Source organism: Protopterus annectens, chromosome 7.part0 (genome assembly GCF_019279795.1).
Source record: "Protopterus annectens isolate FY-2018-M chromosome 7.part0, PAN1.0, whole genome shotgun sequence".
NCBI classification, from domain to species: domain Eukaryota; kingdom Metazoa; phylum Chordata; order Ceratodontiformes; family Protopteridae; genus Protopterus; species Protopterus annectens.
Genome location: NC_056739.1, coordinates 447,262,299 through 447,334,387, shown reverse-complemented (window position 1 = coordinate 447,334,387; position 72,089 = coordinate 447,262,299). Strand labels below are relative to the sequence as shown.

At 38.6% G+C, this 72,089-nt stretch overlaps 1 protein-coding gene across 1 annotated transcript; it reads left to right on the top strand.

The window, feature by feature from the left end:
* Positions 1 to 28,080: 28,080 nt before the first annotated feature.
* On the top strand, positions 28,081 to 66,079 carry KCTD11 (potassium channel tetramerization domain containing 11). The gene is made up of 2 exons (XM_044077027.1): positions 28,081 to 29,212; positions 65,619 to 66,079. The coding sequence occupies exon 1, from the start codon at positions 28,388 to 28,390 to the stop codon at positions 29,195 to 29,197; it is 810 nt and encodes a 269-aa protein (XP_043932962.1). The 5' UTR covers positions 28,081 to 28,387; the 3' UTR covers positions 29,198 to 29,212; positions 65,619 to 66,079.
* The last annotated feature ends 6,010 nt before the right edge of the window (positions 66,080 to 72,089 follow it).

Sequence of the window (72,089 nt, the reverse complement as noted above, 5' to 3'; positions counted from 1 at the left end):
TATGTAATTTGACAAAGGACTATCTCCTAAAAGAACAGTTCAAAGCCTCTATACCAAAAGAATGATGATTATTAGTAAAGAGGTTTTTTACATCCACTTTTAACCAATATTTACCTTCTGCCCATTTTACTGATTGAATTTTATCCAAAAAAGTCAAAAGTGTCATGTATATAGGAATTTAATTTAACCACTGATGTTAACAAATATTTATGCAACAATAATCCTACATTATGTAGAAAATAGTTGCTTGATGAAACAATAGGATGTCCAGGTGGAGAGACTAAACTCTTATGTACCTTCATCAAACAATAAAAAGTTGCTAAAGCACAACCTCTTACAGCAAATTTCTTATCAACATCATTTTTAAGATAAATAGTCTTGTCTATAGTCCTTATTTATTAAATCTTAAAAATGTATTAGAGCTTTTTCATACTCTGACATGGTAACTGCCTCATAAACACTAGCATCCCTTAAATTATCATAACACATTTTTTTATATTGTGTATGATGCATAACAACTGTTTTGTTACCCTTGTCAGATGGGAAAAAAATCGCTGGGCCATTGTTTGGAATTTGCCATTTCCTGCACTGTAGTGCGATTTTGGAGTTGGTATATTTAAGTAGGGGGGTACAGCCCCCCACATCGTGGGGTGTTGGGGGCAAAGCCCTCCAACTTTATTTTGTCTTTCGGTTTGGTTTGTTTGCTGTTAACCCAGTGATTTTTTTTCCTGGGAAAAGAAATCGCTATTGTGACCATTCAAGATTTTGTGATTTCGTTTTATATGTGTCGATGTAAGGGCATTCGATAAACAGCCCTGTCAATATGCTAATATACACCCTTTTAGCCTGGCATTTGAGAATTAATTTATTGCCTCATAATTTCCTCTTTAGTTATTATTGATTGAAGTTTCAGTTTGTTTATTTGTTTATTGAATATTGTAATAGAACCTAGTAAATAAATGCTTTAATAAACTTGAATTTGAATTTAAATACACCATTTGGAGTTTTGAGGGTCTTAGGCAAATATGGCAATAACTACTTCAGTAATGTATTTGTTTAACTGCATAAAAGATAACAATATCAATGTGTTTTCATGTATGGCAATATTTATGTTTAATTACATCAGGGATCTTTAGTAGCAAATGCTTAATTTATTTTTAATGCTTCAAGTGGATTTACTAACATTTACAGACCCCTTACATCACTGACCTAGTAGGTCTCCAGCATTTCTAAGAGCACATTATATTATGACACCTTCTGGATTGTCCCATGCATGTAAATATTAAATAAATGACCAAAACGAGTGAGCCCAAGATTGCATCCCTTGATTCTGCAAGAATGGAGATAATCTAGGCCTTCGTCCATGGCCTATTCTACTTGATCATCTCAGAGCCTAACAGAGTATGATGATGACAGGATGATGAAAAAGTTCTTGAAAACGTAGATCTAGCTTGGCTTTTGTTGGTACTGTCCCCTGGGATAGTACTGAGTATTGGAAATTCTATCCCTACACTTGTTTCATCTGTTGTGGTCCATCCTTTAGTTCTGTCAGTTTTCGATCTGACTAATCCCAAAGCATCTCAGTCAGTGTCAGTAGTTCGATCTACTTCAACACTAACAGCTTCCCTATTCCTCTTGACCCTGATACCTTCAGATCAGGAAGGGGTTCATAGCTGTAGCACCTTTGCTGGGTTCTGAAGGAATGGATCAACCACATATACTTTTGGAGCCATCTTTTCTCCTCAGTGCTTCATCACTAGGCAGCTCAGTTCCAAGGTCAGCTTTGGGGCCAAGGCTTGCCCAGGTAGAGGGTTCTCTCTTCTTTTTGGATCCTGGGAGATCTTTGGCTCCAGCAGCAGCTTTGGCTTTTGAGGTTTTTGAAAGGGTTTTGGTCTTACCCAAAGGGAAGGGTCTTCCTCCTAGATCAGTTGCACCCAAGTCCCAACTATAGCCTGTGATGTTGTCTTCTTCACAATTTGCTACATCAGCTCAACAGAATCAGTTCACAAGAAACAGACATGCAAGCAAAAGCACATAGACTCCTCTCCTGAGTTTTTCATGGCGGATATACACTTGGATAAAGATGAGGTTTCATCCTGGTCCCCCCTCAAAAGATGTCTTCTGTGGTGAAATCCTTGACTCATGAAATGGAGAGGGAGATGGTGCACCAAAGATCCTTCACCAGACAAATCTGTATTTTTGGAAGCCTTCATTTCTGGCTTAGTATTGTCCTGGGTGGTACCACCCATAAACCCACTTATCGACCTTATAGTGTAATGGGCTTGGAAAGATCCAGACGTGGTTGAGCCAATACTCAAAAAACCTGTTTAGCAGCTCTGAAGGACAGGAAACACTGTAGCAAAAGTGTACCAGTGGATGCCATAGTTGTAGCAGCATCCACCAAAAAGGAATTGTTTGAAGAAAGTTCCTCTGTCTATCCCCCTAACAGGGAGTCTAGGGGCTTGGATGGGTATGGGAAATGGATGTACTTATCAGCGACTTTTGCACTCAGATCACTGAATGATTTAACTCATGTCATCAGATTTCAGAGGGACTTCTCTAAAAAAATTTCTAAGTCTCTTCTGGAGTTCTGCCTGCAGATGCCCAAAAGACTGTGGACTCCCAGTTTTCTACTCTGCACTCAACTTGTAATGTAGTCATGCTTGTCACTTCTAATGCAGCTAATGGCTCAGCTAGACCAGCAGGCACGGGGCTTACTGCAAGACAGGATGCCTGGGTGTAACTTTGTGATTTCATAGAAGGCTTCAAGATGTCCATCATCACCTCCCCATATGATGGCGCTACACTTATTGGGCCCAAAGTTAAAGACACATTGACCAGGTGTCAGTAGGATGGTAAGTATCTCTCTGCAGTGGGCATCTGTTTTTACACCTTCCAAAGATTTTACTCCAGGAATCAGAGGGCTAGGAAAAAGGGGCAGTTTCATATGTCACAGAGTTCTTAACTAGAATTCTCCTGGTGATAGACCTCCATGTGGCAGAGGTGAATGAAATTCCAATTGACTTCACCCCAGAGGCAGAGGCAGACCATATAACCAGGGCTCCTGTAGTCTTTTACCAAGAAGCCCCTTTAGGGTCCGTGAGCCTGACTGCTGCATTCTGGAGGCACTCGAGGGGATGCTTAACTCTGCACTCCCAAGCCAGGCAAAACATAACATAAACGATGCATGGGTGCTAAAGATAATTTCCAGAGACTATTCCATTTCCTTTTCTTTCCTGCCCATAAAGAAAAAAGTGTCTCCCAATGTTCCACCAAGTCAATGGGAACCAACAGCAATAGAAACTTCCAAGCTGCTAGAAAAAAGTAATACAACCAGTCCCCACAGACCAGTTAGGATCTGGAGTCTACTCAAGGTTCTCTTTGTGTTAAAGAAAATGGGGGATCTCAGACCAGTTTTGGATCTCAGTCATCTCAACCAATTTGTGAAGATGAAAAAATTCCAGATGGTCACGATTCAGCCTTTATTGCCTCTTCTGAGGAAGGATGATTGGATGTGCTTTATAGAGCTCCAGGATTCTTGCTATCATATGAAAATAGAGAAACACTGCAGGAGATTCTTTTATTTCTGTCTTGGAAGCCAATGGCTGCCAGTTATTCAGTCTTACTACAGCCCCCAGGGTGTTCACTAACATAATGGTAGTGGTAATGGCGCATTTGCATCTGCTAGTGATCCAAGTCTTCCCCTACCTTGACCGTTAGCTCCTGCTTGCTACATCCAAGTCTCTGCTGTTACATTATTTGGACCTTCTGCTCCAGTGCTTACTGGCTCTAAGCATAACAGTGAATTTCAACAAATGTAAATTGCTTTCAACCCAACAGACAGAATTTATTGGATGCCACCTCAAAACAACTGTGCAAATTTTCTGTTCCCCCACCACAGAGTCTTATCTTTGCATCTAACAGCCACATGGCTAATACATCATCCCTACCCTCCAGCGTAATTACTTCTTCTTCTACTAGGTCTCTTGGCTTAACAATCCTAATGATTCCATAGCTTGTTACTACATGAGAATACTTCAGTGGACACTAGCTGTCCATTGCTCTCAGAAATGTCATCTATTACACATCAAAATTCAACTCCCAAGAGTATGCAGGCAACACATTGCTTGTTGGATAACCTCTCCTTCTGTAACAGAAGGATGGCACTTTCATACAGATCCTCCAATAGCAGTAGCAACCACAGACACCTCCCTTCTAGGGTGCTTGGGCATTTTAAAGGGAGAATGATCCAATGCACTTGGTCAAATTTAGAGACCAACCTTCACTTAAATGTCTTGGACATAAGTGCAGTCCTCCTAGCATTGCAGGTAATTCAGGATGTCCTCCCCAAGGGTGTGATTTCTATACAGACAACATGGCAATTGTTGGTTACAGCAACAAACAAGGAAGAATCCATTCTTACTTCTTGTGTTGAAAGGCCATGAGAATTTGGCAATGGGCGATGTCTTCACATGCTTTTCTGATTGCAAAACACATTCTGGAGTCTTCTAAAGTTCTAACGGACAAATTCAGCAGGACTGTCCTAACCCCTTATGTGTGGTCTCACAATCTAACAGTGACAACTTTCATTTTCAGCCACTGGGGCCAACCTTGCTGTGACCTTTTCACTTTCTACCTCAACAAGTGCAGCAGTTACTTTGCATTGATCCCTCCACAGGCACAATCACCAAGGGATGCTATGGTCCACACTTGCCTCCCAGGTTGTCTTTATGCTTTCCCCCATTACCTTTCATGAAAAAAATCATTCAGAAAGCCAAAGTACAAGGCCAAAGTAATCCTTATTGCCCTCTTCTGGCCCTGACAAACATGGTTTCCCTTTTTGTGGCCTGTACTACTACTTCTACATCTTACTTGGATGCTGGATCAGTATCCACATCTTCTACCTCATTTGTCCAGATTACCTCTTGCAGATTAAACTGCCATGAGACTAATCACTTGGTTCCTCCAATTTCAACCATAGCCAGAGACACCAGACTTCCCCATACAGTTGTTGAGATTATATCAGCTTCCCAGAAGCCTGCCAGAAAACATATTTATCACAGCAAATGAAAAAGGTTTTCTTTTTGGGTGGTAGCTAAAGATTTGGAATCCTTTTCTGCCCACACACCCTCCATCTTGGAGTTCATATCTGAACTTTTTGAAAACTTTTCTAGTTATTCTGCCATCAACCTTCCACAGAAGGCACACACATGCATAGACGCATGCCAATTTAGAATGTCCAATCCACCTACACCATGTCTTTGGGAGGTTCAAATGGCAGCAATTTTGAATTTTCAAATTGGACACAATGATGCTTCAGTGGCCTCCTTAAAGATCTCAACAACGTTTCTAAATGGAACCTTTCTGTACATCCTCCCATTATAGATCTAGTCCCTACACTGGATATTACCATCATGCTCCAAGCTCTGATACAACCCTTCTTGAATCAGTGGCCATGATAGATATTACATTTTTAAGTTAGAAAACAATTTTCTTAGTGGTGATCATATCAGCCAGATGAATGTTGGTGTTACAAGCACTCTAATGTAAATGCCCCTATTTGGTTTTCCATATGGATAGGGTTTCATTCAGAACTAATGCATCCTTCTTTCCAAAGGTGGCATCCAAAGCTAACTTAAACCAGTCCACAGAATTACCAGTGTTCTTCCCCACATTCTCAAAGGAGAATACATACTACACATGCTAGGTTGTCATCGTCAACTCAGGTTATATCTTCATTGGATGAAACAATTAGGAAATCTAATCAAGAATTTGTTGCCTTCTCAAAGTTTAAACTTAGTAGAGCTGTTGTGAAAGTTACACTGTCTGTCAGTCCTCCTGGCATTGCAGGCAATTCAGGCTGTCTCCCCCAAGGGGCTGTCAAACTGTATGTCATTTGTCTGCAGTAAGATAGGTTTAAATTTACAATCCAAACCAAATGATCACTCAGCCAGAGCAGTTGATACCTCAATGGCCTTCTCTAAGAGACTACCCATTAATGATATTTGTGCATCAACAACTTGGTCCACTTTGCATACCTTTGTTGCTTATTATAAACTGAATGTAAAAACCAGGACTCATTCCTTCTTTGGTTCTACCATAATCAGAATGCCCTTCCTTGATACCACCCAGAAAGACAGTTTGGGCATCTGTCCCATATGTTAAATTGACAAAAACAGACAGCATTGGATACAAAAATTATGTACTTATCATAACGATAGATCTATATTGTCTGTTTTTCATCCATTTTGAGATGATTGAGTGGTTGCCACACCACACCCTGTCTGTGAACAACACTGCCTAACTATTTGTTTTTTTACCTGGTCCTGTTTCTAGATTGATCACTTGTTTTATAATATTTGTTCATAAATAGTTCTGAGAACTTGGATAAAGGGCAAACTTGATCTGAGGTATTAGAATGGAGTTCAGGGAATTACAGGCATGGGAGGAGTCAGAGCTCTGGAACTGTGGAAGATTCAAATTTGATGCTGAAATTGGATCCAGATGGATTCGATGTCCTGTATGTTGAAGTGGACAAAAAACAGACAACATGGATCTGTCAATCTGATGTTGTTATTGTCATTCATTCCTCAGCGTGTTGGTCTAGGATCCAACGGGTTTGACTCAGCCAGTGTCTTTGGATTCTTGTATCCGACTCTCGAGCTCCTCCCTTTGCCCATGATGCCCCTTGCTTTCCAGATTGCCTCAGATCTTGTTTACCACTCTAACGATTTTGTCAGGATTGCATTCTCTCAAGCTTTAGAGTGCCTTTATAGGTATTGTGAGTAAAATACAATTTTTTCTTCTAATTCGTTATATTTACTAGATGTATATATCTATTTAGCCTTCTTTCCTTTACTCTTCTTTACCTTTGGGTTTCCATTTAGGTAACTTTTGTATAATTCTTGGTACTAGGCCTTCTTTCTATACCTTTTAGGTATTCTTTCCACCATTGCTGGTAGTTAATCTTTATATTTCCTTTCCATAGTATAAAAAAAAAACTTTGTTTGTTTATAATATCTTCTCTTTTCCTTTGGTCATTGTTGTTGGCTAGTGTTTGATTGTTGGTATGTCTGACAAGCCTACCAGTTTTAAGAAGTGCACTTCCTGTGGGCATGAGATACCCAGTTCTGATGCCCACAGGGATTGTACAAATTCTTCAGGCTCTTCTCACTTTCAGGGGTCTTGTGAGATCTGTGTAGACTTTAATTCAAGTGCAATCAGTGATAGGCAGAATAAGTTGGTTTTGAAGGGCCTTTTGCCAGCTTCTTCTTCCTCTATTGCTTCTACTTCTGGTCTTCAAACCCCTGCTACAAAGCAAAAGTCATCAGAGTCCAGGGAGCAAAGCAAGCACTCTCCTATGCAGTCTCCTGCACTTGCACTGAGTTCAAAGCCACCCTCCAAAATCAAAAAGTGTTGGATTCAACACCTTTGGATCCAACAACCTTGACAGTTAAGTTTCCTTGGATCCAGAGTCCTAGGTTTTCTCCAGAACCCGTGTTTCCTAGATTTAGGTCTCCATTTTTACTGGGGACTTCTAGGAAGGCTTCCTGCCCTCTTTCCACATCTTCCTCACTCAGGTCCTTCTGTAGTCTTTCTGAACAGATGTGGACAGGATGATGTGGAGTTTGCATGTTCTCCCTGCGTTCACATGGGTTTCCTCCGGGTACTCCGGTTTCCTCCCACATTCTAAAAACATGCTTCTGGAGCATTTCTCCCCGGGCCTCCGCTGAAAACAGGATCTGTGGAACCTAGTCGGACTTTTCCGGTCAACAAATGTTAAATAAAATAAAATAAATAAAATAAATAAAAATGTGGAAATTTTCTTAAAGCACAAATTCAGATGGGCGTGTTACTGGATTGGTCTCCCATTGGACCCGTGAGCCTTCAGCCACTTTCACACCCCATAGTAACTCCTTCTTTGATCTGACCCATAGTTTCAGAGCCATCAGAACCATGAGATTCAAGAGTTGAAGTGTTGGATCTGAGGTTCAGTCCATTCCAAGGATACCACCTTCTTTGGATATGACTTTGTCCCTGACCCATTCAGCAGCAATCCCTACTGAGCAGGATGACTTTCAGAGCTTTGGTGCCAGAGCCGGGGGGGGGGGGGTTGACTTTGACTCCAATGTTTTTGGAGTTAATGCTTCCCCTTGGAGCATTGGCACTGGACAGCTCAGTTCTGACTCCCTCCTTGGAGGGGAGATCCAGGAGGGATGGAGAACTGGCTGTGCTGAGAACTTCGGCTCTGGCAAGACTGGCTTCTACTTCTCCTGGACACTCTGCCTTTGAGGTAGTGGAGAGGGTATTCTCCTGACCCAGGGAACCTTCTACTCTCACTTACTTGGATCCTATACCCACTTCCCCAATTGATTTGAGTTCTAAGTCTTGTCAATCTTCTCCACAAGGATAGCCAGCCCGTAAGAGCTTACAAACAGATCCTATTTAGGATCTCCCCATCTCTTCTGATACCTGTCCAGAATACCCCTCTAAAGAGGTCCTTTGGAACAGAACATGCAGGAGGAAGCACTTAGATTCCCCTCAGGAATCTTTAGCTGAGGGTAGTGATTTTGATGAGGGGAAGGGTCCTCTAGGTCCCAACCAGTGCCAGAAAGGTGGTTGGTCATCCCAAGGCCCTTTCCAAGAGGAGACAGTGTTCCTGGAAGTCTTTGGGTATGGCCCATCTATGTCTTCAGTTATCCCCCTGGCAACTGACCTTATAAACCTTGTCTCCTGTCAGGCATGGAAGGAACCAGATACCATGGAGCCTATCCCTGCTGACTGGACAAGATTCTAGGACCAGTCTCGAAAAACAGGCAGTAATGGAGTAAGAGAGTCCCTGTAGATGCTATGGTTGTGGCGGCAGTCACCAAAAAGGAACCAGCTGAACACAGTTCCTCTGTCCACCCTCCTAACAGGGAGTCTAGGACATTGGACAGATTTGGAAAGTGCATTTACCCTTTGGTCACCTTTGCCTTGTGGTTGCTCAACTACCTGGCACATTTTACTAGATTACAGAGGGACTTGATCAAGGAACTCTCTAAGTCTACCTCATGTTGGAAAAGGAAGAAAAGATTTACTTCTCCCAACTGGCCACCTTGCAATCTACATTCAACTCGTCCATGAGGTTAATATCTTATGCTGCTGAAGGGTCCTCATGCGCTGCTGGTTCAGGCATAGCCATAAGGAGACATGCCTGGATGAGATGTTTAATTTTGTGGAGCCCTTTAAATCCTCTTTCATCAATGCTTCTTTTGATGGATCTTACCTGTTTGGGCCCACAGTTAAAGACATAATTTCGTGAAGTGAGAAATATGGAAAGACCTTGTCTGTTGTCAGAACCTGTTTTTCTAACCCACAAAGTCATTTCTCTAGGAATCAGCACTGTGGTAAGAAGATGTGGTTTCAAAAATCTCAAAGACCATTTCAAGACTCACGTTGGGAGTTTTCTCCCAGATGCAGAGGGGGAAATAATAATAAAAGATGCCATCTTCATGATAGATGGGGTCAGCAGAACCAAGGGTCTTGAGATTCTTTCTTGGACAGTCCCTTTCAGCTGTACTGAAAGATTGCCTGACTGTTCTTCTATTAAGGCAGTCAGGGGGCACTTTTCCTTGCACCCAGATGCCCGGACAGCTATCACAAGAGATTCTAGGGTGCAAAGGATCATATCCAGAGAATACTTCATTCCCTTTTCACAAAACCTCTCACAAAAAAGACATCTTCCCGATGCTCCACCCAGTGGCAGCATTAGAAATTAAAAAGCTGCTAGTAACGTGAGTCATCCAAAAGGTCCCACCAGGCCAAGCCAAGCAGGATTCAGAATTTACTCAAGGTTCTTTTTAGTGCCAAAGAAATCAGGATACCTAAGACCTATTCTGGATCTCAGTCATCTAAGTCAGTTTGTGAAGAACTCCAAGTTCTGGGTGGTCACAGTTCAGTCCATTCTGCCTGTTCTGCAGAAGGATGACTGGATGTGCTGTATAGATCTTCATGATGTGTACTATCACATCAAAATAAAGTGGTGCTCTCAGCTGGGAAATAGTCATTACTAGATCAGAACCTTGCCCTTTGGTCTCACCAAAGACCCCAGGGTATTCACCAAATGCATGGCAGTGATGCCACCTCATCTCAGCCTGCATGGATTCAGATTGTTTCTTTATTTAGTTGACTGGCTCCTTTCTGCACCAGCCAAGCATCTACTACAGAAGGCCAGGGATTACCTACTCCAGTTGTGTCCATTCCTAAGGATCACAGTAAATCTTTCCAAGTCCCAGCTTCAACTAGTTCAAGTCTTGGAGTTTATAGGTGCTGACCTGGACATAGTCTGACAGTTCACGTTCTTACCTCAGAGCAGAATTCATTTCCTAATACTACATGTCAGACAGACTCTAGACCATCCCTATCCTCCTGCGAGACTGGTTCATCAAGCCTTAGGTTCGATGATTGCAGTGATCACCCTATTATCCATGGCTCACTTTCACATGAGAATTCTCCAATGGATCCTGGCAGTACAATGGTTGATGCTTTGGCATCCATTAAAGTATCCTATAAAGATTTCATGAGCCTGCAAAGATTCCCTACTTTGGTGGGTTCAGTCCAATGAGATTTGTCAGGGCTGCCCATTTACCTTTCCTCCCCGAAGACCACACTGACCATGGATGCCTCCCAATTGAAGTGGGGGGGGCATTTCTTGGGACAGACTGTTCAGGGTATGTGGTCCCCAGAAGAGACCTATTTGCATATCAATGTCTTAGAGATGAGTGTGGTCCTATTAGTGTTGAAGGCCTTTTCAGAACTCTCTCTACGTACAAATACTATCAAGGCAGACAACATGTCAGTAATTTGGTACATTAACAAACGGGGGAACCAGATCTTAAAGTGTTTCAATAAAGGATATTCCATTCTTAACTCATCTGTGTATACCTACTATTTTATTTTATTATTTTGTAGTACATATTTTAAAGTTCAATTTTTATTAGTGAACTAGGTGCATAACATATTTCAAGGAGTGAAGTTCACACCCTTCACACTGCAAACTTTCTGCTTGGTTTATATATGGCAGACACATGCAAATTGCTTTGGACTGAACTTTTATGGATTTTAAAGCTCAAAATTTGCTAGGAGTATTAAATCCTAGTCCTTAATACTTTAACCTGGTCAATAAAATCTACTTTGTTCGGAGGAGTAAGCTTTTTAAAAACTGCATCATATGAAGGGTGGAACTGAAGACACTGCATAATATTTACTCACCTTTTAAAGGTGATTACATGAGCAGCAAAGCAGTATCTCATGACTCACTGATCCTCCCAATCTGACTGACATGTTAAACGAAGATACATCATACAAGTGACTGTTTTCAGTCATCAAAGCAACTTTTAATCTCATCTGGTAAGGGATGATTTAATTTCTGAAGAAAAATTATTCCTTATTTTTTACTTCCCTTGTTTTGTACATCCCAGGCCTTTTTTGTAGTCTTATTTTATGTAGACATATTAAACGCAACTATACAGCATGATTTCATCAGTCATTCAGCTATGTTTCTTTGCTACTTTATTAAACCACAACCAGAAAATCAAACAGGAGGCTCCCTAGTGACTCATAGTTCGCTTTCATAGGACATCTTCAGAAACTATTGTGGGGAGAGAGCAGGCAAACTGGAAATTCACATTTCTCTGTAACAAGTAGATGTGAGGCATGTGGGAAAGCACACAATTCTACATGTAATGTAGGGTGAATGCTCATGTAATAACCATTATCAACTGAGTGAATTTCCAGTACTTCATACCAAACTGGGCAGCACTGCAGTTTCTTTTTCTTAAAAACATCTAGTAAAGTTTCATATTAATGACTGCAGTTTTTATTACCTGATCTTTCATAATATTGATTTGCCCCAACTGTGCTGTACTATATTCAGGGGCTGCAGAAGTTATAGTGCCGTTCTATAATCTGAATTCACTGGTGCACTGTTTTTTAAAGGGGAAAGCTCTCACACCTCCTGTGTTTGAGGCTTCATCTCTTTCACCACCTTATTTAGTATAACATCCTTTAAAGGTACACAGGAGCTATCACAGTTCGAGAAATTAATCCAGCAATAAATCAGAAAATTTGGACCTAAAGATAATATTTCAGGACGTGCTACCTATGTATTGCTATATGATGGATGATGGATGTAATGCTGATCACTAAGCCGCATGATCATGGCTAAAAAGGGTCTTATGACTAGTCCATCTACCTAGTTAACCAAGCAAGCAGAGCTTCAGACCACTGAGGTAATGCTGTGGCTAATAAGAATAATAGCAAATGTAGTAAAGTCAGATTACTGCAGAGCATTTCAAATGCAGTACATCACATCTCTGGTACCTTTCAGTTTGCTTCCCACAGCACCTGTTTGCATTCTTTGGAAGGCACTTAATCAGTCAAAAGCACATGGTTAAATATGAAAATGGAAACTACTGCTTAATATAGCAGTAGATAAAGTTCAAAATCAAGATGTCCATTTAAAGAGAGAAAATGTTCATAAATTATGTTTTCCATATTGCTTCAGCCAAATCAGTGTCATCACTATCCTCTCATCTCTTTTCCTCTTTCCTGTCCTCTGTTGTAAATATGTAAATAACCAGATACTTTTGTTACTCACTATTGTATATAGAGATAATGTTTGGTTATACATAAACCATTTTTGTATAACAGCATCAATTTAATGTGTTTGCATCAAGGGGTGACAGAAGCTGCAGGATGAGGGAGGTGGGGGACAATTAGTAATCTAAAAGGGCAGTTTCTTTATCGTTCTACTGCCATAACAGAAACGTGCCTGTGACACAAGATGTATACAGTGTAAATATGAGTTACATTTGGAAAGGCTGCAGAGACATTTCAGAGATTACAAATGAAGGTAATGTTGCACCTGCATGGTATGTGATGCAATAGTCATATACTCAAGTGTTGGAGAAAAGAGGCAGTTGTGCCGTAACACACTTACTGTTGTCACACACAACAACAACCACAGAAGAGTGGTGGGAAGCTATTAAATGCTTAATTCTGATTGTTAAACACTTCAATCAGACTTCAAAAAAAGTCCAAATGATGTGTTTAATAGCTTCCCACTGCTTTTTTATAGGTTCAAAGTTATATACTAGGCTAATGACCAACAGGGGCATTGTAAGCCTAGCTGTGCAATCCAATCCAGTTGTGTCCCTATGTATCATATGCATTTATTATGAGGAGGGGGCATGTTAGTTAGGAAGTTTCTAGAGGTTATGTGGGCTTGTATGTTAGTTTGAGGATTAGTGTCTACCTCTGTCTATCAGAAACATGGGGGCCAGACCTACAGTGAATTTCTGATTTCCCATCCATTTGTCAAGGTCATTCTTAAATAGGGTTAGGGATGGACTGTGCTTCACATGAATGGAAAGCCTGTTCCTGAGCATGGAAATCCTCTGATCCAAAAATCTGTCTTGCCAACATGTCTTATTTATGTCACATGCAAAATTTAAATCCTTGGCTCTAGGGTTCTGATGCTGTCCATTTTGCAGATGTTTAAAAGGTCCATCAGATATGGATCTGAGGATGTTGATGTTTTGTATAACAGCCATAGATCACCTCTCAGTAACCTGTAGGAGACAGAGTATAGAGACAAGGTGATCCATATAGAACAAAGTATTTATACCCTGGATTTTCCTGGTAAGGAGCCTTTGTGGATGCCTCAACTGTTGCATATGTTTGGTTAGGCACATGCCAAAGGAGGAATTATACTCAGTGATGGGTCTGATAAGGGCCAAATAAAGTGGGACTATGAATTACTTGGACTTAGATGCCATGCCCTTCCTTATAAGCTGGGCAACACAGAATGCTTTTCTTACTACCTTGGCCACATGTTGGTCAAAGGCCAGATTGGTGTCTACATATGTTTCCAGATCCCACACTACTGCTCAACTCTTAGCGATATCTCATCAATGGAATAATTAGCATGAGTGGCAGTTTCCCTAAAATGCACTATAATGCATTTCTTGGCATTGAGGTTTAGTCTGTGAATTTGGCACCAGTCATTTGTCTGTTAGACCTTCTTGTAAGATGTTTGTGTCATGAGGGCAGTCTATGACAGCTCTCAATTTGCAGTCATCTGCGGACTTGGTCAGCCAAAGGCCCTTGGTATTATCCTTTACCTCTTGAAGTAAATGCCAAATAGGAGCTGTCTCTGCATGGAACCCTGAGGTACCCCACTGGTGATTGGTCTGTTAGAAGAGGTGGTATCATCATTCCTGACTTCCTGGGTACTATCTGTGAATCAGCTGACCATCCAGCAAGTTATATAGAGCTTTATGTCCAGTTCTGTCAGTTTGTCAACTATAGCCAAGTGGGGTAATGTATTGAATGCCTTAGCCAGGTCCAGCTAGGTGGTATGTACTGTTTTCCCCTCATCCATTGTCTTGATGACTTTCTCAAAGAAGTCCACTAGGTTTAGTAGGCATTATCTTCCCTTGACAAAGCCAAATTGGGTTGGATTCAGTGTCTGAAGGTTGCCTGTGTCTTTGCTGATCATTACCATAGTAGACTAGTCAAACTAATAGGTCTGTAGTTTCTGGGGTCAGTTGATGGTCAACTATTGTTAAGTGAGATAACCACTGCAGTCCTCTGTTTTCATGGTACAAAGCTTGTTTTGAGGCTATAGTTAAAAAGTGACTCAAATGGTCCTGATAGGTCATGTTTCCAAGTATTTAAAGGCATTTTAGGATATTGTTGGGACCCATTGAGGCTGTGTTTTTGTTCTTTGCGAATGTTACAAAGATCTGTTCCTTGTTAACAGTGGGGGGGGGGTGTTATGCTAAAGGTATTTCATGAAGCGAGGTGAGGGGGGAGAGTGTGGGATACATTTTTGAGCTGAATTTGTCAGCCAGCAAATTCGCTTTGTCAGCTGATAGCAGATTAGAGGTACTAGCACTTAACCTGAATATACAACTACTAATGAGCCAAGTATTTCTCACCTTATAGTTTCTTTGGTTTTGTGTTTGTATATACCACTCTATGCATGAGGAAAGACTTTGCCTTTGGAAAAGACATAAAACCTTGAAGAAGCCCAATGTTAAGGGTGAAAGTGCTAAGTCAGTGATTTAATTTTACAATAAAGCTGTGGTTTTATCAAGTCACAGATCTTTTTATTCTTACTAGTGTTCGTTTAATTTGGTAGTTTGATAAAACCTTGAGTTGCTTTTCTCTTCTGGTACCTCTCTAAGGCTCAGGGACATTACCCTTTATCTAGGAGAAAGAAGTGCACAAAACATACTATGTGCCTTTGAATGCAGTATGAAAGGTGTTAATCACTGCAAGAAAAATGGAGAAATGAAGACAGGGACTGGGCTATGGAGATACTTTGGGGGACAGATTTTTGATAAAGCTGAGAAGTAGAAGAGCTGGAGCTAGTAAGAGGGTGAGGTAGACTAATTTATAGGCTCAAAATGCTGACCACCTGGGAGATAGACTGCTGACACAGAGGCAAAAATAACGAAGAAAAAGGAGGTTTGTATCAATGAGAGATATGACTCAATGACGTTGAATACCATTATTTATTTATTTACTCATTTGTTTACTTTCTTTCTTCTTTAATAGTGAAATAATACAAGCCCTTTAAAAAGAAAGGCAACTATTGAACTAAATAAACTCAATTGTTTTGTTTTTGTAGCATCTCACCCCATATGGGACATGTGGCTGAACATTTTCAAGCAATGGGACTTTGCTTGTCATGACACACCTACTACTTTTCCCATTGTGTACCTCTGCTCATAAGAAGAAGAATGCACAGAATGGACATTACAGGTAGGCTTCAAGTTTAATCTCTGAACTATAATTTAACTTTGTAAAGTGCAGGTCTACTGAATATGGAGGACTTTTTTTTTTGGGGGGTGACTGAAACACTGGATAATGGCTAGTCAGCAGAGATGTAGCTGAGGGGGTGAAGAAGGCAGCCACCCGTGGGGTGAAATGTTATTGGGTGCAAATGCAGATCCAGATCTCTCTTCATTACATACTGGCATTTGTATCTGGATTCATCTGATTTGTTGTACATCCATTTTGGTGATCGGATTGCTTTCTCCTGCTCATTGTTTTTCCAATCTATGTATTACTAGGACTTGGGTTTGCTGTTAGCAGTTTTGGTTTGCTTACATTATAGACTGTAAATCACTGTATAAACTTTTAGAGTGCATTGCTTTTTATTGGCCAATGGGATAGTTGCTAATTAATTCATTTTCTGTGCCTGTATGAAGTCTTGGCTAATTTTATATAGAGGTTACCAACAACTGGCAACCATGTCTTAGTGAGCTGAGTGTACCTGATTCAATCCAAAGCCATCCAGGCTACATAAGTACTCGACATTGCTAAATTGCAATTCTCCTTGTTATCACTGATTGCTGCTGTTATTCTTCTGCATAATCTTTTGAGTTTCTATACTACATTACAAATTTTAATTCCTCTTGAATATCACTGTTGGGTCTCTACTCCTGCATTGTAAATGTTGAGATTGCTGACTCTTTTTTTCTGTTGTAACTGCATTTGTCTGCACTTTGGGCTCTGTCTTACAGCCTTTTTGCATTAGGATGATTTTAGGTCTGTAGTCTAGTAGCCCCAGGGGGTAGTCTGGTCACTTATGAGCTGGGAATCACTGTATAAATTTCAGAGATTTTTGTTTTTGATTGGCCAGAGGACTAATTGCTTGTTTATTCATTTTCTGTGCCTGTATAAATGCTGTCTCGTTTGCATGACTCTTAGTACTGCATGTTGGTGGTTAGCACTGCTCTGTATAGACACAGGGTATTTGAATCCAACTTTCTCTCTAAAATATAGCCTCAGATAATTCCTGAGCACCTAGTAGTGCTGTTAATACTTGATTTGCGCACAGAGCAGTAGTGCTGGGTGAAACCACACTAACGGAGTAGCTCTTAGCTCAATGACACGCAAACAAACCTTCAGTAAAACCTTTAGACTTCACTGTTACTGTTTTTTGCACATTGATAAACTTTACACTGACAGTCTTGTCTCCTTGTTCCCTACCTGAAACCATGGCTAGGAATATTTCTTCTGTCTCTGAGACAGCTTGGTGGATATGGCCATCCTGAGACAATGTAGTAGTCATCTCATGTTTATGGAAAACCACCTAATTCTTTAACAATCAAATACAGTGCGTGAGAGATGTTGTTATGCATTGCTATTAGAGGCAAGTCTCTCTTATACAGCAACATTCTATCAATGCAACATTCACCATGACATATACAACTTCAAAGCATGGTGTCTCAATTTATAAGCCCATTAGGCCAACCGCCACACAAGCTAATGTGTTAGTAATGGACAACTCCATCATGAGACAAACAGATGCTCCACTCACCAAGCTGAGTGAAAAGACGGTCACAGTCAGCTGCCTGTCAGGGGCAGGATCTGCCAGATCATGAACGCACTTGGGTCATTAATTCACAAGTACCAGTATGCCTGTCATTGTACAGTTAGGTGGACTTCCCAAATGTCTAGATTTTCACAGCATGTCCAGATTTTTGCCTCTTATTTTTGGTCTGTCTGATGTCAATAAATAATAACAGAAATTTGTGTTTCAGACTTTGTGTCCTTCAGAAAATGCATGCTATTGCAAAACCTTTTAGTATATTAACTTTCTAAGTTTATAAGAGCAATATTTAAAAATTGTCCCTGCTTTTGTCCCTCCCCCCTCCATTATCTTTGGCTTTGTCCAAATTTCTTGTACTTAACAGGTTGAGAGATATGAGTTCAAATTACCTGAGATGAACCTCTCTGAACTATATAAAGCTAGACATGATGGAGTTCTTGGATTGTGTGTCCCAGGCTGGTGTGAGCCTGGCACCAAGCAGCATCCTACCTTCTCTGAGAATGATACTACAATATTTAGCAAAAGATAACTGACTTTAACAATCAATTTAATTTCTGGTGTCATTTGAAGGGGGTTCAATATTTGTCATCTTGGGAGAGTATGGCTGACAGACTGTTGCTTCAACAAGAAAGGTCTTCACTTGTAACCTTTAGTCTACTGAAAATTTGTTAAAACTTTGTCCACCTCATAGTGCTTCTTTTTATGCAATGCCAGCGTGATAAATCTTCTAACATAGCACAACAAATCCAGAAAAAACTTAAGAAATTACTGCTCAGTGCTGGGAATCTAAACAGAAAACTCCACTACCTCCATGCCCTGCTTAACATGGAGAATGTAGACATCTGTGTAATATGGAAACATAGTTTAACGCCACAGAGAGTATACTGGTAGTGGAAGGCTACAATGCCTTCAACAGATTTAGACCAGCTACTGCATGGGAAGGGACAAAAGGTGGAGGTGTTTCAGTTTTCATCAACAACAGTCACATCTCAAGACTGGTCAAGCAGCATGACTCACTTGAACTACTCCATGTCCAGCTCACCATAAGCAAAACTCCTTATTATATTACTGTCAGCTATATGTGCCACTGTATGCCCCAGGACACTCATATCACATAGTTGAATGTACAGGAGTTGTTCTGCATTGAACCCAACAATATAGTCCTGGGTGACAACAACTACCCCACTATAAACTGGGAAATATACACAACATCCAAACTGCAGGACCAGAGATGTTTAGATTTTGTCAACACAGATGTTATGGACCAACTAGTCCATACACCCAGGTCTATATTGAAACATTGAATGCTGAAAACAGCGAACAATGTTTCATTGGCACATTTTCAGTGAAAGCTGAAAATGTCGAAACCACAGAACAGCGATTTCTTTCCTAGGGAAAGAAATCGCTGTTCCAACCAAAAAAAAAAAACATTAAACACTTCCAAACACATACACACATACCCTAACCCTAATTGTACCCACCCCCCCATAAACCAGTAAACAATAAATACACATATGCACGTAACCCAACCATACCTCTAACGGGAAAAGAACAGTAAACATTTTAAAACATATGCACTTACCTTAACCCGCACCCTAACCCTAGGGTCAGTAACTCTTGCACATTTACATAAACAGTTCCAAACACATACACACTTACCTTAACCCTAATTCTACCCCCCAAAACAAAAGTAAAAAGCTGAAAACACATACAGACGTAACTCAACCATACATTTAACGCAAAATAAAAAACAGTAAACACTTTCATACATATGCACTTACCTTAACCCGCACCCTAACCCTAAGGTCAGTAACTGTTGCACATTCACGCTCGGGAGCTATACCAGACAATGGACCACACTACACTGCAGAAAACAGCAAAGCAACAAAGTGGTCAAGCGACTTCTTTCCCAGGGAAAGAATTAGCTGAACAGCCGCTTCACTGTTTTGCCTGTTCGCTCTATATGTGTCGACAAAAACGCATTTGACAAAATGCATTTTCATCATTCTAATAGGAACCCCATACACCCAGTAGGGAATCCAACATCCTTGATCACAAACACAGGGAAACTTTGCACTCTCCTGAGTGTTACATCCGTAGTTGTAGGATCAAATCATAAAACTGTCTCTTTTGGAATCAAACTGAAATGTCACCACCTCCAACCCTAGTACATTAAAATATATATTCCAGAACAAACCACCAACTATGGAGTACACCCTGGTAAAGGTTGCCCCCCCCAAAAGCATAATTTCATATGTGCAGTTGTTCACAGAAACTGTATACCACCATGTAAATAACTGCATTGAGGCAGCTGTACCCACCAGTATAATGCAACAGTTATCCCTCTGCACAAGGACAGTCCATCTATTGACCCATGTAATTACAGACCTATGTCTGACATGTCTCATATGCAAGGCCATGGAAAGAATTATCATTGAAAAGACACAGAAAATCTTCAAACATTGGCGTTAATACGGTTTAGAATTGTCATGAGTACATCACTTCTTCAAGAAAGTTACTAAAGCTATGAACAAAGATAAAATGGTACAGATTGCCTATCTTAACCGGGCCAAGACATTCAACACTATTTCTCATTTGAGTATTGTCAACAAATTCACAAAATATGGAGTAAACCCATATGCAACCATTGGATAGCTAACTGGCTCACATGTAAGGCACATGAAAGCAGGACAGGGAATCTTACCTCCACAAAAAGGCCAGTTATCAGTGGAGTCCCTCAGTGCTCAGTGCTGGGACATTCATTTTTGGCATCTACTTTTCAGAAGTATTCTGAGTGACCATGTTTGCAGATGATTGCAAGCTTGGCAGAATTATAGAGACCCAAAAGACCCTAATATCCTCCAGGAGAGTTTGTCACAAGCTAAGAATTGATGCCAGAGCCAATGTCTAAAACTGAATTCCAAAACATGCATGATAGTATATTTTAGAAATTTGGCATTCCCTGGGAATTTTCACATAGACAATACAACCCTAAGAGTAGACCTAGGGTTATGGACTTGGGAGCATATGTAGATAGTGACCTGGCCTTTGACTTCCATATGTCTACTGTTGTAAGGAAACCATTCTGCATTGTGCAGCTCATTAGCAATGGTATGGCATCCCAGGTCCAAAGATGTCATTATCTTGCTGTACTCAGCCCTCATTAGGCCAATAATAGAGTACAATGCTTCCTTCAGTATGCACCTGACCAGACATATGCAACTACTGGAATGCCCACAGAGGTTCTTACAAAAAGTAATACAAGATGTAAACCACATGGTATATGCAGACCACCTGAAAACCTTATCTTTATAGTCAGTCACCTACAGACTAAGGAGAGGTGATCTGTACCTGGCTTATAAAGCATCACCTGACCCAGTACTGGAGGACTTGCTGCACAGCAAAAAGTCTTAATAGTATTAGAAATATCCAATCCAAGGACTTAAATGTAATTTGTAACAAAAACAGAAAATGATGGCAGGACAGATATGCGTCTCAGAGACTGCCCTTGCTTTGGAACAGGCTTCCATGTGAAGCAGACTTTGTCTCTCTTTCTATTCAAATGTAACCTGGACCAGTAGATGGGAAATCTAAAATTTATCACCTGGACTGCACCTATCCTCCATTGGATGGGACAGCTTGTAAATGCTGTGGTACATAAACACAGCTATATGCCCCTGGGTGATTTATCCTATCATTCATATATGGGAATACACAGCTAACGCTTAAAAAGGCCTCTTAGAGTCATTAACCTAGAAATGACCCATGAACCTGTTTTAGGTCATAATTGAAGTGTGGTATAAATTTAAAAAGCTGGCTGATACGCATGCAGCAAACATACAGTTTAAAAAGAGGAAAGCAATTTTTTTTTTGCTCCTCAAGTCCAAGGTTTTTTTTTTTTTTTTTTTGAGGAGTGCGCATTAGGGGACCACCTCCAGTGCAAAAATAGCTATCACAACCTCTGCCAGTGTACACTGCCTACCTATATCATAGTTAAAACCTTTTACACTGTCTCTTATTCTAATATTATTGAAAAGCACCTGACTATTAACCCCTATGTAACCTTCCAGATAGAAAATTGGCTTGTTAAAGAGATCACATGCAATTAGGGTTGGTGGCATACATTCTTCCAAAAGACTTGCTACAACTGGTATTCCACAGGGATTTGTATTGGGCACCCTTCCTCTTTGACATATAATTCACTGATGTCTAAGCTAACATCATGGGACTAGGGCTGACAAAGTTTTCTAATGACTGCATAACCTGTGCTGTCATTTAATCTCCAGCTACTCCCCATATCCTCCAAAAGGGTTTTAATTGTACTAGTACCTGGTTTTATGACCATGGGCTCAAGCTCAGTGCTAAATATTGTCTTTTACTATGCTCTGGGAAACAAGAAACCACTTTACATACAGCATACGCTGTGGATGGTGCAGTGGTAGCAGTGTCTCCTCACAGCAAGAGGTTCTCTGGTTTGAGTCTCAGCTGGAGTGCCTTCTGTGAAGAGCCTGCATGTCCTCCATGCATTTGTGCGGGTTTTCTCTGGGTACTCTGGTTTCCTCCCACATTACAAAGACATGCATCTGGAGGGTTTCTCCCCTGGCCTCAGCTGAAAATTAGCTTCATTCCAAGTCGGACATACCTGTAAACAAATGCAAAATAAACATATAAGATATCCCACCCACATTAATATTGTCATTAGGGGCTTAGGCACATTCATGAGCAATGAAATCTCACTTACTTCAGAGTCCATGCAACCTCAGAATTAGTCTACTTAGAGATTGGGGCTGTGGGGGCATATTACCACAATGGGATAAACAGGGGACACAGAGTGAGAATTGCTATGCTTAGGTTCACATACAGGATGCAGCTTGGAAGTGGATGACATGATGATACGGAGGAGGCTGGATATCCTATGTATCCAGGAGATGAGATGGAAGGGCAGTGCAGCAAAGCCACTTGGCTTGGGATCCAGAGTCTACTACTCAGGTGGAGGGCAGGCTAGAAATGGTGTAGGAATTGTGGTGAGAGAGAGGCTTCAGAAGGCAGTAAGGGATATCATCAGAATTAATGACAAACTCATGGCAGTCAGACTCCAGTGTAATGATAGGGCAGTTTTCATAATCTCAGCCTATGCCCCACAGCAGGGTTGTGATAGTGAGGAAAAAAGTGCATTCAGACAGCAGCTGCAGGACCTACTAGATAAAGCAGGACAACATGAATTGGTGTTGATAATGGGTGACGTGAATGCACATATCAGGACAGACAGAACAGGATATGAGGACTGCCTTGGTCTGCATGGGTGGGGCAACAGGAATAAAGAAGGAGAAGCCATTCTAGACTTCTGTCTGACAAATGGCTTGATAGTAACCAACACATGGTTCAGAAAGAGAGACAGTCACAAGATCACATATAAGAGTAGTCAACATGCAACTCTGGTAGACTTCCTCCTAGTAAGGAAAAGACACTGGGGCAGAATCCATGATTGAAAAGTCATCCCCAGTGAAACAGTCGGCCCACAGCATAAACCACTAGTTGCCACAATCACCTGCAAGCAGTGGTCAGAGAAGGCTCTAAGGCCAACAGATACCAGGCTGAAGACCTGGAAGTTGACTGGAGAGAAAGTACAACAGTTCAAGGAATTACTCGGGGCTCTAGCACCCAAAGAAGAGGAGGAAATAAGTGGAGTTGAAGAAGAATGACAGTGCCTAAAACAGCATGTGTTAGGACTACAGAAAAGATATGTGGCCAAACCAGGTATGGAAATAAGGTACATAAGGAAAGCTGGTGGTGGAAGGCAGAAGTCCAGGAAGTCATCAAAAGAAAGGAGTGCAGGAAGAAGTGGGAGTCAGAAAAGACTGACCAGGCTAGGAAGGACTACTGGTTGGCTAACAAAGAAGCTGAGAAAGAAGTTGCAATAGTAAAGAATAGGGCATTGGAGGCACTGTACCAACTGCTGGGAAGTGACTCGGTAAGGGGCATAAATAAACTATATCAGGTTGCAAGACAAAGACAGAAAGATAAAGAAAATAGTCAGACACCCTTCATAAGAGATGCCAGCAACAACCTGCTCACCAGCCCAGAATACATCAAAGGCAGATGGAAGGAGTATTTCCAGCAGCTTCTGAATGAAGAAAACCCTACAGAAGCTGTACTGCCCCAGAAACAGCCTATAATGAGAGAAGAGGAGGAGCCCACCCTAGAAAAAGTAAGAACAGCACTAAAGAAGATGAAGTCAGGGAAAGCAGCAGGCTCAGATGAGGTCACAGCAGATATGATAAGGATGCTGAGTGTGATGGGAAGAAATGGCTCCTGAGGGTAATAATGGCAGTGTGGAGAGAAAGGCATATCCCAGATGACTGGAGAATAAGCATACTCATGCCAGTGTACAAGAATAAAGGGGACATCCACAACTGTGGGCAGTACAGAGGCATCAAACTCCTATCACATTGCATGAAAGTTCTGGAGAGGGTGATTGATAAACGGATACGCAGAGTAGTAGAATGTAAGATGGGAGATGAGCAGTTTGGATTCAGATCAGGATGCAGCACAATTCACCCTATGTTTGCATTGAGACAGATACTTGAGAAGAAACTAGAGATGAGGAGAGAGTCCAACTGGGCATTCCTAGACATGGATTAAGCAAATGACAAGGTCCCAAGAAAGCTGATCTGGGCAGTACAGCAATGGTTTGATGTCCCAGAAACACTGGTAGAATTAGTGCAGGCTATGTACAAGGACTCAGTGACTCAAGTACGAACAGTGTTCAGCCTCACAGAGGGGTTCCCGGTGGGTGTGGGTGTACATCAGGGTTCAGCTCTGAACCCACTGCTGTTCATAGTGGTGATGGACTACATTAGCAAACAAGTTGTAGGGAACGGATCAACAAAGCTGCTGTATGCAGATGATGTGGCAGTACATGCAGACTCTGAGATAGAACTTCAGCAAAGGATAGGAGAATAGAATGCAAATCTGAAGGCACATGGGATGAAACTAAGCACAGATAAGACGATGGTAATGGCAGCAAATTGGGGAAATCAGAAGAAGCTGAGAATAGAGATAGAAGGGAAGATAGTGGAACAGGTAAACAGCTTCAAGTATCTGGGAGGAGTAGCTGAGGAGAAGGCTAGTCTGAATGAAGAGATCAAAGCTAGAATCAGAGGGGCTGCAGCCAACTGGCATAGAGTATCGGGTGTATTCTATGACAAAAGAATGCCAAAGAAGATGAAAAGTAAGGTGTACAAGACAGTGGTGCAACCAGTACTATGGTATGGTACAGAAACCCTGGCAGTAAAGGCAGAAAAGTTGAAGAAGCTAGAGGTGGTGGAAAAGAAGTGCCTGAGAAGGGTAATAAGATGCACACTGTGGGACAAATGAAGAAATGAGGACATAAGAGCAGAAGCCCAAGTAGCTCCAATTTCAGAAAAGATCAAAGAGAACAGATTATGGTGGTTTGGGCACATGTGTAGAAAAGCAGAAGACAATCTGGTGAGGAAGATTTGGGACAGACGGTAAGAGGAAGCAAGGACGTCCAGCAAAGAGGTGGATGGATTGTGTGAAAGAAGATGTGAGACAGTCAGGCATGAGTGTTGAAGAAGGTAGGAGTGTGGCAATGAATCGAGAGAGTTGGTGACAGTTAAAACAATACCCCCACCCCATGTAGAAAAATGGGAAAAAGGGGGATGATGATGATGATGATGATGATGATGATGATGATGACAGAATGCCTGCAAAAAGCAGTATCCCACACAGAAGTAGGGTAATCCTTGAGCTGTACAGTAAAATGTAATAAGTCGAAGAGCCTTATTGATAGATGTGCAGTGTGTATGTATTATGTATATGAGTGTGTGTGTGTGTGTGTGTGTGTGTGTGTGTGTGTGTGTGTGTGTGTGTGTATATATATATATATATATATATATATATATATATATATATATACTCACACATAGACACACACACATGAACACACACACACACACACACACACACACACACACATATATATATATATATATATATATATATATTATACTTAAAAGTTAATTGTGTCTGTATGAATGTATCCAGATAATGTATAGATAGACAGGTGTGTATATCGTTGCCGGTCATAATATTGACTGTGAGAAGTGCAGGCAGTATCAGAATGTTGACGGTTCATTTTGTAGACACAAGTGAGGGGCTTGGTGTTAGGGTTGGGAGTGGGTGTGAAAGTATTGGTATGTAAAGATTAGAGGAAGCGGATAGCTATAGTGTTTTTTATGTGTGTTGGTCTTGGCTGTATAATTCTGAGCCTGTTTTGTGTAACATTAGTAGTTATGTTACAAAAAGGATTTTTCTAAGGAAAGATGCAGAGATGGGATTAGGAATAGGGTCTGGGCATATTAGTAAGGTGGTGTGGGGGGGCTTTCTATAACACTACCACTATTTAGACAAATGATGCCTGATGATATTGTTAGTATCACTTTTTATTTTATGTTAATTTTGACTGAAATCTGATTGGAAAAGTTGACTACTTGCCTTTTTTATATTAAGCAAATGTGGTTTGTTTGTTTGTTTTTGTTGGTATTGTGTTTTCTGTACTTTGATTTGTCAGTATTATGAACTGTCAGTATTTAGGTGTTGATATCATTAGTTTTGATATTTTGCTATGTCAGTGTTTTTAAATACATTCTTATATATATATATATATATATATGTGTGTGTGTGTGTGTGTGTGTGTGTGTGTGTGTGTGTGTGTGTGTGTCCTTGCATGTATATAGATAGATATAAAGGGAGAAAAATATATCTGTATAGATATATATGTATATGTAGATATAGCTCTATATATTGCTTTTACCCTTGCTGTTCCTGGATTATGGAAAGGGTCCACAATGGCTCAAGCTTCTTTTACACATTTTCCGTTCTTTGAAGCATTCTGTTTGGATAGCCTGTTAATACCTAACTGCAACAGAGGGACCACACTAAATGTTGCAGTTTTATTAAATAACATAAGCAGGTAAAAATTATGTGTGCTGGGACTCCATGCTGTTTAAGTTGCCGTTTCTCTTCCCAATGCATGCTGTTACTCTGGGAACTTATGAACAATAAATAGGGTTGCTACTGTTAGCAGTGAAGTTCCTCATTCTGTTGTAGCTGTTTTCAGACACAGATGCTCCACTCTGTTTGTATTTGTGAACATCCCATAGCTTTTGTTTATCATGCTTAACTGGCAACCATTGTTTTGATTTACTCAGTGTTTGTTAGTCCTTGACAACCCCTGGACCTACCAACAAGCTAGTAGTACAAGGCAGATACCTTAAACTGGTCAAGGCTCATACCATTCTATTAAAGGGACAGCTGTATGTAAGACAAACAAAATAAGTTGTTAAGCTGCAGGTAACATTTACTGTTTCTGACTCATACCCCTGTAACAACCAGTGCAGCCAGATATACTCTGTATCCTCAATTGCCTATTTCTTTCCATCAGAATCATTATGGCTCATACAGGCCAGAACATGCTTGCAACTGCTCTTGCAAAACAGATCTGCACACAGCTTGCATGGAACCAGCTTCTGTTTTTCCAAAGCCATCCAAAACTGATAACTGTGTAGGAGGCAGCATCTATCGATATTTTTTATAAGCAAAGGTGGTTTTTAATTCAAATGTGAAACTTGTGATAACAGTACTGCTCTCGGACCCAGTTTTAGGCAGGTTCCTGCTATAATGCATTTCCTGAGGCACTCAAACTAAAAAAAAAAACATAAAATCCAAAAACATCTCCAGACATTATTTTGATTTAAGTGTAAATACATAGATATGTTATGTTGTCATCTGTGTAGCTAGAACAGTAGCAGTATTGAGATTGTCTGCAATCTGTCTGTAAGTATGGAAATTAGAGTACCTTACACACCTGAAGCTTTATTTATGTATTCTTTGGCAACCACATGACCACCGCCTCTTTATAGGGCAAGTATAGAGCCTTTATTCAGACCCTCAACTGTACAGATTTTTGCCTCGTATTTTTAATTTGTTTCTAATAAATTTTTTTTTTTTTCTGGCAAATCACTGAGGACTGAAGTCACTAAATAATGACATACATTTGCGTGTCAGATTTCATATTCTTCAGAAAATGCAGTCTAACACAAATTCTATTATTCTTACAACTTTCTAAGTTTCAAAGAGCAATATTTATAATCTGTCCCTATTTTTGAGCCGTTGTTCCCTCAGTATTTTAGGGGTTGTCCAGATTTCTTGTTCTAAGAGACTGAGAGCTATGCAACAGTGAGAAATAAAACCAAGTTCTACAACAAGTACCTCATTACCTGAAACACAGGTAAAAGTATGTATTTCATTTTGAGAATGGAATGGGTTTAAACAATTCAGTTAAGTAATAAATGACAGAGGGGTGTGCAGAATAACATAAGGGAGTCAGCTTCCCCTCTGCACTACCATTACCACACTAAAGAATAAAATGTTTTGTGAGGGAATTTAGTGAAATGTTTAATCCCTGTTTCTTTAAGGTCAGTTCCTCTGACTGAAACCTTTTGAGATTCCACCTACTCAGAATGTAATATGATCCCTTGGAATGTCTGTGGCACTCTTGGAATCCTTGCTGTCTACAGATGCTGTTTATTTACCCATGTTAATTCTTCATTCTGTCATTCATTTTGAAGTCTGGTTCACTTTTGAGAGAGAGAGAGAGACAGAGAACATGTTGCCAAGCCTGTGTTTATGTAGTTGTGAAGAGTAACACGTAGAAAGGGCTGTGACTGAAGAAGTTGTGCTAATATTCTGTGGGAATTATAGTTGCTTTCTGTGTGATGTAGTGAGTGCTGCTGCTTCCTGTCATCCCTCATGGCACGTTGAGGAATGCGGCTGATTTCTTCATGACGTAAACAGGATTCCCATCCTTTCGAAAACATCGGCAGACAGTGCACTGATTCATTCTTAATCTACTTCAAATTCCTTAAAATACTAGTTGCAAAAAGTTGTGGACTCCATTACTGAAACTGGAATTTGATGGGTTCAGATCAAGCAACCATAGACTCGGTTATAACTCTGAATGTTGGTGGTAGCCTATATACCACCACCCTTGAAACCCTAACTAAGTACCCCAATTCCATGCTTGGGGTAATGTTCAAAGGGCAGCTCCCAACCATGACAGATAGTCATGGGAGGTATTTCATTGACAGAGATGGAAAGGCATTCCGATACATCCTAAACTACCTGAGAACAAGCTTCTTGGACCTCCCGGAAGACTACAGTGAGACAGAACTTCTAAAACGAGAAGCTGACTTCTACCAGATCCAGTCCCTACTTCAGGAGATCTCACTGTGGGAGTCTCAGAAGCTAAAAGCAAGACAAAATGCCATCTTACACTTTGACAGCATCAGTGATTCAAGGCTGCTGCACTTTAACTTGAAAAAGGAACCTGGAAACTATGAGCTGTCAAACTGTATAATCCAGCTTATTACTGTGAACCTATTTTGTACTGATTATGCAGTCGTACAGTTACTCTGTAACAGCTTCGTATATGGAGATGAAGAACCTCAACATGCACATGACTGTGAAAATCACCTGATGCTGCAATGGGCACCCCGGCCAACAGAACTGCCCTTACACCAATACCAGAAACACAAATTCCGTCCGCTCAAGGTTTACCCAGATGGCAAAGAGGTCCTCAGTATTAGTGATTTTGTGAAGGAGCTGCTGATGTTTGTTGTAAAACAGGGCTTTCAAGTAGATACCCTATTTCCTGACCCTGCTGATATTCTAAACTGCCATTCCTTACGATTCGTCCGATATGGATCTCACCATGTTCTGCAGTAACTGTATGATTCAAAGGTACGTTTTAAATGTACATGTGTGTACATACACACACATGCATATATACATTATATATATATATATATATATATATATATATATATATATATATATATATATATATATATATAGGTTCAATGTGTTTAATCGTACATTTCTTACATCGAACATCTTGTTAGGAAGATTGATTTGTTGCACTGCTAGTTTATCAAAGGATGCTGGCATTTGTTTTGCAAGATCTCAACACAGTGGGGAGTGGGATTTTGCCATTCCCCCACTGTTTTATGGTCTCTGAGGTTTTATATTTAATTAGCAGGGGATGGATGTGCGGGGGGGGGGGGGTTGCACTCCCCATAAACATTCTTTCTTTTTTTTTCAAATAATTGAGTTTTAGCCATTTGTGGTCAATATAGTGTATGTTGAGTTAGTAAGCCAGTGCTGTTGTGAAATGTAATTATATGTGTGCATGTGTATATAAATATATATATATATATATATATATATATATATATATATATATATATATATATATATATACATACACACACACACACACACACACACACACACATATATACTGTATGTATGCATACATATATAGATATATGAAAACATAGATGTATAAGTATAGATATATATTAATTAGTAAACTATGGAAAAATGAACCACAGAGAGATGAATCTATTCTTTAAGTACATTGTAGCTAAGCTTCCTGGAGGTTCTTTCATCCCCAGAAGATACATTTATCTCAGCAACACATCTTTTAATGGTCTAATAAATAGTATACCAGAAAATAATCAAATAATGAAGAAGTTAAAATATCAGAAATAATTATTTGGATTTTATTAAAAGAAAACTTGCAAGAGACTTTTAAATGGGGCTTTTGATGACCCAGAACTAAACAAGTTACATAAGACAAAGATGCAAAGGCTGCTTGTAGATCTGTTGGTCACAGCAGTGTGGGGACCAGTACATTGCTATTAGTTTTAAGATGCTCATGTGCATATGTAACCAGCACAAAATGAGATGTTTCAGAGGTGATTTTAATGGCAGTCACAGTGGTATAACCAGCAGAAACCATGATTTCCTTACATCTGAAGAACCGAGTGTGGCACATCATTGTTTGTATTGCAGCACTTGTTTCTGCAGACCCCATCTTAAAAGGATACATATAATATTAAAACCGTCGATATGAAAACAGCAACAGTGATTCAGAATGCATAGCAGTGTTTCTGGGAAGACAGGGAAAACTAATTTTGGTTTATTTTTCACTGAGGATTACTTACTTTAGCGCCTGAATACTTACATCAAGTACCTTTGTCACTCCTACGTGTAATAGCACTTATCTGAAAGTGTCAGAAGAAAAAGTACCCAAGTATGAGAATCTGCGCTGAGGGAGTGAGAGGTGCAATGTACAGTTCAGGGGCAGTGCAAGTGCACATTTGTCCTCACGGAACAGAGGTATTACTTTAAAAAAACATGCAAAAATGTATTGATAACGAAGTGATGGGTTTTAGAACATATGTGATTTATAAATGGCAATTTGAAAAAAATGTGAATTAAAGTAAAAGTGTGTTGCTTTGTAGGTGCGTCAGAGAAGCTGTATGTGGCATCTTATAAAAAAGAATCTACAGTCATATTTAGATATATTACCAATACTTGTAACCCCATATGAATTGCAGAAGGAGTTATTACTGGGCACATTGCGGGTACTGCGAAGAGCACTCCTGGCTGACATCAAAGATTGAAACAATACTAATTTCATGAACTTTAATTGTACTTTGACTTAGGAATGGGATCCATTCCCGTCATGGTATTAGAAACCCAAAAGACTTGAAGAAATGAAAAAAGGGGCAGGGTGGAGAAGGCAAAACTTACCAGTGTTACAGGAATAGCCACTTAGTGTGGAAAAATACAAAATAATGCACCCAGAAAATAAAAATGCAGAGAATAAAACAATGGAAGATTAAGTACTTTCAAAATCATAATCAGGAAGAGGAATTAATAGAAAGGATTAAGTCTCCAAGCTGTTACTGAGTTGGTGTTTGTAGCCAAGGATAAGTGATTTAATTTTTCCCACCTCCATTTGCTTGCTGTGTAACTCTGAGCAACTCACTTAACCAGGCAGTGCTTCTGGGATGCCTCTGAAAAGGGTCACTTGTGTCCAGTGGGCTTACATGGTTAACAAATGTATTAAAACAAAAATGTCTTGGAAATGTGAGAATTCATAAAAAACATAAGGATTCTAGGGAAGACGTTATTACTGAAATGGCAGGAGTTGCTTGCTTTCAGAGTGACCACATCTATAGTAATGTACAGATTTTTTGTTAATCAGATCACCCCACAATACTCAAGTTCTCCCTTTTGGGTATAACCCATGACTATTATCTGGTTAAGTGCCTTGCTCAATATAAATCAGTCCAGCAAATAGCAACTGAGAGACTCAACCCCAGGACTGTAACATTAGTCTCATTAACAGCTCGTTTGCATACAACTGGTAAATCTACAGTCCTCACTTCTATAAGGACTTAGAAAAGGCTGACTATATATTAAGGAAGCCTATCAAAATGGCACAGGGTGTATATCAGTACCCCTATATGGCAATGTTAAAGAAGCTTAATAAATATGCCTTTAAGAACAATAAGGAGGGAGGGAGTGGTATCATCTTTAAGCTGTTTTAGAGAAAAGAAATGAAGTCCTGCAAATAAGTGCAGCAACAAAGGTTACAATTTGAAATGAGAAGAAAGATGAGTGACCTGAGCGACCTGAAGAAATTGATTTCCAGAGAGGCTTGTGAGATGTTTGAATAGCCTTCCATAAAGCACAGTGGTTTAAAAAAATGGGAGCTCATGATGGCCAGAGAGAGAGAAATTCATGAGACTAACTCTGAGATCAAGAACAGATAAGGTAATAATGTATGTTAGCTTAAAGTGCCAAATTACCCGTAGGTTAGGGTAAAGAGTAAACCAAAGGGGCCAAAATGATTTTTAACCAGGACGCAAGCTTTTTTTCTTTCTCTTCCTAACAATGAAGTTAGCAGAGTTGCTGGATGTGTGGGCCTTGTGTACTGTCAAAATTGGTGTTTCTGTGCATGGATCAGATCATAGATGAAAATGACCACAGTTAAATGTAAACTCCGGAAGAGTTAGGTAATTTTCTAGCAGTTAATGTCCATAAGCAGCCAAGGTGATGTCTCTTGGTTTGAGCTTTGAAGGTGTGACCAGCATGTCTTAGTGTATTCCTTTGTCTGACAATTAGTACAGAAAATTAAGGCTATGAGGCTGGGGAGGGAGGTTGGCATAATGGTTAAGATATTTGCCTTACAGATGCAAGATACAGAGTCTGATCCTCACATAGGTTAATTAGCTAGGCTTTAAATGGCCCACAAGAGCAGTTAGCCTAGTACTAATCTATGAAGTTATAAACCTATTAACTGCTTACCTTGGTCCATGGTTTTATTTCCCAAGCCTCTGTTTCTCTGAGCAAGTCACTTAACCAGTCAGTGCTCTGGGGACAATCAGGAAGTTGGGTTAGGCTTCTCAGAGGTCTTCTCAACTCTTTTCTTAATTACCTATAAACCCATAGGTTGTGTTATGAAGAAAACCTTACTAGACAAAAAAGGTTGCTTTTTTCAGTGCCTGATGTTTTATTGCTCAAATGTTGAAGTAGTAATGTGATTTGTTTGAGTATTTTTAGTCAACTCCATTGAAATCCAACCCCCCCCCCCGCCCCAGACAATTGTATTGTGGGAGTGCAAGCTTAGGTCTGCCAGGAAAGGAATGACTTTAGAAGTTGGTGAATAGAAGCAACTTCTGCTCCCTTCAAAGACTACAGGAATATAGGCTTTGATCTGGGAGGTCTACACTAGCAACGCTGTATAATATTTTCCCCAGGATGGCTATTCCTGTCCAACCACCTGAAAAGCTGCTAGATTGCACTCCCAGTAATTGTTATGGGCCACAGTTTTAGCACTTTTTATCAATGCCCCCAAGAACAGGAGACTAACCCACTCTTTCTCCTTTAAGTAGTCACTCCACACACTAAGCTTTATCTGATGCCAAGCTACTGCCATTGCAGACAGAACCTATTTCTTTGCATTAATTGGCTAACAGCCAAAGTTGAAAATTAATGTCAAAATGAAAAAATGGACTTCAGATTAAGGTTGTAGGTATCACCTTTGTTATATACTTTAAGGAATATCATTGTTTTATTCCTTTATTAAAGTGATTTGTAAATGAAAATAAATTTTCCTGTGCAACTTTTCTGCTATCAGCTAACATTTTCACTTTTTCAGTATTGAAAAAAAAAAACACCTTTAAAAATGACATTTTCCACACGCCGATGCTACAGAATGTAAACAATGAACTTTAACCTCTGTGACATCAGCATTCATAGACTTTAATGATCCCATCATCACACGAGTAATGTGTCCATTAGTTTATGGATTTATGCTAAGTTTATGCTATTCTGAAGGTGACATCACCATAGTATAACCTAAATTTATTTTGACCATGGTTTTAATAAAAGTGTGTGAAGCTTTTCACTGAAATACTGTTGAAGAAAGTGACAAGTAATAGTGTAGAAAATCCTTTCTGACACTTACACTGTCAGATGCTGTGAAGTTCATCTGAATATCCTTTAACCAGATAAGCACACTGAAAAACAGTACCTTCTTTCAGGGGCCACTTTGGAATGCTGTCTATAATATGATTTGCTGTCACATCCTATACAGGTGAAGCCTAAAGGAATCAAATGTAGGTGTACTGAATGAAGGGTGTTACCAGCTCATCACATTAGCTTTGTGTGAAAGTACAGGACAAACAATTCTCCCTCAGCAGTTAGCATTGCTGGCTCACAGACCATGCTTCTCCAGTTCAGATCTTGGTTGGAGTTCCTTCTCTGCAGAGACAGTATGTCTCCCTAGTGTATGCATAAGTTTGCACTAGGTGCTCTGATTTCCACCCAGTCTTCCAGATTTCTCATAAGTGTGAATGCAGTGATAGGCTTCTTCTCCCATGTGACCCTGAAATTAATTGAAAAAGATAAGTGGTGAATGAATGAGCGACTGAATGTCTTGCAAAATCATGTTTAATTATGTATCACATCTTAATAAGTTGCGATGCAAAATATCACTATAAAAACATAAATGACACAAAACACCAGCATAAGAAGGTGTAATGCATAATATTGCAAAAAGCTAATAAAACATAATTTTGACAGAGGGGGCATCTCCAGTTTCTAAATTTACAACCTCTAAGATTGCACAAACTAGAAGAAGGTAATTAATAAAACACTTCCCTTTCCCCCAAGTTGTGCAACCACAGAGATACCATTAGCATTCCTGGAACAAGCGCATTCTTCAGATTTACGCACCATTGACAACAAAAGCATTTTCAATCATACATCCATGACACTTGACGCATCAAAAACATGTTACAAAACAACTCGCTGCAATCCCATTGCAAGACTACACTGCATATGTTGGATGGAGGTACAGTAGAGAGTTGATTATCTGAACGTCGATTATCCGCAATGTCATTTATGAGAACCAGCCTTCCAAAGTTTATGGGTAGGAAAAATCATCAAGTTTAAATATGTAAACATTGTACTTATTCACTCGAGTATGTTTTTTGAGCTTGTAGCCAGCTCATTTGTGAAAAATATTCTTTATTGTCCACTGAAATCGCTGAATGGTTGAAAAGTGTATTCCTACATGCAATAAGAAACAAGAATTTAGTTTTTTATCCCGTTCAATTATATGTTTGATTATCCAACAGTATGATTATCCAAACTACCCTAGGTCCCAATTAGTTCAGATAATCGACTCTCTACTGTATCTGATAAAAGTGACAAAGGTTGTTATAGTCATTTCAGCAGATTAAACCTTTGCTTATTACTTTTGTGTTTTTCACTGTTGTTTTTTGTGTACTTTCAACAACATACTGTTTGTTAGCCACATAAATGGGCTGATCCATTGCAGACTCATTTCAGTCAAAATCCAGGCCATATTAAAAAGGAAAAATATGCAGCGTGCAATTAATTACATTAGGCATAGATTATTAGTTTCTTACTTTAATAGTGTACAATGCTGTTTGTTATACTGGTACTAATAACAGCAAATATGTTTCTGTACAGTGATTATTTTATTTTTAAGGAACAAAGTTAATCTCATTGCAAATTTAAATCTAACCCTCCTATTTTAGTAAATAGTGAAGACTGCTTAAAGGTACTAAGGTCAGTGTTTTTAATAAAGTCTTGTGGAAAGTGATTCTAGGTGGAGAAACCAGTGAAGAAACAACCTAATTCACTCCTCTTCATCAGCCTTAGTGCGGGGGGTGTGGTAGATTGCTAATAGTTGGGTGGGGTGCAAGTAGATAATGGTGGTCCTCATGCAGAAATTACCAGTGGTCATGACAGCTTCTCCTGATCACCATGTCTTATCATGAATGATGCTACATTGATGTCTTCTAAGATCATGGACAAAGAATAAAGGAAGGGAACTAAGCAAGCTTTTTCACTCCTTCTCTCTCTTTTAGGCAGACGCAAGTAGGAAGCATACCTCTCAACTGAGCAGATTTTCACAGAATGTCCAGATTTTTGCCTCATATTTTCAGTCTGTTTCTCATAAAATTGTGTTATTTTGATACATGACTGGCAAATCATTGAGGGTGGATGTCAGAAAATAATGGCAGGCATTTGAGTTATTGACTTCATAACCTTCAGAAAATTCATGCTAAATCAAAACATGTAATTTTATTAAATTTTTAAGTTTGTAAGAACAATATTTAAAATGTGTCCATATGTTTGGGCCTTTGTCCCCCCACTATTTATGGCTTTGTCCAAATTTCTTGGTCTAAGAGGTTGAGAGGTATGGTAGGAAGACACCTTATTTTGGCTGAAGTGTAATCACTTTATGTGGGTTCACTATTGGATCTGTCTTGCACATAGCTACCAAGATGGCTGACTGTGAAGGAGATGTTAAATATCAAGGATCTTCCACCTTGGGAAACCCTTTAATGTGGCAGAAAGAGCATACAGTATTGCTCTGTTTTTTTCCAACTCAATATCCAGTTGGACAGGTCAGCAAAGTTCTACTATCCACAATTAATGTTAAGATGAGACAGGCCAGTAAGACCAGAAATATCTGTTGTGATTATGAAAAAATGAAGACTCTATAAAGATCCTTAGAGACCCTAGAGTTGACCGATGCCTCAAAAATGAACAGGTTCTTAACATGAACTAAAAGGGTACAGTCAAACATGTCTGTAGACACATGAACATATACCATCAACAAGGCCCAATGTTTAAAGTGTATTCATTTGATGATTACCCACTGTCTCTGTTCAAGATTGGGAGGAGCAAGAGCATGTTCAGGCCCTGCCTGAGGTCCAGGCAGAGAACTTAATGCCGGATAGGATGTAAGTTTATCAAGGATGCTCATACATACCACACGCTCACATGCACAAATCCATGCTCATGTGCACATGTATGCACACACACACACACACACACACACACACACACACACACACACACACACACACACACACACAGACAAACACACACACACACACACACACACACACACACACACACACACACACACACACGCACACACACACACACACACACACACACACACACACACACACACACAGACACATACTAGTGCCAAATATGGAGACAGACAAGTTTACATACAGCATGCCTTTGGGGTGTGTAAGCAAAAAACAGCATTGAGAGGAAGACAGGACATATAGACTCTATATAGAGGACAACCCTGTTAAGAACCAAACTGGAGAACCAGAAGTTTGTCCACAACCCTTTCAAGGACATTAACTAAGCAGAAAAATAGGGAGGTAGACTGGAACTTGTAAGTCTGACTGCAGTATTTAGGGGCAGGTTTGACATTATTTGATATAGAGTGTCTCCAAATTTAATTGAAAGTTTAGTAGGGTTGTTCATTTGGAAAATTAATAAAGCTAGGTGGAGATGCCAGTGAAGAAGCCTTTAATAAAATTTGTGATGCAAGAACTCAGCAACTTTCCTTATTTCTGGTAAGCCAAGATACAGATTGGGAACGGATTGGAAGGTCATCTTGTCAAAACAGCCAGCAGTAGGTTCAAGTAATTTATTCAGTAACTGATAGGGAAGAGACAGCAAGTAGGGACTGTGTGCCCCATGGGTGCCAGAATCATAGAGCAAGGGGGAGGGGGAACCTCCCCCCACTTTTACAGCTGCAAGACCTGTTGCAAAAAATTAATGAAGTGGAGTTTTCATGCTAATGTGGATTCGCCCGCAGAAGTTAAAAACTAAACTAGCTGTTCTTGTTCTCGTTATGCTGCTGCTATTCTGTTGGTGCTGCCAGAGCCAGAGCCAGAGTCATGCCAGTAAGGAGAGTTATGTTCTTGTTATGATGCTCTCCTGTGTGTGTGTGTGTGTGTGTGTGTGTGTGTGTGTTTGTGTGTGTGTGTGTGTGCGCACGCGCATGTATAAAATGCCCCAGTTAGGTATACCTGGTGGTTAGTGTTAATAAGGCTCAAACAAGAGCCTCAATTCTCTACCCACACCACCACTTGTGATTCAGGGAGTTGAGTCCATAGCTCTCAACTGTCTGGATTTTCCCAGAATATTTGGCTCATACTTTTGATCTGTTCATCTTAAAATTTGTGGTTTTCTGGCAAATCAGTGAGAACTGAATTCACTAAATAATGATAGCCCTTTAAGGTTCAGTCTTCCTATCTTTCAGGAAACACATAGTAACACAAAACACTTTATTTTAGCAACTTTGTAAGATTATACAAGCAATATTTAAAATGTGCCCCTGGTTTTGGGCCTTAGCCCCCCCCCCAAAAAAAAATACATTTTGACTTTTTCTAGATTTCTTGTGCTGCGAAGTTGAGAGATTTAATTGAGTGTCAAATGGATTTTACAAGGAGCTGAGAGCTGCAGGAAAAGAGAAGTTTAGTGCTACTTATGCTAAGTTGGTTGCATTGTTGGTAGCACAACAGGTAGTATAGTTGCTTTTCATGCAGAAGGCTGTGGGTTCTACTTTTACAGTATGCAGATGGAGTGCTGATACTGTATTGTGTTGTACTTTAAGGGGAGTGGATGCTGCAGTCCTATGAATGTCCTCCTTTGGAGGAGTTACCTAGTAACTATGTTTCTGTAATCAGTTTGCCATCCATTCCCCATTGCAAAATTACTAGCTTATCATTTTTAATGTAACATAAACAATTTATTATTCAAGGGCAACAGGCACTTTGTAAATGAAACAATAAAATATAAAGTTGTTTGCTAGCAGTAACCTCTTCATTAGTTACAGATGCCTTTAATGTGGAATTATTTAGATGACTTACTTCTGCAGAGATTTTGCATATTTACTGATATTGGTGGATGACAGAAGTTTGAGTGGCCTTTTATAGTTGAAATTTTCTGAAATGGGTAGTTTTGTCATTACTTGTTCATACACTTTGTTTCATTGCTTACTAGAAGACTGTTCCTAACTACCAATTTAAAACACATTCTAACAAGTAGTACTGTATTATACAAGGAATATAATTTAATACAATCAGGTTAATACAATTAGGAAGGTGCATCAAATAATGCATACATGTATGCTTGTTCACAGGATGCAGAAGATCAAAACAGGGGAAGAGGCCAGTCACCAGTGGAGTCCCCCAGGGTTCGATGCTGAAACTTTTTCTGTTTGGCATATACATCTCAAAAGTAGAAGGAAATACCAAAGGGCTTTGGCCGACTAAGTTTGAGATGAGTGCAAGCTAGGAACAGTTATTGAATCCCCAAATGGCTTAGCCATCATGCAGAAAGGTTTGTCCCAAACAATAACTGTTGCCAGAATCATGAATTGAAAATAACTCTAAGAAGTACATTATTGTATTCTTTGGGAAGGCATCTACTCCAGGGAACTGCCAACATGACAATGCCCCATGAGAACTGACCCAGTTGTTTGGCATTTGGGAACTTGTGAGTACAGTGACCTAACTTTTGACCAACGTGTGCCCAGAGTCATAAGAAGGTCTTTCTATATTTCACAGCTTATAAACAAATTGATTTTGACTAGCTCTAGAGATGTTATTGTGATCACAAATATCGATTTTAATTTTGCTTTTCTGCCTCTTAAAACTGGTGACTCTTGGGGTAGGGTTTTAAGTCAATAGGGCTAATATTTAAAAAAAACTGTCTCTGATATTTTGGCTTTGTTCCTGTTGTTTATTTCTTCTCTATAAGTGTGAGATCCAAAGTAAATGTTTACCATAGAAAAGGTTTTGGTTGGTTGTTGGCTTATGGGCTAATCTGGTGAGCCAAATATCAGTATTTGTTTTGGAATCAAACTGTTTTATTTTATGTTTAGCCACCAAAGAAGTATAGCATTGCATTTGTAACAACAATAAACAAAGCAAGGCTTCAGTGTACAACATAGGTTCAATTTTGAATTAACATTTTCTAATTGGTCTTACCTATCCCATGACTGATAATTGTATATTAGCCTAGTGAGAATAATAATGATCATATACTGTAGATAATTTGAGGGGACCCCATGTAAGGCATGAAGCATTTAGAACTGTGTCTATCCATTAGATCCAAGTTGCATTTGAATATGGACAGGGATGAGCTACCGGTATAGTTATAAATCTTTGAGGTGGTCCCATGCAAGACCTATTGTTTAGGATAACATCTCAAAATCAAGTTTAGTTTCAATTCATGATTCTGGCACCAGTTAGTTTTGGGGCAAACCTTCCTGCATGATGGTTAAGTCATTTGGGAATTCAATAACTGCTTCTAGCTTGCAGTTATCTCAAACTTAGTCGGTAAAAGCCCTTTGGTAGTTCCTTCAACTTTTGAGATGTGTATGTCAAAGAGGGTATGCTTCAGAGGAAAAAAAATCCATTAAAACTGACATTACAGCCTGTGGTGTTCTATAAAACCGACCTGAAATATGAAAACAAAAGTGACTAATTTTAGCTTTTCTTATTTTCATATTTCAGGTAATTTCTTAGTAAAATGACAAGCTAAAACATCAGTGCTAACATTTATTTCCTGTTGGTAGCAAGTGTTTATAATCACTTTGTTTTATAAATTTTATAAGTTTGCATTTTGTCAGTCCACAATTGCTGCTCTAAATTTAGTTACTCTGATGTTCTTAAAGGAATATCATACCCCATGGTGCAGTTTGCTTAACAACAGTCCTTTTAAACACCTCTGCAGTAACAATAACCTGTATGCAATTTTATGCAACTCTGTTAAAAAATTGTCATATTGGAATTGTCAGACAGTGTCATTATGAAACCCCTCCACCCACCCTAGCCCTGATGTCATCCTTGTTTTTTTGCACGACTACAGTACTGCTGGCATGATTTCACTTTTGGTGAAGAATGAAACTAGGAAAGTTTCAGCCTGAATCATGATGAACAGAGAAGAATGAATAAAAGATTATACATCTAGGTGTGTTGTGAAAGAAGCTAGACAAGGTACAGAGCTCAGTCCTTTAAGTGGAAGTGCTTTTAGAGTATTTAGGTGCTTCCTCTGAATGGGGTGAAAGTATAGTTTGTACAACAAGAATGGGGTTTGGCAGACCTTCAAAGGCCTTGTCATTCTGCCTTAGGGATTATTACGCTTTGTTCTTACCTCAGTAAGCAAGTAAAGCCATTTTAATGTTGACCTTTAAGGTCAAACAATTTGTTTTTACTCAACTTTAATTGTATTTTTCGGTGTAACTACGATTCGGGTCTTGTCTTTGGCAGTGGCAGCATATTACTGAAACTGTTTGTTGCTGATGTTACTTTTGATTTCACAGTCTAGTGGTAAAGTAATAAACCCATCCCTGCAGCACCGATAATTTCAGACACAACTGAACTAATGAGTCTATGACTAAAGCTGAAGTACAAAAAATACAGTACAAATAAAAAGAAAATATCAGTCTTGTGACAGGCTGTAAGAAATCAACTTTTTAATATATGATAAGTAATCAGGGCAGTTGGAATATACAGTAAATATATGTTGAGTTTAGAACTTTTTTTAGCAGGATACAAGAGCATTATTAGCTGTGGGAGGCAAAAAAAAGGAGTAACATGCTTCGTTATTTGTATATAAATTATTAGCTCAGGGTTTCAACTTTGTGTTTTTTTTTTGTTAGACAATGGAATAGGTAAGCCTGTAGCTGGAAGATTAGTATTTGTGCTTAGTGGACATTCACTCATCTTGCCTAGGCAGTGTCTTTGCATAATGCCCAAGCACCTCTGGTTTAAAGTCAAGCTTAATGCTAGTTCACATTGTTTCTTTCACCTTTAGCTCAAGTTAAGTGCAGCTAGCTTTCCACAACAGTGCTCAGTCCTCTGCTACTACTGATGGTCAGGGTAAGTCAAATTAAGAAAACAGATCAAATACAACATAATCCTTGTAACTTGCTGTGAGAAGATCGCATATGTTTGTTCATTTGTTTATTTATGGATATATTTTAATTTTATTGTCTGGGTAGGTGGGTAGAAAAAATAATACTAATTAGTATCGCATAATAGCACTTACACCACAGTAACAGCAAAAACCCTACTAATGTAGTACAGTTCACACCGTAATAACAGCAAAAAAACTAATAATGTAGTACAGTTCACACCGTAATAACAGCAAAAAAACTAATAATGTAGTACAGTTCACACCGTAATAACAGCAAAAAAACTAATAATGTAGTACAGTTCACATGGTCACACCGCAATAACAGCAAAAACCCTACTAATGTAGTACAGTTCACACCGTAATAACAGCAAAAAAACTAATAATGTAGTACAGTTCACATGGTCACACCGCAATAACAGCAAAAACCCTACTAATGTAGTACAGTTCACACCGTAATAACAACAAAAAAACTAATAATGTAGTACAGTTCACATGTACAAATATAATATGACTGGTGGGCATTTTCAGAACATGAAGAGAAACAACATAAGTGAGAGCACTTAGGAAATAAGCTCAGTAATAAGTTACATTTTTAACATTTATGAGCAAAGAAGAAGAATAGAGAAATTTCAAAGAGCACCAGTTTTAAGAGTTTTAAAATTTTTGGAGTCATCACATATTTCTTAAGCTGTACTAGAGGAAAATAAAAGCATATGAATCACATCTTTAATAATATTTATAATACTGTGTACAAGCATAAATATGACGGACAGCAGGGAACTCCCCAGCTACATAAAACAAAGTTCATCACTGCGCATTTTCAAGCACAACTAAGATCTATGAATGGGAAACGTACAATTTACCTAGGACTGCCACCTGTAATACTAATGGACAGATTTAGCTCCTAAATTTGTTATCACATGCATGATCCTCTCAAATGTTCTATGGTATGATCCCTGTTATTCTTTTTAGGGGTAATATATAATTATCAACCATGGAATGGGTAAGCCCAGTCTATAATGACAAACTTCACCCTCCTCCTAGCACTTTTATCTACTTCCACTCTAACAATCTTATATAATCTCAAATCGTTAGCATTCCCCTTTTACCTATCTACCAGTCACCTACCTCTTCCTATCCCCCAGTCTTCACACAACCCCCCTCACTCTCTCTCATAAACACATTCACAACCACTCTGTCAAAAACCTTCCCTGTTAACTCAAAGCTAAGCTCTTCAAAGTCAACTTTCCAAAAAGTAAAACCTAAATGCTATCTATTATACACAAATTCTCCATATTCAATCCCTAATCTCTTGTGCCTGTTACTTGCAGGTGACCTTCACCCTAACCCAGGCCCAACTCCCCCCCCCCAAAGTAAAAACCTCCACACAGTACACCACTCCCCACTGCTATATCACAGCTAAACACACCTCTATATATTATTTTGACATGAAAAGCAGACTTAGTAAAACCACTGAATTCCACTCATGGATATCTGTTCACTCCCCAAACATAACAACTATTTATGAAACTTGGTTAAAACCCCATATTCCAGACAAAGGTATTCTACTCCCCCCCCACTGTCTACATCATCTTAAGACTTTATAGAATCCATAAAAAAGGTGGTGGCATTGCTATTATGTTCTCTGACCAACTTACCCCTCTAACTATCCCCTCTTCCACTGCTTCACCTGTAGAAATTCTTGTAGCTAACTGTAAATGGAATACTCACACCTCACTGAATATAGCTGTAATCTACATTCCACCTGGTGATAACATTGCAGTACTGGAAAGTATACTTTTCTCACTCTCCACTGACCTCCCCATTTAAACTGTAGTCCTTGGCGATGTCAACATCAACTGGTTAACTCTTTCCTCTGAGTCCCCCTCTGCCTCTATTAATTTACACGGCTTTATACAACTGATATCAACACCAATTTATACCTCTAAATCCACTAATCATTCATCTCTCCTAGACCGATTCCTAGTAAGACATCCTCAGAAGTATCATTTCCCTGAAACCCTACCAGATATCCTTAGTGACCATTGTCCTATTAAAGTTCTTTGTTATTCTCCACACATGTATAAGCCTCACAAGATCAAAGCATGTCAAAAATTAAACAACTTTGACACAAAGAAACTAAACAGTCAGCTATCAACTGGTCATTCCTTAGACACTTACCCCTTGATAATGCAGTAATGGAATTTAACAAAATATTCCTTAATATACTCAACTCCCTAGCCCCCATATGTAATATTAGAACAAAATCAGTCATATCCCCTTGGCTCACAAACACCACCTGCACCCTAATGTCTCAGAGGGACAAATCCTGGAAGCTCTGTACTAAACCCAAATTTGCCTCCCATTTTCAACAGTATAGACACTTATGCAACCTTACTAAAAAAGCTGTCACCAATGATAAGAGAAACTACTACTCCAACCCTCCTGACACACACCGAAACAACCCAAAGAAATTCTGGCATACAATTCACAATATCCTTCATCCTGGTAAACCCTCCTCTCCCCAACCTAGCTCTAAAAACACTCCTCTCCAAACTGCTACTAATTTGAACTCCTATTTTATAGACTCCATCAGTAAATTAATCAAGCATTCTATCTCAAACTGTTACTCTTACTTGACCCATCAACCCACCAGAAACTTCCAACACCCCACCTGCCTTCATCCTGAAAACTGTATCTACTATCTATATTTAATCTCTTCTTCTAAAACTTAAGCCATGCTCCCCCTCCATAGATGATCTCCCTCCACTCTTTCTTCAGAAAGCTGCAAACTCCATAGTCCTACCAATCTCCATTCTAATTAACTGATCTATCTCTGATGCTAAAGTCCCAGCAATCTGGAAAGAGTTCTTCACCCTACCCATCCATAAAGGTGGTAGTTCCACTGAGTTATCCAACTTTAGGCCCATAGCAATTCTGTCTCCTCTCTCAAAGATCCTGGAAAAATGTGTTCACAAACAAATTCTACTATACCTTATACAAGAGAATCTAATTACCACCACTCAGCATGGATTTCACCCTAGTCACAGTACCACTACTGCCCTCATTTCCTTTATGAACAGCATCTCTCAAGCTAGAGACCAGAACAAACTTGTCTCGTTTCTCTTTTTTGACCTCTCAAAAGCTTTTGACACTGTCTCTCACCCTCTCCTCTTAAATAAATTCTCTGGACTTAACCTATCTACCTCTACTATATCTTGGTTCTCTACCTACCTTAGCAATCGCTCCCAATCTGTGAAATGGCTTTCTGCTATCTCCTCAGAACTCCCTATAAAATGGGAGTTCTTCAAGGCTCAGTACTAGGCCCACTACTTTTTAGTATTTTTATCAATCAATAATCTACCTCCACTCCTCAGTCTTCTCTGGTACAGTTTGCTGATGGCTCCACAATCATCACCATTGTTGATACCTTCTCTGATCTGCATATTACAACTCAGAATTCCTTTTTGTTTATTAAAAAATGGCTCAACCAAAACCAACTAATTTGAAACCATAAGAAGACTAAACTCTTGCTTTTTGTCCCAGAAACTATGTATCATCTAAAACCTTTTTTCTTTATCTCTTCCCACAATAACATACTTATTACAGTCGATACTCACACCAAACTACTTGGCGTCATTATTGATGATCAGCTAAAATTTGACCAACATGTACTCAGTAATATCAAAAAAAAAAAAACAATAAAACTAGGACTGCTATACAGGAACAAAAACGTTTTTTGTCTAGTGATGCCAAGATTGCTCTATCTCAAGCCCTTCCAACCTTTCTCGATGGATCTCAAATACTCACCAACTTACAATATACTCTCCTTTCAAAATTAGATACCACCTGCAACAGGATTGTGAAATATGCTGCTGAATTCCCTTACTTTTCTCATCACTGCTTGGCTCTCAGGAAACTTAACTGGTTAGAGCTTCCCCATTACCTTCTTCTCTCTCAGCTTCAGATAATTCAGTCTATACTGCACCAGCCATCTTTCTGTCCCAGCTCCTACTCCTCCTACTCTCCATCTAGAACACTTAGAAGCTCTTATCAACATATCTTTGCTATATATAAGCCTAAGATCAACTTTGGCAAAAACGTCTATAGCTATTCACTAGCTGATAACCGGAATAAACTTCCATCTGACATTAGAATTATTAAATCCAAATATAAGTTCAGGAATGCATTAAAAAAATCTAAGCAATATTAGACTATGTCAATATAATCATCCCCCAGATTGATCTTACTTCTCTCTGTCTAACCTGTCTCCATCTCCCCTCCCTCACCTGTATCACCCTACTTCCTTCTCTCCCACCTTACTCACTGTATTACTCCTACTTCTTCCATCTTACAGTTTTCCTTAAATTGTCAGTTTTGTTTTATTTATATATTAGTTATGTCTTTATGTAGTTATGCATTGTAATGTCTATGTATTTGTGGAGCATTTCTCCCCGGGTCTCCACTGAAAAAGGGTTTCAGCCTAACAAATGTCAAATAAATAAATAATAAACAAATAAATAACCAAATGGGATAGGTTACTTCAAGCACAAAAACAGAAATTGGCTAGGCTTAAAATGGCCTGCAAGGGCAGTTAGCCTAGTACTTACCTATGGACCTATGAATAATCAAATGATTTCTTTATGCTGAGTTTGAAATATACATGTAATATATGTTAAGAAGCATTTATTCCTGAGAAGTAGCAGGACCTAGAAATGCAGAGAAAGAAAGAAAGAGAGAGAGAGAATGATTAGGGGATACTTGATTGTTGAGAACTGAATGGGTAGTGGGAATAAAACATAGAGTAGTAGAAAGTATAGATGGAAAATAGGATGAGACACTGAAAATAGTATTGTGTTGTGTCAACAGATATTATGGAGAACTGTCAAAATAGTAGCGTGGGTGTTCTTAGTATAACATGGAAGTACTAAGTAGTGCAAGATAAGAGAATAAGAAATAAGAAATTATGCTTTGTCATTGTAGTAACTATAGATGTAAGAATATAAATAAAAAGTATATTTATTTAGTTGCAAAAATACTTACTTAAGGGAAGGACTGCAACTGGGAGGGGAGTAACAATCATCCCAAAATGTTGTGTTTATCTTTATTCTTCAGGTAATCCAATAAATTAAATTGTTAGTGATCAAAGGTTCAAAAGGAATGAGTTCCAGGCTGCTGCAGTAATTGTCAAGAAGGACGTATCACCTAAGGTCTTCTTGAAGGGACAGCAAGCAAATATGAAGGCACTGTCAAAAGTGGCACAGAGGGAATATGTGTCATTCCTTATTTGCAGTTTATAGACAAGGTAAACAGCAGTATCTACTAAAAAGAAATAGAAATGTTAATGAGATGAAAAGAAGTGTTGCCCTCGCTGTGATTGGTAATCAAATGTATTACAAAGCAAGGCAGTGGTGGAGGCTGGAAGAGTTGAGAAGTCACAAATCTTGTTAATGGCAGTATGTAGGGTGTGCTATTTGAGAAGCTGAGTTAAAGTGTTTTGACCCAAAGGCCCTCTGAGAACACTGACTCCATAAATGCAGGGTTAACAACCTAGTTGTCCAGGTTTTTCTTAGAAATGTGTAGAGAATCTGACTGATGGATAAACAATTCAAAATAATAGACATGCATTGTGAAATCATTTCCTTTTGTCTTGAAACTTTTAACATAATATAACAATTTGTTGTGCCTGTGTATTTTCATTGATTTATAAATTTCCAAATGTAATGCTAGTCTCAGCTCTTCTTTCTTTAATGCCTTGTATACCAAACTTAAAGTACCCCAAAAGTACCTACAGCGTAGAGAATGAAGATCTAAGTTTTTGCATCTGTTTTCATGAGAGAACTTCACTGCTGATTTCCACTTCTTCATAAACTTTCTTTAGACAGACTCTCAGCATACCAATTTTCTTTTACTGTAGATGCAAAAAGAGCGGTTTATTCCAGTATAGGTTGTGCCATACATACACCATCCCTTGTACAGATATTGCTAAGTATGAGACTTTCTTGCTTCATAGCACTATTAACTACAATGTCTAAATGTTTGGAAAAGGAGAAGTTACTAGTTATTGCGATACCCAAATCCTTATATTCTGCTATTACACCTAAAAATTAATTTCAGTTTAATAGGCTATGTGTTAATTTTCTTACTAAAAATAATAACTTTGCATTTTTCTGTGCCAAAATTTGTCTCTTTAGATGCTCAGATGCAAATTTCTGAAAGGTAATTGTTTATTATATCACAGTTAATTTTACTAGAAATAATGATTCCTACCTTAGCACCATTTGCATATTTATTTAACCAACATGACTTATTTTTGGGAATATTAGCAAAGTCCAGATTAAATAACATTATGTATCCAGTACTGAGCCCTGTGGGACACCATAATGAACTTGTGCTGCCTTAGATGTATAACCCTGGATGGTGACAGATTTACTGTGCCCTGTTAACTAGTTACATATCCATCGAATTAAGTATTAGATCCATACCTAACCATTTATGTATTTCCTCATGTAGCAAGGAATATTTGATCTCATAAGTAAGCATATTCACTCTTTAATACCTTTCCAGCTTTGAAGGTTAACAATAGGAAAAATGATATGAAAATTTAAGTTGCTTTAGTGTTTTGCTTCTTATTTAGTCTGTATGAGGAGTAAATGAGAGTTGCTCATTCAGTGTGACCCTGGAGTATTTCTGCTCAGTTATTGCAGAGACTGAATGGCCAAGATGGCCCATTACTTTATAGAATAATTTCTGACAATTGTTAAAGGTATCAAATAACATGGAAGATTACAAGTTATTATTAGTAACACGGTTGTTGTTAACAAGATGATTCTAGCTGTGATCAAAACTATTTTGTAATTTATTTATATGTCATTGAATGATGTCCTGAAAGCTAGCATGATTATGTAATGTACATATAGCAAGCAATTAACAAGGGATAGGTTTAATGGCAACTTATTAATACATATGGAGAAGAGTAACAGGCCCAGGACTGAGCCCTGGTAGACACCTGTTTGAAGCACACTGTCACATAAAGAAGCTCTGACTGGAAATACAAACATTTAACTGCAACTTCTTTATAGCCAAGCTGGGCTAATGTCCAGAGAAGTGGAGCTTGATTTCTGTTTCAAAAGTTCTTATGATGCCAATGAAGACAGCACAAGCAAAGTGTCTTTCCTTCATGGCTTCATGTATTTAGTTCTGTGTCTATCACTATCAGTGCATTATAACCAGGTCTGAAGCAATTTTTTTTTTGTCAAAGTAGTCATATTTAGGAATATATTGAATAAACTGATCATACAGAAACATTCTAGGACTTTAGCAAAAGGTGAAAGGATTGTTATAGGCCTAAAGTCTGATGGAGCCATGGGGAGAAACCTTGGGTTTAGATGTGTTAATGAAATATTCCCAGCTATAGGGTAAGGTTTTCCTTTTTTTAAAGCTGAAAATTAACTAGCAGACTCACTCAGAATCATTTGAATATATGTCAGCAGACGGAGTTTTGACAACTCAATTACTGCAAGATGGAGACAATTCTCTTGGCTGAATCTCTGTAAGCAGTTAGTCATCTGAAGAAACAACAGAGTCACTGCAGTAGTCAACAAAAGACAGAAAGTCTGAATTCCTTTCAGCTGTACTGTTATGTAATGAAGAACTCAATAAACCAAAAGTATATTCTGTATACAGAGTGGAGGTCCAACACAACACTCCAGATGAAAACCAAGTATAATGCCAGAATCACAGTATGTCAGTGAAAGTCTAGGTCTAAGAACCAGGACAGCTGGTCTTTATGCATGACAAGTCATACTTCAGTCCCGTTTTAAGATTTCATTGAATTACTTTCAGTTAGTAACAGTAATATGTTCCACTGTAAAATGCACCTAAGAATGCTATTCTACCCTTAGGGATTTTAGTGTAGTGTTATATTAAATTTGGAAGCATAACTTTAGTTGCTTCCAATATATGACATTTTAACTGTGGCACACTGAAACACCTGCATCTAGATGCTGTGCATAAAATGCCATGTCTCACTTGGGATTTCAAAATGAATTTTTTAGGCAGTAACAAAAGAATGTTCAGCCACAAAATGCACTTTAGACTGATATTCTATCCTTAGGTATTCCAGTGCAGTATAACATTAAATTTAAACCCTTCACTTTAGTTGCTGTAAGCCACAGCACTTTATGTATGGCATGCTGAAGATATAAAAATGTATATGTTTTGTTATGAGATTTGTAAGACTTGTATTTCTGGTGCAGTGGCAAATCAATAAAAGGTATTTAAAACCACTTGTATATTATACATACTGAGTGGAACTTCAGCATGTCACTTATGATGGAAGCAAAGAATAATGCAAACTGCCAGACTTTGATAGCAAAAGCTTTTGGGCATGTACATCTGGCCACATCTTATCTCACTTAATAGTTTTTTATGAATCTTTCAGGAAGGAACAACAGAGTATTCAGTTAGAGAATGTAACTAAGACTGCTATTCTACCCTTAGGAATTTCAGTGCAGTACAGGTCTGAATCTGACCACAGTCTTTTCTTTCTCCCGAAATGGCATAGATCCTATAGTAGTGGGAGGAACAACAGGGTTAATAAGAGAATATACCATGTTATAAATAAATTGTATGTAGAACTTTTACTTCTAATTAATGCTCATTAAACATTCATTCTTGGTTATTAGTTTATTCTGCTGAGCAAAAGTTCAATACATCATCCAAAATGTCATACTATACTGTTGCATATGGACACCTGCACCTGGAACTTATGTATAGTAAATCAGTAACAATGGATGTTGACCTACAAAGTGCACCTTATCCTGCTGCTATCATACCCATCAAAACTTCACTACCATTCAGCACTGAATACGATGCTACTGCTTTATCTGCCTGAAACATGGCATTGTAGCCTCCGCATGTTATGGCTATGAAAATATATTTTGTCATTCAAAATATATAGAATTTATAATGAAAACTCCACAAAAAGTATTCTAGACCATCATTATGTTCTGCATGGTGAGAAGAATTTTTAGTACAACAACCATAATGTCATCCAAATTGTCAGACTATGCCAGTGAAGGCTTAGAAGCCAACTATTCTTGAACCTTTGTACAGAAGGGCATACCTCAGACTTGGCACAGTGACAACAGACTGTTTTGCTACACTATAATCTAAGACTGATAGTCTCGCCACTGGAATTTTAGGGCAGCTCAAAGTTGAATTTAACCTCACCACTTTATCTGGTTGAAGGTATGCTGTTGTAGCTAGGTTATAATACAGTTGAAAATCTATAGTTTTTCCTAGTTAAAATGTAAGTTTTGCTTCTGATCTGATGAGAAGTTAGTGCACAAATATATTCTGCACATTACTCCCCCCTCCCCACCTTAAGCAGAAATCCATTTGTTCACTATTAGAAACTGGGTATAATGCCAGACTGTGACAAAAAATTGTAATGCACTGGACATGCTAGCTGCATATAAGTACCACGTATCAGGTATACTAAAACATTTTATAAAAATAATGGCAATTTTAGTAAGATACTGGGGTACAAAACACTCAAGAATGCAATTCCACCCACAAGTATTTCACTTCTTTTCAGTTCTGATTTACACAGTAGCAAGCTAGTTGTTTTAGAACTTAGAGATTAGGCATCACCCTTTATGCAGTAACAAGAATATTGCCTTGCCTGCTGAAATGTTTATGATTTTCTTTTACTTCTAGTGTAATGACAACTGTGCATGTATATTTTATGGATATCGGTTTTCCTCTGCATTTTGAGTAGAGTTCATTCATTCAAAAATCTGTATAATACCAGACTATGAAAACACAGAACACTGGATACGGAAACAAGATATAGTCTTCATAATATTGTAGACTGTGCACTAGCAGACATTAGGAGTTTTAGGACTTCTCAGCACATGGAAATATTTCAGTTGAAATTTCACTTTGCCAAAATACTTCTATTCTGCTAGGTCTCCAGATCTTCACTGTGACTTTCTGTATCAGTTGTAAGGCTAAGACCATGGCTTGAAAAATTCATCCTTACTGTTTTTTTTTTTTTTTTTTTTTAGTCTCCTTCATTCTGCATATCAAGTTCATGCTGTACAGGCCTCTTATTCCTGTCTTTTGTTCTTGAGCTGCTTGTTCTGCCTGGTCTTTGGTCTACAGCCTGGCTCCTGTCCTCCTTCTTCAAAATTATTGTGATATACCTATGGCTAATGGTATATACATATATATATATATATATATATATATATATATATATATATATATATATATATATACTGAAACTTTGGGGATTGTCAAACACTACTATGTACAAGTAACCAGTAAGCATTAAAATCATGAACCATAAAGAATTATTGAAAATGAAAAAGCGCTGATCACATGCAATCAAGGAAGCAGAAGCGAAAAGTCAGATATTGTACTTGAACTAAAATGGACAAAAGTAGCATTAATTATTGAAATATCTACACCCAGCTCTTATGGTGTTTTGCATTTTGAGAGACAGAAAGTTATAAAATAACCAATATGTGTAAACAGAAACTAGAGTAGATCCAGTAGTAGTAGGAAGAGCAAAAGGTTTAATTAAAAAAAAATCATATCTGAATATGCTGCAAGTACAACTAATCTCATATGAACCGCGGAATGAGTTAATTCTGGGTAGATGGCTGATACTAAAAAGACCAGTCCTGGCAAATAACGAAGGATGAAGCAGCACTAATTTAATGAACTTTAACTGTAGGAACAAGGTCCACTCCTGACACAGAATTAAATACCCTAAACATTTGCAGAGATGTCAGATAAGAGTTGGTAGCTTGATACTGACCAATTTGTGCTCCCTGTCCTGCCACACTGGGGTTATTGGTAGTTCTGAATGTGCAGTTGGTGTTTTCTGGCATCTGACGGTACACCTGCCTGACTACATACCATTGGAATTTAGTTTCACTGTGGCTAATGGAATTCTCCTGAGCTTTAGTGTTTTAAGAGGATTCTAAAATACTACCATTTCAATTTGGCTTTTAACCTGTAGTTTATGAGATTTTGCCCCTCCTGAACTCATTTGCTTCATGTTCTTAATAATTTGCATTACTGTTTTATTGTTTTGTATGGTGCCTGATTATATGCCTTTCAAAAATGATCTTGAATTAGTGATCTTGTGGGATTTTCTTGTGCTGATTCACTATTATAACAGGTGATCCACTGCTCCTGTACAGTACTGTAGCTTAGTTTTATATGGTATAGTTGTTTTAATTCAGTATTGTGCCTTGTATCAGTCTCATTTATTTATCATCTTGGGATTTTTCCATGGAATTCCACTACAAATGTACAACTGGACATTCCCAGTCAAGCAATGTAAACTATTGCACGAGGAGTCAGGAAGATGTTAATACACTAGCTAGGGAAGCAGAGTTGAAGCAATACAGAGAGAGCATGACATGTGACTGCTTATTTTACAAATGTACTAGTTCTATTTTAGTAATTCTATGCTGAAACTCATGTGGCACTAACACTACTCACCCTATCTCCCTTCTGCTATGTCTGCTTTGATTTATTATGTTCTACTCCCTATCTCCTGCAGTCCATATTTCTCTTGCACCAGCATTGTCACTGTCTCCTTGCTTTAGCGCCTCATATAATAACCTATTTGTCTTATTTCTGGAATCCTGACATCTTTAAGTATGACAGTTCATCACCCCATACCACTCCCCATATTAATGCAGGATCATTGTTGATGACTTCCATTTGGACTTTATTTTTACATTGTGAATTATGTGTATGATATGGAACAGGAAAGAGATACACCTATGACCTTATGTACATTAGAAGTTTACAAAACTCACCCAAGCTCCAAGCATGATGCCCAAAGGTTTTATCAGCCTGTTACACACTGGAGATGTGAATAAAATTGGCTTATTACTCCCATCCCTGTAAGTTACTGATTACTAATATGTGCAACATTCACATTGTTAGCACAAAGCACTGAAGTTGCATCACTTACGAAACCATTATAATGTCTTTGAATTGTTTTGTAGTTTTAGATACATTTCACTGTACTAAAACAGTCATGGATCCCTCCTAAGATTGTTTTAGGACATTAACATTTGTATATATCTCCCCATCTACTCTATCTTCTCATCTTTTCAGGGGAAACACTCCTATCAGTTTTCTCTTTTGGTTTCAAGTTACCAAGAGGGAAACTTTCCAATAAATAGTTCTTGCGTTTTTTTTTTTCTTGGAGCATGCATTTCTCTATGTACTGAATTGAGTGCTTTCATTTAAAACATTTGCAAAAATTAATTGAATTACTTTATATGTGGATAGATAACAGAAATAAACACTTCTTTTATTTGACATTTATTAACTCATTTTATTTTAGAGTAATACAAAATGTAAATTACATCATGTGGCTAAGTGATTTTCTCTAGCTGTGTTCATCAAAGTTTGTGCAATAAATTAACCTAGCTTTGCCACCAACGTTGCATGTTGCTGTGTGTGTTTACTAGGCAGTCAGCCATTTTTTCCATGTTGGTTACATGAGGGCAATACAAACAGCAATTTGCTGTCTGACTGTGGGACGTGACATGTATTTGCTTGCTCTCATGCTCTACTCTCTGTCACTCTCCTTGCTATTCCCCCAACACACACACACCTGGTCTTGATGTTTATTCTTGTTTCATTAGACCATCTCAATGTGTTTAGGTTTTGATTGTATTGGTAAGTGTACTGATCATCAGTGGTGATTTTCAGATATGACCTAAGCCTGAATTGCATGGAAAACCCAACACATGCATTTGCAAACAGTGCCTTTCAGCCAGTTAAAATCTGAAAGCAAACAGTGTGGGAGGTAGTCATGCAAACAAAAAGAGTACACGCAATTAGTTAGTGAATACTATGCAAACTACTTAGTTAATTATTTGCAAACTAAAAATGAGCTTTACTCTGTCATCTTTATATTGCAGTCTGTTACTTTTTTATTTTTTTAGTAATGGATTTATTTTGATAGGAATACTGTAGTACTGGAATTAAAAAATGGTTGCCAATCACAACACTGCTGCAATCCTGTTGTGGCAAACAAATCCCAAAGTTTAAAAAAGGTCTATCTGCAATCCTCCTGTATTAGGCAGAAGCTGAACAAGGTGGAAGAGGAATTGCAGGCAGCCCAAAATAGTGCGAAGGGACACAGGATAGTCGCATACAACTATAGAAACCTACTGTTGCATTACGTTCCAGGAGCAGAAGTGTGGATAGCCACCTACATGCACACAAAAAGGAAGGATAACAGGAGACAGTAACAAGCAGGCACACATAGCATTAAAAGGTAAATAAATAAAACATTACACACGGGCTAGGCATCCACGCAGTCACAGTCAGGACGTCTGCGGGAACAGAACTGTACTGCCTTCTGACACATAAGGCACCATGGAACAAGTGCACACACAGTGCAAGGGTGCATACAGAAGTGTATGCTGAGATAAGAAAAACACAGGATGAAGTAGAACACAGCTATCTGTGTAGGAGCATGTTCGCACCCATAACATGCTCACAGAAGCAGCACACTATTCATGTGGACAAAGCCTAAAAAAGTGAGGAAGGGTAGACAAAGGCAAAAAATATAAGGATATATTGTAAATAGTGCTTCTAGAAACATAGAAAGGTGATAGAATAACAGGAGGTGTGTTAACATGCATACTCTGAAAGATAGAAGTAATAAAATACAAGGGAAGGCCAATATGTAGCGAGTGCAATGCACAGTGACATGTCAGAAACCTATAGAGTGTAAAACAGGATCCAGAAGCCAATAAAAACAAGATCCAAGCAGCAAAACTCCTCTGGAAACCAAGCTTAGCAAAAGAAGAAAGCAGCTAAAATTTAATGTTATAAACACTCCACTTTATTCAAATAGAAAACCACTGGAAAGTTTAGCATATTGTACAAAAAACATAAATGCTTTCATCCTACCTTAACCTGTGTAGACCTTCATCAGAACTAAAATTCCTTCAAGCAGAAAGAATTTTAGTTCTAATCTAGTTCTGATGAAGTTCTACACAGAGTAAGATGGGACAAAAGTGTTTATGTTCTTTGTATAATGCGCTAAACTTTACAGTCATTTTCTATTTGAATAAATAGAGTTTATGCCATTACATTTTCAGCTGCTTTCTTCCTTGGCTGTGCTTGGTTTCTAGAGGAGTTTTGCTTCTTGGTACATGTCAGAAACCTGCAAACCATATGAGGAACATATGGACACCAAGTAAGAGATGACACAACACATGTCAGGACTGTAGCAAGCCAAGTAGGACAGTATGTGAACCGACAGCCTGAAGCCTGCTACTAACCATGATGGGCATATAAACACCTGTGTTGCACAGATGAAAAACATGCAGGCCACAGAGGAACACACTGGGCAGGTTGGACATACTGACAAATAGCAGCAGCATACAGGGCAGTCCACCCATGACATAGTGCATAATGGTGGGGCAGGAAAGGCAAACAAGAGCAGAGGGATTTGCACAGGCAGGGAAGTGGGGGTAGAAGAGCAGGTAGACTGTCCCACACAGATGCACAGATAAATGGCTTCCCGAATGACAACACTAATGCCTGATGCATGGTCAACAGCAGAGATGGACAGAAGACAGAACAGATAATGTAGGGTACAGGGTACGAAGAGAGCAGCACAACATATACACTGACACAGCTATGTAATAAGCGTGTGAGATGACTGAGGGGGGTTGAGTATGGAGGTACACACACACACACACACACACACACACACACACACACACACACACACACACACACACACACACACACACACACGCTAAGGATGAAACAGGTATGCAACCTGATACCCAGTTGGACACTCCCTGGAAATACTAAGCTGCACTACATCTGTTTTGAAACACAAACCTAGGGAAAAATGCAAACACAAAGTGGGATGTGGACATTGGGCAGTGAGCAGCCCAGGGTGCACACATGGTAGTACCTGCAATGGCTTACCCAAGTTTCAACCCATAGAATAATGATAACAAACATGCAACTATGCCCTATGAAAATATATGTAGACTCTCCCAGACATTACAGAAACACAGGTAGGCTGTGGCTCACACCAATGCGCAAACACATGAAGGTAGACCTCACCTGCACCATGGTGGAACAAAACAGTTCTTGAAGACAGTACTGTCATCTTCTACCTCCCCAGTTGGTCGTCCATGCTTCCACTCCTGGTCTGTAATGCAATGGTAGGTTTCCATAGTTGTATGTGACTATCTTTTGTCCCTTTGTTCTTTCCTTTTTTTGGACTGCCTGCAATTTCTCTTCCACCTTGTTCAGGTTCTGTAGGTGCCTTTTTAAAAATTTGGGATTTAGCTGATGAGACAAGATTGCAGCGGTGTTGTGGTTGGCAACTTTTTTTTGGCGATATTACTGCAGTATTCCATCTTGAAATGACAGACAAAATGTCACTCTCACAGACCTTCAGAAATGTGATAACAATCTGCAAAGCACCCAGCATGATGTATGTGTATATTCTGTTTCACTTTTTTGAGACATTCAGAGATGTCATATAGGTTTGCAAAGGCACCATCACAATGCTGCTACTTGACAAAGTATAATACTGATTCTGATTGATCTTTGTCACCTGAGCTAGTCCTCACTCAGTTACTCAGGTTCTTGTCTGTCTTTATAAGATCTTGAAGATTTTGTGATCAAGTGACCCACATCACACAAGTACTTAATTTATTATCTTTTGTTACAAAAGTATCCCAATAGCTTTCATGCATCCTAACCGTCTAATAAGTTTTGTTTACTTGCTGCCAGAGGAACCTGTGTGTTCTGTGATCGGTTTATTTATTCTCCATTCTCCTTAATGTAGGACCTGTGTGTGTTCTGTGATTGGTTTATTTATTCTCCATTCTCCTTAATGTAGGACCTGTGTGTGTTCTGTGATCGGTTTATTTATTCTCCATTCTCCTTAATGTAGGACCTGTGTGTGTTCTGTGATCAGTTTATTTATTCTCCATTCTCCTTAATGTAGGACCTGTGTGTGTTCTGTGATCGGTTTATTTATTCTCCATTCTCCTTAATGTAGGACCTGTGTGTGTTCTGTGATCGGTTTATTTATTCTCCATTCTCCTTAATGTAGGACCTGTGTGTGTTCTGTGATCGGTTTATTTATTCTCCATTCTCCTTAATGTAGGACCTGTGTGTGTTCTGTGATCGGTTTATTTATTCTCCATTCTCCTTAATGTAGGACCTGTGTGTGTTCTGTGATCGGTTTATTTATTCTCCATTCTCCTTAATGTAGGACCTGTGTGTGTTCTGTGATCGGTTTATTTATTCTCCATTCTCCTTAATGTAGGACCTGTGTGTGTTCTGTGATCGGTTTATTTATTCTCCATTCTCCTTAATGTAGGACCTGTGTGTGTTCTGTGATCGGTTTATTTATTCTCCATTCTCCTTAATGTAGGACCTGTGTGTGTTCTGTGATCGGTTTATTTATTCTCCATTCTCCTTAATGTAGGACCTGTGTGTGTTCTGTGATCGGTTTATTTATTCTCCATTCTCCTTAATGTAGGACCTGTGTGTGTTCTGTGATCGGTTTATTTATTCTCCATTCTCCTTAATGTAGGACCTGTGTGTGTTCTGTGATCGGTTTATTTATTCTCCATTCTCCTTAATGTAGGACCTGTGTGTGTTCTGTGATCGGTTTATTTATTCTCCATTCTCCTTAATGTAGGACCTGTGTGTGTTCTGTGATCGGTTTATTTATTCTCCATTCTCCTTAATGTAGGACCTGTGTGTGTTCTATGATCGGTTTATTTATTCTCCATTCTCCTTAATGTAGGACCTGTGTGTGTTCTGTGATCGGTTTATTTATTCTCCATTCTCCTTAATGTAGGACCTGTGTGTGTTCTGTGATCGGTTTATTTATTCTCCATTCTCCTTAATGTAGGACCTGTGTGTGTTCTGTGATCGGTTTATTTATTCTCCATTCTCCTTAATGTAGGACCTGTGTGTGTTCTGTGATCGGTTTATTTATTCTCCATTCTCCTTAATGTAGGACCTGTGTGTGTTCTGTGATCGGTTTATTTATTCTCCATTCTCCTTAATGTAGGACCTGTGTGTGTTCTGTGATCGGTTTATTTATTCTCCATTCTCCTTAATGTAGGACCTGTGTGTGTTCTGTGATCGGTTTATTTATTCTCCATTCTCCTTAATGTAGGACCTGTGTGTGTTCTGTGATCGGTTTATTTATTCTCCATTCTCCTTAATGTAGGACCTGTGTGTGTTCTGTGATCGGTTTATTTATTCTCCATTCTCCTTAATGTAGGACCTGTGTGTGTTCTGTGATCGGTTTATTTATTCTCCATTCTCCTTAATGTAGGACCTGTGTGTGTTCTGTGATCGGTTTATTTATTCTCCATTCTCCTTAATGTAGGACCTGTGTGTGTTCTATGATCGGTTTATTTATTCTCCATTCTCCTTAATGTAGGACCTGTGTGTGTTCTGTGATCGGTTTATTTATTCTCCATTCTCCTTAATGTAGGACCTGTGTGTGTTCTGTGATCGGTTTATTTATTCTCCATTCTCCTTAATGTAGGACCTGTGTGTGTTCTATGATCGGTTTATTTATTCTCCATTCTCCTTAATGTAGGACCTGTGTGTGTTCTGTGATCGGTTTATTTATTCTCCATTCTCCTTAATGTAGGACCTGTGTGTGTTCTGTGATCGGTTTATTTATTCTCCATTCTCCTTAATGTAGGACCTGTGTGTGTTCTGTGATCAGTTTATTTATTCTCCATTCTCCTTAATGTAGGACCTGTGTGTGTTCTGTGATCAGTTTATTTATTCTCCATTCTCCTTAATGTAGGACCTGTGTGTGTTCTGTGATCGGTTTATTTATTCTCCATTCTCCTTAATGTAGGACCTGTGTGTGTTCTGTGATCGGTTTATTTATTCTCCATTCTCCTTAATGTAGGACCTGTGTGTGTTCTGTGATCAGTTTATTTATTCTCCATTCTCCTTAATGTAGGACCTGTGTGTGTTCTGTGATCGGTTTATTTATTCTCCATTCTCCTTAATGTAGGACCTGTGTGTGTTCTGTGATCAGTTTATTTATTCTCCATTCTCCTTAATGTAGGACCTGTGTGTGTTCTGTGATCGGTTTATTTATTCTCCATTCTCCTTAATGTAGGACCTGTGTGTGTTCTGTGATCAGTTTATTTATTCTCCATTCTCCTTAATGTAGGACCTGTGTGTGTTCTGTGATTGGTTTATTTATTCTCCATTATCTTTAATGTACTACTGGATTCCTATATTCCATCTTTCTTTGGCCTTTTTATCACTTTCAGGCACCTGACTTATTCTGCTGGGCAGGTATCACATGTCTCCGCACTAAAGTGGTGACAATTACCTGCTTTCTCTGAACTCCCTTGCACTGTTCCAGGTATTCATCTCAACTTCTTTGCTCAAAAATTGTGGACAAGGCCAAAAATAATGGGAGGAGCGAAGGCCCGAATTCAGTGGCAATTTTTAAATATTACTGTAACTCACTTAAAATGTTTATAGAACACGTTTTGCATCAACTTGCATTTTTTGAATAGTACATATTAAACTCAGATGTTTGCCATTACTGACTGACTGCAGTCCTGTTCTGAGCAATAAGAAGTATGAAACTCTCATTACTAACTAACCATAACCTTCAGTGAGTTGCCAGAAAATCAAACATTTTAGAAGGGACATAGCAAAATCAGGGACAGTAGGGACTTAATGCTCCCATGTATTGTATTTCTAGGTACTCTGGTTTCCTCCAGCATCCATAAAACATGCTGGTTTATTTGTTGCACTAAATTGTCCACATGTAGGCTATATTTACCCCTGCTCTTATTGCCCTGAGTCATGATAAAAAACGTTTTTAAAAAGAGCACCTCGTTTACCAGATTAACAAACAAACACATAAAGTAACTTTCATCTCCCTCTATCCTCTTCCCTAAATTCTACCTATTGCAATTTTCCTTTGTGATCTTACACATCCTCTCAACCCTTCCCGTTTCCAGTTAAAATGAGTCCTAGTTCATTCAACCTTCCTTCACATTCCAGGCCATTCAGCCCTACCGCCCCCAATCACTCTGTTTCATTCTTGTATTCTCTTTTTAGAACTGTGATGACCTTTTGTATATAAGGTCAAGTAAGATCACACAGTGCTGCAGGTACCATTGGCCAGTTATGACAGAATGGGAAAATCACCTCCTTATCATCCTTGGCTTCTTTTCAACTGAAGATATATCATAACAATTTTAGCTCCGGGCACTGCCCAGACATATCAACTATCCCTGTTTTGAAGGAACATTTCTATTTTCAGGTTAGATTTAACCCTGCACATGATTTTCCCATTTTAGTTTGTCAAATAATTTATTAAATGTAACAATTAGATAACAACATATTACATTCAGATTATATGTAGAAATTAGATAATTAGACAACTTCTTGAGTGAGTACACTTCAGATATTTCATTGTAATCAAATGAATGAAAATATTCATATAGCACAAGGTACTTAAATTCCCCCTCATACCTTTCAACTGTTCCTAATGTTGCTCTTTTCCTCAAAACTGTTTGATTTTCTGTTAAATCACTACAGATTAGTGTCAGTCAATGAAGCCAGGCATAATAGTTTCTAAAATGCATGTTAATGGAATACCTCTTTCTCTGTATATTTGAGTTGGGGTATATTTGAAAATTCTGTCTAATTTTAGGTCTTTTTCTTCTATTGTTGTTGTAACCAGAATTCTTGATTAAAGTTAAAAAGTATGTCCTAACTTTTTCATTTACTGTCTCTCTCTTTCATTCACCTGCTGTCTTTGTCTCCTTTGCATACTCTGTTTCTCTCTCTCATGCATACATTACTTTCTAGTCTTTGTTTACTTTTTTTACCTTATGTTCCCTAACTGCAATAATTGATTTTGCAAGCATAAGAAATTGGTGGGTGTTTTTTCACTCTGTGTTTCATGAAATTTAATATGCTGATGTGAAGAGGCAGATGTGTTTACTAGGTGTTATCTGTACATTAATACTCCCTTAACCAAATCAGTCCCCCACTTTCTACCTTGGCTATCACCTGCCTACAGTGCTTATGATGACCCTGTGTTCCAGAAATCAGAGCACCAAAATGTTTTCCATTTCTGTTACAACCATTCTACCCCTTTCCAAATCATATTCCACACATCAGAATACTACAGCTGTTGTGCATAACCTTTTATTCCATTTACTGTAGCTGACAGCTTTCATTCTAGTCCAAAATCCTTGCAAATCCCTTTTCAGACTAATTCTCACATTCTTCACTGCACCACCCACATTTCTGTTCACCTGTCCTAAATAGATGTGTGACACCAATATTAAACAAATCTGATCCTGTTTCTTAGATCTGTGAAAAGCCAACAATTTCTTTCTCCATGTGGACCCTTTTCATGGTCCACACTGTAGGTTTTCCCTCTAATCTTTTCTCAGTCCATCTCATCATCTTATTACCTATATTGTTTCCTGTTCAGCCTTTATTGCAGACTCATTTCAGTAGTTTCAAAACCACTGTTGAAATCCAGGAACAGCACAACACATGTACCAGATTTTGCTTGTCCACTTCACCATTGCCAAATTATAGAACTATGTAGTTAGTCTGATATAACCTACTCATTGTAAACTCCTACTGACGTCCATTTATTGGTAGAAAATGTGTCAGCCTGTCTCTTGGAGTCTTTTGCATAACATTCCTGCATCAGAGAAATTGTCCTTCTGTATACATAGACACTGTTGCTACATTTGCTGGTTATTTGGTACAACTTCCTGATTCAATCACTACTTAAACTAAATCAGAAAAGGCCCGGCCAAAATTCCAAACTGATGCGTATTAATTTTGGATGAGGGTACCCTAGTCCTCCTTAAAGAATTTGACAAACTGAATGTTGTCAGTCTAAATTTTCCCCTTCCATATGGGCATGCACTTCTCTTCTCCCTTGTAAAACTACATGGGATGTTTTGATAAGAATCACTGCTTATTCTCCCTGCTTCTTTAAAATCCCTGCCCTCCTTTCTTATCTTATGTGTCACAAACTCCAGGAGTGTAGCTTATTTCAGAGAAACGACTATACAATAACAAGGGTCATAAACATACAGGTAGGAGAACTGAACATCCAACTAAAAGGAAAGAATTGACATGATTTGTGGGAGTGTTTTTTTTCCCCAAAAACATGGTTGTGATTTATGCAGTAGCCTTTGAAAGGAGACAGTGAATTCAAAAACAAGGCTGAGAAGGTGGAACAGAATAGGAATGTCTTAAGAACAAGAAGAATTAAGAATTCAAATAGAAATTTGCATACAGCAGTGTCTTATTTGCTGGCAATGTAGTGGTCATACAAATTAAGAGGTGCTTTCCTGTGGTTACATTTTATGTTTCTAAGTGGCAGGATTGTAAGGTAGCACCTGAGACACTGCTGCACCCTGGAGATATGCTATCCTTTTTATGAAATGCTAGGCTAATGTCACTTCTGCATATTCAGCCAAAACAGGTGTCATAGGATTTTGTCTTATATCTAGAAAATTACCCTGCATCACACAAATCTGGTTCTGCTAGTTCTGAACAATTACAAAGGGGTGGAGATGTATGTGTGATATCATTGCCACCACCCATTTAAAGCATTTCATTACTCGTCAGAAATGTTTCATAATGAAAACATACTTATGTATAGAAGATTTTCAACCATTTTGTTTGCACCCACAGGAAATACACTGTCTTGTCAGTAGTGATTGGGTGGGCAAGTACTGTCTAGAATAGTGCACAGATGTTATTTCTTCTAGCCCCATTCTCATTTCATTGATTCATTTTAATAGATGCCACTGGTAACAGGAAACACCAGTTCTGCTGTCTATTCAGTTAATTCTGAGTTTGTTAATCATCTGGAATCCTAATGTACAAAGCTGATGTAAATCAAATTAGTATTCTCACCTTAGCTGAAATTTGAGTTGACCTATACATTACTATGTGTACATGTATACTCACACACATTCAGGCTCATGTATGTGTGTGTGTGTGTGTGTGTGTGTGTGTGTGTGTGTGTGTGTGTGTGTGTGTGTGTGTGTGTGTGTATATATATATATATATATATATATATATATATATATATATATATATATATAAATATCTATACTGTATATGTGTGTGTATGTGTATACGTATATATGTATCATATCATCAGATCGTCCAAGGCCAGATGATCGAAGTTCTGAAACATTGAATGCTATGAATGGAGATTGCCATACTGCACTGAATGGGATATTTACTGTTCTCTTCACTGTAGTGTGATCTTGGAGTTGGTATATTTAAGTAGCAAGGGGTGTGGGGGTGCAGTGGGGCTACCCCCCTGCAAAAATGTAAAAGAAGACTTTTTTTTCTTTTAGATTTTTTTTTCTTATGTTCGATGTTTCAGAATTTTGATCTTGTGGTCTTCGACAATCTGATGATCTATGTTTTGAAAAACGTAAAAGTAAGAAAAACCAATGAATGTCAAAAAAAAAGTGGGACGAAGGAATGCTCCAGCCAAAATAGTCAAAGTAAGTAATGGTTAACAGAAACCCAAATGATTCCTTTTTTTTTTTAAATTTATTAGTACAGACAGCGTTTAAGCGTTGACACAGCACAGCAAAGCTCTTTAAATACACAATTAATCTAAGTCAATTTAAATACAATATTAAGGGAAGAGAAGTGATGTCATGGCATTGTTGTTGTTTGTTAAAGGTGCAAAAAAATTAAATAATTAAATAGTTATTAAATTACATAAAAAAAAATAAAAAAAAATATTCAATAATAATTTAATATAAATAAAATATTTAAAATTTAATTGTTAAAAATAAAAGTACAGTAAGTATAAAATAATTCTAATTATAAAGCCAAAACTTATGGAACTTTTTTTTTTTGGGAGGAGGAGGTTACCACTATGAAGTGACACACAACAACACATACAACACAACAACAAGATCTATGTTTTGAAACTTCAATCATTTGAAGTAGACCCATATGTATATATATTTATATGTGTGTATAAAAGTATCGTCATCAGTGACCCTGGCGGGGTGAAGTATAAGTGCTGGCTTCTTTCATACAGTTAAAAAAATGCCTCTCCCTATCCATGCAGACTGTATCTCCTTCAATGTTTGCCCTTCAGGTAGCTTATCCTGAGAGAAAAATTCTCATTTATGGATACTAATGGGTCAAACAGCACTCTTTCAAGAATGTCAGATATCACTCCTTCAAAAATGCAAATTAGATTTTAATGTAGTAAGTCTTCGTAAGCAAGGAAAACAATAGGTTCATAGGATCAGACTTTTTTTTTTTTTATTGCTAACTGTCCAAAGAAGGATTGGTCAAAACTAGTGCTCACTTGGTTATGCTGACCCTCCCATCTGCAGATTCATCTTCACACTTGTCTGCCATCTTACAGTGCAAGATTCACTTATTTCTTAGACAGATAACATATCTTCATGTTTACGTACCTGACAGTGAATTGCAACATATACTTACAATATATTTCTAGGGCTGTAGCACTGAAACAAATGTTTTTTGTCTTTTTCATTTATATTTACACAATGCAAAACTACAAAATATCTAATATTAACGAATCAAAAGCAAACAAAATGAACATGGCACATAATCATATTATGGAAAACAGGCATCAAGAATACAAGTGTAGTAAGTGATTATAACACTTTGAAGTATTTCCATAAAATATTACATCTGTGTTATTTTTTTAACTGTTAAAATGTTCACAAAGTCTCTTGTACTGATAATGTGCTGCCCAGAATGTGACGTTTATGTAAAAACTTGCACTGCATACCACTAAATGCATTATCCCTTATGTATCTGACAGACCGAAGTGTGCTTAGGGAGGTTCTGGGAGGAGTACATTGCAGTTATGGTGGAACTGTAAGTAACATTGTTTTCTTTTTCCTTCTTTGTCTAGGTTTCATGTCTTAATCTGCTGAAAAATTATTGCCTTTCCTGGGCAGATTTACATAACCAGAGGAACTGACAGAATATAAACTCATTTACAGACTGTGTTACCACAGGTCACAATGCTGAGGGGCCGACTGACCTGCTTGTTATAAATCCTCCACTGAAGTCTGAGGTCATGAATTGATGAATATTAACTGCAGGAACATTCACAGAACACTGAAAGTTGCAACAATCTACTTTGTGCATATTTCAGGCAAAACTGCATGCATATAAACTCCAATTGACTGATAGCAGGCCTTCGACAGATTATGACAATTTGTGGTGAAATGCACAGCCATGTTTTGTTTACAAGTTTATGAATGCTGAGGTATTCTTTGCAGGCCTTAAACAAAGTGTTATAATTCATGAAGGTACACATGTTTTGTTTACTAAACTGTGGAGGTTTCATTCAAAACTGATTTACATTGGTCATCATTTATTTATTTTTTCTTTTGCTTTTTTATGAATGTTTAAGACCTGTAAGTAAAGATTTTTCAGTGTTACAAGTATGAACGTTGGAAAATGCTAGTAGACATAGACCTCACAGTCTCTACTGAGTTGTTTCAGCAGTACAGTTTCCTGCCTTATATCACAGTTTTCTAATCATTCATACCTTGTACTATTTCACCAGTCCTTTAATACTATTCCATGATTTCTTTGAACTGACTACAGTTTTACAATCAACCATTTTCTATGGCAGAATGGTGAACTTGCCCACTACTCTCATTGTGAAGAAATATCTCTTCACTTCCTTTATGAATCTTGCTACCTTGTGTAAGACTGCTTTTTGATTCCTGACCTGTTTTATTGAAGCCTTCTCTGCTTGTATACCTTTATGAACTGTTTGCTTGTTTCACGTATGCAGAGATTTCTGTTTGTGGTCTCCCACCATACAAAGAGTACAAAATCAACTTGTGCGGTATTCCCTGTGAGAGTTTACAGATATATTTGACATTGTGTACTTAAATCATTCAAAATCTGATGTTCTCTAAGTATGGCTGCTTGAATCATATACAGTTGTGACCTGACTAGTAATCTCAGATGGCAGGCACTGATGTACTAATCTTCTAATTTTATAGGGGAGTCTCCTTACTGTGACCCTAATGTCACACTTAACACCACTGTTGCCTGTCTACTGTAAGTGGAAGTTTGTGTAGTCCTCTACACCCTCACCACAATGATGTACAGCTGTGTTGAATACTTCATAAAGTCTCTCACCTACCCTTTTTGTCTAGAGAGCAATTATCTTACTGTTACATTTTTCTTTTGTTGATGAAACCTGTATGGCTTAATGTTCATTGCAGGGATGTTTGATGACTGCTTTGCTGATTTTGGTTCATGTTTTTGGATGTCAAATTATAGTTATCAGATTTGCAGGCAGTGTTACTATATGACTTGATAAAAGAGCACACAATCTGTTTGCCTTCATCCTTTTCCCCTGCCCCATAAACATTTCTCAGCAACAAATTGTATACCATTGTTCCTACACAAACAACTCAGATCTGTGGAGCTTTGTGTATTGAAGGTTTACATGGCTACCTAGGGATGCCTCTTGCACTGTTATGTGTGTATTTTTTTAAGTATCAGCTGCTTTTGTCACATGATATTACTGTTGTATTTTTATGTATGTGAACTATAATTTAATGAAAAGTACATAAATTGCAAACAAGTGTCCTTTGCTTGTGTGGTTTCTTTTTACTATTTAGTTTCTGTCTTTACCATGAGACATACTATGTAACAATACTTGTACATGTATAGATGCAATCTGAAAAATTATGTTGAGGTCACACCTTACAATAAAATCAGTACTTACTAACATGAAGAAAGTAACCAATACAGCCACATGACTTCACTGAGAGAGTATAAACCTAGTGTTTATTTATTTTGTCTGAATTAATCCCAGTAGCAGTAGTATATTTTCATGGAAGACCCAACGTTGTATTTATACTGACTAGAGGTAGTTTTTCCAGGACGATATGGACATTTCCCCTTCTATTTTCCAGTTCTATGGGAATGAGGTGTTGGGAAAATTAAATGGTATGACAATGCCTGTTATGGAAATGAGAAGCTTGAAAAAAAACGTAGATTATGCAGCATGACATTTTAATGATTTTCGAGGAAGGTGGGTTGGCTACTGAATAAAAAGAAAAGAGAGAAAAAACTGATTTTAGTACCCGATTCACAAGCTAGTGAATTGGAGACATTGTGGTCTATACTGTGTGAACAGCCAGATCAGAAGGTGCTGAACTTTAATCGGAGGACCATTGTAGGTTTGTCTGAGAGGTATTAAATATCCAACATGTATGGATGACAATAGCTGTCACCAGGAAGAATTGCAGATGAACCAGGTTTGCAGAGTGTTGTCTGGAAAGTCATTTGCGAAGTTCTGGTTACAGGAAGAGATGTAGCAAAGCATCGACCAACTTGTAAGCGAAGAAATTTATTTGCTTTTGTCATGAGGAATAAGCTTAATAGTGGCTAGATATCTATTTCTTGTTAGAAGAGAACTTACAGCCTCTGCACACTGACATAGACTATGAATGTGTTTTGATAGATATGCTGCTAGAACAGTGTTATAGTGTTGCCTCTGAAATTAATAAGGATGTGCAGTATTGTAAGGGAGATATCCTGCTTTGACAAGAATAATGGGATTAACCCCAAATAGGAGTTAAGTCATGCAAGTTTTTCCCCCAGAACAGAAACTATAACTGATACTGATTTAAGAACCAAAGTTTCTCCTTTATGACCGTGGCAGCATTTTTAGAAGTAAATTAAAAAAATAAAAATGCCCACAGCATTTGGATGGGAAAATAGAAAATGCAAATAAAATACAATGTTTGAAAATAAGTCGTAGCATTTAGATAACAGATACGATTAATGATTCAAAGAGAATTGTAAAGTATAGGTGACAACTACGAAAGTATTTTATTTGAAAGGGAAATGGACACATGGTCGAAGATTGCACTGAATATTTATATACACTTATTCCACAGAAGAGGTCATTTAGATTAGACTTGTTATCCCTATTGAATGACGTGTGGAATAGCAGGACACTGTTGTCTAAAGTCTACCATTAAAAGGAGTTATGAGCTGTTAGACCAAAGGGAGAATGTGACGGCTAACATGAATAGTGATAAAAATCATAAGAGGAAAGGAAAAAAGAGGAGGGGACTGTGAATTGGATACTGTTAACTACCGTTTTGTTAACTTTGAAAAAAATGGCTTTAGACACAACTTATTTTCCTTAACAGAAAATATAAAACTAAATTTTTTTCCTTACTTGTGATTTTTGTTTAGGCCATCAGAAATCAGAAATAACTTTATTGTCATTCAACCCATGCACAAGTGTATAGATGAATGAAATTTCATTCATCTGCAAGCTGAAAAAAAACCCCCATAAAACATAAAACAAGAAACAAGACAAGTTAACATCAACAGTAATGAGCCAAGTGAAGGCACAGAAACATTTAACCACTGAAACTCTCCCTCCGGCACAGGATACAGCCAAAAGTAGTCAGGACCTTTCAAACACACCGAAGGCATAGAAATTTCAACTGCCACATCTCCCATTCTAGCACCAGCAGCTTCCAAGCCCCAGTCTGAACCCACCGACACCATAAACCACACATCTGCTTTCCAGACTCAAGCAGCCACAAACAGTCAAATGATCCTTGCTTGCTTCTAAAGACTTTACCATCCACATGGTTACCATTACCATAATGACCACCAAAACGATTCAGCAGTGTCCCAAAAGCCATTCTAGTTCACTCAAATTCACAGAACAGTCCAATCAACAAATAGCACCAGTAGACCACGGTTTCAGCCTTCGCTTCCGCATTCAGCCCAACTTGCTACTGAAGACCCAACTTTCATTCATTCTGTTCCAAGGTGCAAAAATAACTTACATTTGGGCACTCCACACATCTTAAAACATCAAAGACACCATGGCTGTAGACACCAGCACACTCGACCAATGAAAATGGACCAGATTATCAACAGGACCAAAAGAAAACAAAAACAAAGTAGAAGTGCAAAACGGGAGCTGGAAAGGCTGCAGCCACATGAGATGCCACCATCTTGTAAGCATCAGCAAAAAAAAACAAGTAGTACCTCAAAGAATCCAGAACCCTGTGGCTTGTTGGGAACTAATGGTCACCATGCCCTCAATTTAATTCAGCTACTTCTTCCACATTTATTACAGCGGAGGCCTGGGCAGTTGGAGTGTGTTAAAAATATGGAAGAAAAAGTTAAAAAGTAAGACAAAGTGTGAAAAATAATATATCTTGATGGTGGTGGTGACAATTGGGGGGCAGGGAAACCAGTGTCCAATGTATGGAGCCATGGAGTCCTTTATCTAGGGCTCAATTTACCTCAGGCTGACCTTGTTAATTGCAGTCAGACATCTGAGGTGTATATAATGCATAAAGTGGGTATAATTAGTGTGTATTTTGTCAATGAAAGTGACTGACAGTCTCTGTTGTTTAATCACAGGTGATGACCTTTGACTTTTTGTTATAGACCCCCATAACATTTCAGTTACCCAACCTATTTGTTTCTGATGGTTCCACCTTGCTTTGAAGTCTCCAGCCACTATCATGTCCCACACAGGAGATTGATAGGAAAATGGCAAGAGTTATATGTAGGATCAAAAACTGTAGGATCAAAAACTGAGGAACTGGATGAGTAGGATCAAAACTGAGGAACTGGATGGGTAGAATCAAAACTAAGGAACTGGAAGGGTATGATCAAAAACTGAGGAAATGGATGGGTAGGTTCAAAAACAGAGAAACTCTATCATAAGAAACAGGGGCCCAGACTGCTCACTTCAGGAATGATTTATTCAGGTGGAACTGTTCTTGGTAGTCTCTTCTACAAATGCCAGAAATGATCATAAGTGTATTATGTCTTCTCTAGTAAATGACCAATGAAGCAGACACATCAGTAAGGCTAGTGGTTAAACTGCACTTAGGTTATCCAACCTTGGACTATGTATATGTGTACAAGAAGTAATTTATGATTGAACTCTAAAGTGACACAGCATCAAACATGAAGTTAGAATATTGCTATGGAGAAAAGATCACATAAAAGTCCGCATTTACACTTGTTTCCTGCCTTTCCTTGAACTAGTCAAGTCCAGGTACAGATTTGCTGTATCCAGGACTATTTGTAAGCTTCTGAGTGGTGCCAAAGTCTGCTCTTCAATTTTAACCTTAGATCTGCTAGTTCTCTCCTCTCCTGCACTTTTACTAGTGTATTAGTCTAGCATTTTACCAGACTACTTGAAGCAATTATTGTAGGACACAAAAGTGCTATCAGCACTAAACGTTCTACAAGGAAACAGCTCCAGTACTTATTATTAATGCCCACCCCTCCAGACATGTCTAAAGGTCAGTTCCCTGTGCTTTCTCCTATTAACCTGGTGAATTGGGCAACCTGAGGCAATGTAGCATCTGCCTCATGTACACTGACAACCGTCTCCTCTTACATCCCGACACTCAGACTTGTGAGAGATGCACATATATATCCAAACAGGAAGTCATACACTCTCCAGCCAAGACTAGAATAGCTGGTCAAGAGGAGAAGGTCAACACTTGTACCACACCACATGGAACGCATAGCCCTCCAGAACGCACACTAGCACTGCCTTCACATAAAAACACAAACCACACACCCACCTTCACGGAGGCTCTCAATAAAAATATACCCAAACAGCAGAGACCTCCAAGGCAAAAACGCACTCAACCACCACAACACAGCACTAATCATGAGACATATAACTCTCCTAAACAGTGTGCCACTCAACCAAAGCCCCTAAGGCAAAACAGCATGCCCAACACATTAATCATAGGTGACTTGATAGTGAGGCACACTGATGTCCCACTCACTAGGTTAAATAAGGAGAAGGTAACAGTCAGCTGACTGTCAGGTGCCAGGATCCGCCACATAACGCACGCACTCAGGTCCCTCAACAACAGGTACAAATATGACTCTGTCATTGTACATGTGGGTGTGAATGACCTGAGACGTACCTCCCTGGACTACATGAAAAGAGACATGGAGGAGATCTTGGATTTTGTAGCCCAGGTGGGTATGACCCTAGCCCTGAGTAGCATCCTACCATCATCCAGAATAATACCACAGTACAAGCAGAAAATTATTGATTTCAACAATTGGCTAAGTTTCTGGTGTCATTCTAAGGGAATCCAGTATCTGCCTGGGATGACATGATTGACAGATCTTGATGCTTTGCCAGAGATGGCCTGCATCTGTCACCCCTGGGTTTCCAGATCCTGACCAAGGCTCTTGCCACCCAATAGTGCCTTTCTTAAGTTGTGTTCCAAAAATCAAATTACCACTTATTAAGAAGGGAGCTCCAATTAATGACATTTTTACTGTCACAACTTTATTAGATATCATTTTGACAAATAATTTTTTTACA

Bases quoted from the DNA above. Each gene is read 5' to 3' on its own strand.
- KCTD11 (XM_044077027.1), top strand. From the start codon at position 28,388: ATGGGTTCAGATCAAGCAACCATAGACTCGGTTATAACTCTGAATGTT.